This window comes from Apium graveolens, chromosome 3 (assembly GCF_009905375.1).
Source record: "Apium graveolens cultivar Ventura chromosome 3, ASM990537v1, whole genome shotgun sequence".
Classification (NCBI taxonomy): domain Eukaryota; kingdom Viridiplantae; phylum Streptophyta; class Magnoliopsida; order Apiales; family Apiaceae; genus Apium; species Apium graveolens.
In genome coordinates, this window is record NC_133649.1 from 274,447,766 (window position 1) to 274,519,854 (window position 72,089).

At 34.3% G+C, this 72,089-nt stretch overlaps 3 protein-coding genes and 1 long non-coding RNA gene across 4 annotated transcripts; 2 read left to right on the forward strand and 2 right to left on the reverse strand.

Moving 5' to 3' along the window:
* Positions 1–4,152: 4,152 nt before the first annotated feature.
* LOC141715030 (uncharacterized) lies at positions 4,153–4,806 on the reverse strand. The gene has a single exon (XM_074518518.1). It carries the CDS (start codon positions 4,804–4,806, stop codon positions 4,153–4,155), a length of 654 nt encoding a protein of 217 aa, XP_074374619.1.
* Positions 4,807–34,576: 29,770 nt separating this feature from the next.
* LOC141713350 (uncharacterized) lies at positions 34,577–35,176 on the forward strand. Its single transcript, XR_012571944.1, has 3 exons — positions 34,577–34,641; positions 34,738–34,853; positions 35,065–35,176. It is a non-coding gene; the product is annotated as an uncharacterized LOC141713350 (long non-coding RNA).
* Positions 35,177–39,015: 3,839 nt separating this feature from the next.
* LOC141715031 (uncharacterized) lies at positions 39,016–42,268 on the forward strand. Its single transcript, XM_074518519.1, has 4 exons — positions 39,016–39,192; positions 39,447–39,841; positions 41,930–42,046; positions 42,184–42,268. Exons 1-4 carry the CDS (start codon positions 39,016–39,018, stop codon positions 42,266–42,268), a joined length of 774 nt encoding a protein of 257 aa, XP_074374620.1.
* A 1,366-nt stretch (positions 42,269–43,634) lies between these two features.
* LOC141713351 (KH domain-containing protein At5g56140-like) lies at positions 43,635–49,163 on the reverse strand. Its single transcript, XM_074516719.1, has 7 exons — positions 48,959–49,163; positions 48,068–48,153; positions 46,389–46,534; positions 45,429–45,545; positions 45,228–45,344; positions 44,516–44,659; positions 43,635–44,314 (listed from the first exon to the last, which is right to left on the reverse strand). Exons 1-7 carry the CDS (start codon positions 49,057–49,059, stop codon positions 44,165–44,167), a joined length of 861 nt encoding a protein of 286 aa, XP_074372820.1. The 5' UTR covers positions 49,060–49,163; the 3' UTR covers positions 43,635–44,164.
* Between the last annotated feature and the right edge of the window lie 22,926 nt (positions 49,164–72,089).

The following is a 72,089-nucleotide window of genomic DNA, read 5'->3' on the forward strand; positions in this document are numbered from 1 at the left end:
GGGTGATGACCAGTGGGGAATTCGTCCATCTACAAGTAGAAAAGGTTACTTATTGGTATATTTGCCTGATCAGCAAGATATCAGGTTTATGCCAAAAAAATTTTTCCTTTCCAAAATTCATTGGATGTTTCAAACTCTGTTCATACTTTACATGACAGAGGTTTTCAGGAAATGTATGGGAGATATATATGAATATATATATATATATATATATCGGGACTTAATGAAGTATCTCGTAACTTCATTATTTATAAAGATACTCAAAGATTGAATCTATTCAAATCTTGTCTCGTAGTCTCATCTATGGGATGACCCTTTTGAAACTATTATAACTTGAACGGTGGTAGTTCAAGTAGTATTTGGAAAAGATATAAGTATATTGGAGTATCTTGTAACTTCATCTTTTAAACTTATATCTAGTAAATGATTATCTTATGCATGACAAAGATTTTCAGAAAAACGTTGAGACAAGGTTAGATATATGAGATCACCTTGCAACGATATTTTTATACAGTTATACATTGGAACTCTGTGTGTATTATGCATGGAAGAGGACTTCTAATATTTTGAAAAGTATATATGTATATATATACTGAATATTTTGCGACTTCATCGCATTAAGATATCAAACTTGGTTCATTTCTTTGGACCAAGATTTTCATGAGTACTATGAGAAGGCTCATATATTGTTAATCATTATACACATTATTTTGGTGGGACTTGCTGCTCACCCTTGCTTTCTTCTTTCATCACACAACATCAGATAGACAAGATGAACAGGACCAAGCTCCCAATTCGCAAGCGGATAGGAAACGTTCCGCAGCTTTTGGGAAGCGTTGAGGTCGCTGTAGCTGAGGTAGAAATTACCAATAGGCTAGGCTTTCAACTTTTGATGTACCAGATTATGTATATTTATGAATTATAATAATGGCAAAGAAATGTAAATTTATTCAGAAACCTTTTTAAGGTGTATTGACATATAATTGTGGAATAAAACGACTTGTGATTATTTTTGGATATTCATCTCTGAGACTATAACTTGTGGTGTGTGTGTTTATTGTGGGGTCACAGTTCAGAGTAGTTGATTGTGTATTAAGATTGGGTGTTATTAAGGGAAATGGAACTCGTGACAACCCGGATCCCCGACCCCGGATTTGGGGGTGTTACACATACTAAACAATATATATCTATACTATATTATATATTATAATAGATGAAACGTTAAAATTTTGGTAGTCGGTTGATCTGACACTTACTTAAATTACTTAACTACACTTCTTTTTTTGACAAATGCAAAAAAATTTCATTAAATTGAATATAATACAGCCGGGCAAAGAATTTAAAAATTCTTGAAGCTAAAAACGAAATTAAAAACATCTCAAGCGATCCAAATTGCACCAGCATCTCTGAAGATAGCAACATCGCAATTGACCATATCACGTAAAAACTATGGTTAGCCCAATGTTCAAAAACAATAATCGCATAAAATGAGATTGGAGAAGCGGCACCCCTCTACATGCCGGATACCAGCTATAGACATGCCGAAAATACCTCAGCTATCTACATGCCGGATACTAGCTATAGACATGCCGAAAGTGTAAACCCATAAAACATGAACAATCTTTGTTTGTGAAAGGTGAGCTCTTGCAATAATCATCACCGTCCCAGATCCGATACATGTTTTGCAGATCACCAAAAATATCAGCAACTTCGTCCTCAACAGATCCAATACCAGATTAACCCAAGCATGACTAAACAAAAACATAACACACACTCCAAAAGGAGAGACAAACACACACTCCAAAAGTAAAGACACTCAAATACCCAAACCCTAAGACAGGGGAGAGAGGAGGGAGGCGGCTCAACTTTTTTCTTAATTACACTTCTTAATTAATGTTATTATAAACTAATTAATAGGAAATCTACTTCTACTTCTTCTATTAATCGACATCTACTTCTTCTATTACTTAATTAACCATACTAATTATATAATATTAAACTAATTAATAGTGAAATTGACTTATATTTCTTCCATTAATTTAATTATTATATTAAAAAACCCGTGTGTCGTATGGTACATGGATATCAATACTATTATATTAAAGACAAAAATGAGAGTTTGGTTGGTAGTCGTTCTGGTCATCGTAATTATAGTAATATTTAAAACAATCTCATAAATAGATTAATATTTACAATAGAATTATTTAAATACAAATTAAATATAATATGTCTAATGGTAAAGATTTGAATAAAATAATATATAATATTCACCCGAGTCGGGCTAAACAAGATTATACTATTGATCCAGCCTTAAATAGAAATTAAAAATTAACTACATACTAACTGAATTTGCAGTCTAGGACTAAAACAAAATAATAATGACTAATAAAAATTTGAAAGAAAAATCGTTTGACCGATATAATATGGCTAAAATAAAATAATAAATGGGCTAAAACAATATCAAATTTTTTTAAAAAAAATCCGTTTAGTTGATATAATGTTATTGTGCTAAAAAAAATTATATATTATCCATTCGCTCTAAAACAAAATAATATTTACCCCGGACTAAAATAAAATTAAACAAAAAATAAAATATAACTAGCTGTATTTGGTTGATATAACGAGTCTGAAGCTAAAATTAAGATTTGCTAAAACAATATAATAAATACTACCGATCTGGCTAAATTTTTTTATTAAACCATGCCAAAACAAAAATGAAATTTTAAACGTAACGCATTGGTCGATATAATTTTATCACACTAAAATAAAATATATTATTTATTCAATTTAAAACAAAATAATATTCACCCTGAGCTAAAAGAAAATTAAAAATAAACTAAATATAATTATGTGCTTTATACAACGGGCCTGATATTAAAACAAATAATGTCTATTATTGATCTACGTTAAACTAAAATTAAATTTCAACAAAAGATGATTCTTACATTATTAATTGGTATTAAAATAAAATTAAAATCTACCTAATTCATTGATAGGATAACTGGATCCAACTTTAAAAGCCGAAATATTAACATTTTGATACTAGGTCTGTGGGTTCAATATTTGGTTTATATAATTACGTGTTTACTACAATTTTTTAACATATATACTATTTTAATAAGACAAAAATATATATAATTTCATAGTCAGTATAATTATGTCGGACTAAAATAAATCAAAATATGCTATTTATCTGGGCTAAAAATATACAATTAATTTATGTTAAATTAAAATTAAACTTAAAATGAGAAAATAATTAGACTAGTTAAAATAAAATAAAATATACTTTTGTACGAGTTAACATAATTTTTTTACCATTGATACATATTTTTTACCATAAATTCGGGTTTAAACAAATTAAATTAAAATAAATTTGAATATAATTAGTTGGATTTGTTTAGTATACCAAACTAAAGATGATTCGTATATTAGCTAAAATTTACCTTTAGATTAAAACAAAATTATCCTTAATAAAAAGACATATAAATATCAATAAAATTATATCTTTTAATCAGTGACCTTTTTTTAAACTAAAAAATTACTAACTTATACACGTGTATATTTAAAATTATTATCAAATTATATTATTAAAGATTCCAAATGAATAAATTTCAGAGTTTAAAACTTTCAATTAAGATTAAATTCTAAAAGTATATAATATTAAAAACAATCCGTGCATCGCACGGGTTTTAGGCTATATATATATTCAAATTTTAATCTTATAATTTTTTAATAAAATAATTCTACAAATCTTTAATATGTTATATTTTTTATGCAGAACTTTAATTCCTACGACTCTCACGAATTTTATAATTTCAACCAAAAAAATTTGCTATAAAATATTATTGGGCTTAGATTTTATAACGTCAAAGGTGGGAAAAGAAAAATAACAAGACACTTTGATAGTCCGATATGATTCACAATTTTACATGAGCATCGACTAGGTTAATGGTAAATATTTGTGCCTTTTGGTAAACTGAGTGTAATTGGGACGTCAATCTAAGGGGCGTTAGTTATTTATGACATAATTGTAGTAAATATGACACAAACAAACTGAAATGATGCGTGTGAAGAGCATGATAAAAAGACGCATGTTAAAAAGGCCGCATTTAGAACAGATTGAAGCCGGAAGCTGAACCGCATGTTAAAAGACTAATATAATCCTCGTGTATAGCATAGTGAAGTGCATGTTTTTTTTTGAAAAACTAGGAAATTCTCATTAACTTGGAAATTTGAAGGTAACATCTCCAACAACAATTCCGGAGGAGATATAAAATAATTGTAGCTATCTAGCAAATATGGGACTCTTGTCATCAAATGGGCAGCCTTGTTTGCTTGCTTTTCTACATGAAGAACAGACAGATCAGTTTGTTCCTTAAGTTTCTCCTTGCACTCGTCGATGATATGACCAACCTCTAACTGGTACGAATCCTCAGCATGAAGAGCATGCACCACCAGCTGAGAATCACTCTCAATAACAACATGATGTAAGTCAGTACTATTTATCCACTTAATTACTTCATATACCCTTGTAGCCTCAGCTTCCATGACTGAAAGTTCGCCTGCAATCTTCATATTCTTACCCATTATAAATTGCCCTCTGTCATGACGCACTATCAGGCCTAAGGCGAACATAGACTCACCACTGTGTAGTGATGCGTCCACATTTAATTTGTAAAACCCTGCCTCAGGAGGACGCCACACTACTTGTTCTTCCGTTATTGAACCAGGTTGTCCATGGCTAAGTTGAGTTTTGCACTGATTGGCTTCTTCCCATTCCTTCACAAGCTTGGTACTCAACTCCATAGTAACTGTAGGAGTTATAATCTTGCCCTCCCAAACTCTTTTATTTCTTGCAAACTATATGCCTGAAAAAACAATAGCCATTTTCTAAATTGTTTCAGCTTTCTCCCTACTAATCATATCCAACAACCAGCTCGAAGCCAACTCTATATCCTGCATATCAATATTCAACCTTGATTTGCTCTAACATTCCACAATAAATGGACATCACAAAATAAATGTCTTAAGTGCTCAATATCAACTCCACACATTGGACACATAATCGTGGTCTCCACACCTTTACTCCTTAATAGCTTTCTTACAGGAATGTTGTCCCAACAGAACCTCCAAAGAAACACTCTGATTTTATGAGGCAATTGCATGTTCCACAATTTATTCCAGCCTTGTGAATCAATCGTGTTATCCCTGCTAGAATTACATGTTTCCCAATACTTATATCATGACTTCACGGTATAAACACCTTTATGAAAACCAGTCCAAGCTAATCTATCTTGAACTTCAATCTGCGGAATTCTCGTTTGTAGAATCAACTTACTATCAGCAGTATGAAAATCATGTTCCACCTTATGCACATCCCAGACTCTGGTATTAGGATGGAAGTAAAACACACTTTTTCATCCCTGATAATATTCAGGTGACTATCCTCAACTCAAAAATCCAGCTTACCTTGTAACCACGGATCTTTGCAAATATTAATTTCTTTTCCATCCCCTAGAACCCATCTAAAACCACCTTTCAATGTCTCTTTAGCCTGTCAAATTCCAATCCAGATAAAGCTTGGATCCACCCCTCTATTTTCTTGCAAAATATCTTTGTCATGGAAATATCGCTCTTTAAAAATACTTGCTACAAGTATGTCTGGTTTGTGACTAAAATTCTAGATGTGCTTGCCTAGAAGGGCCAAATTAAATCCATGTAGGTCACGAACGCCTAATCCACCTTTGATTTTTGCTACTGCCAACCTATTCCAGGCCATCCATTTTATTCCTCTAATGTTGTTACCACTCGACCCCCACCAATACCCATTCATCAGTTTCTCAATTTCAGAGCACAAAGTTTTCAAAATCAAAAAGCATGACATGTTGTAGGAAGGTAGCGTTTGAGCCACATTCTTAACCATAACTAATTTTCCAGCTTTAGATAGCATCTGATGACTCCAGTCTTGAACTTTCCTCCACACTTTATATTTTACAAATCCAAACACTGATTTTTTTGATCGCTTAATTAATGAAGGGAGACCTAGGTAATTACTATCCCCGAGATTGTTTTGTACTCCCAGGATGTCTCTAATCTCCTGTTATTTGTCCCTTCTAACATTGGCACTAAAGAATATGCCTGATTTTTGATAGTTCACCATCTGCCCTGACTCATGACCATATGCAGTCAATAGCACTTTAATCACCCCTGCTTCTTCTCCGTTAGCTTTAAAGAATAAAAAACTGTCATCTGCAAATAGAAGATGGGTTACCTGGGGAGCATTCGAGCATATTTTACAACCACTAATAAGACCATCACTTGCATCTCTTTTAAGTGCTTGAGAAAGGCCATCAATACAAAACAAAAAGAGGTAAGGAGATAACGGATCTCCCTGCCTCAACCCTCAGCCTTGAAGTTTTTGGACCAATCATATTACCATTAAAAGCTATCGAATAACTCACTGTTGAGACGCAAAGCATTATTCATTTAATCCAAGTGTTGTTAAATCCCAAAAACCTGCATTCTACACTTTAAGTAATTCCAATCCACATGATCATATGCTTAAGAAATATCCAATTTCAGAGCCACTTCACCCTCCTTACCACTATTTTTCCTCTTCATAAAGTGTAGAATTTCAAAAGCAACAAGAACATTATCAGATATATTCCTTCCAGGTACAAACGCAGATTGGTTTTCAGTAATTACACCAGGAAGAATGACCTTGAGTCTGTTCACCAGAACCTTCGCTAAAATCTTATATATGACATTACAAAGAGCTATGGAACGGAGATCTGTCATATAATCTGCATTTTTTTTGTATAAGAACCAACATCGTGTCATTCATATTTGCTGGAAAGGAGCACTCTAACAACCATTCTTTATAACAATTAAACACTTCTTCCCCCAGTAAGTCCCACAAATGTTTAAAAAATGCTGGACTCAACCCATCAGGACCAGCACTTTTATCCGGATGCATTTGCTTCACAGCCGTAGTAAATTCCATGAAGTTAATCTCAGTTGTAAGCCTAACATTTTGTTCGTCAGTGATAACACGAGTTTCTTCATTGATAGACTATGTAATGTCATTATTATCTCCATCAAATACACTTCTGAAATAATCCATCACCACTCTACCCATTTCATCATATTAATCCACTACTTCATCATCCCTAGTAATGAGGTGAGTGATATGATTTAGTTCTTCTCTCCTTGACGTTGCAACATGAAAAAACTTTAAATCAGTGTCCCCCTCAGTCAACCAGAAAGCTTTAGCTCTTTGTTTCCAATACAATTCTTTGTGAAGTAGTAAGTCCTCCAGTTTCTTCTGCTCCTCAAAGTAACATTTTACTCCCTCATCATCACTTCTATCAACCAGACTACATAGAATAGCTTTATGTTTTTTAACTTTGTCTCGAAATTTATGGAAAAATGTTCTTCCCCATCTCGCCATGAAAGATGATATGGATAATAATTTCGGAAGCAAATGGAGTTTAGGAATCTCTTTCCAATACTTTGTCACCTCCTCCTTAAACCTTGGTTCATGCAACCATGTATTTTCAAACTTAAATCTGAATTGCTTCCTAGAGAACTCAGTATTAACAGGTTCTAGAAAAATAGGGTCATGATCAGATTTAATAGTATGTAAAATAGATAACTTACAAATGAGGAATTTCCTCCACCAACTAGCATCAGCAAAAAAGCCCTGTCAAGCTTTTCTCTAACCCAATTTGGTTTACCTTTGCTCTTTTCCCACGTGTAATCACCACCTTTCAAATCTATCTCCAAAAGCCCACAATCTTCAGTCGTAGATTTAAACCCTTCTATCAAGGACTGAGGATGCGGATGTGGTCCTTCTTTATCCGTGGCACACAACATGTCATTGAAATCTCCAAATATACACCAAGGAATGTTGTCATATTTCACCAGCCTTCTCAGAAAATTCCATGCATCATGTCTTCTATTTCTCTCTAGGAAACTATGGTTAACATGTTAATCTCCAAGATACATTCAACCCCTCCATAATATGCACATCAATATGATTAATCGAAGAATCAATCACTTTACACCCTACAGAACGTTTCCACATAATTGTCAAACCTCCTCATCTCCCTACTCTGTCTACCGCAAAGTAATCAAAGAAACCAATTTTTTTTGCTAACTCCTCAATATCCTTCTTTTCAACTAAAGTCTCCGATAAAAATACAAAATCAGGGTTTGAAGATTTTATTAAATCTCCGAAGATTCGAACTGCACGGAGGCTCCCCATACCTCTGCAGTTCCAGCTTAAGTAATTCATAATGGACGGGTAGCTTGTGCCGCAAGCGTAGCCACAAAATTTTGTTTGAAATTATATAATCAGCATTAGAAAATATAGTTTCCTTAATTTGCATCAATATATTTTTATGCTCTTCGCTTAGCAATTTATCATCTGTTTCCATTGGGGCTTTAGACAATTGCCCGGTACATTTTCTTTTTCTTTCCTCAACATTCAGCCCATCATCCTCCTCTTCATAAAGCCCATTTGTTATTTGAATAAATGACTGAGGCCCAATACCATCTAAAATCATGCCATGTATTATCCTAATCAACGTGTTTTTTGAACCCCCCTAGTACTCCTAGCATCACACCCCAGAACTCCTCATTTATCCTGATCTCCTGATTTTCCGCCCGAAAATGTAGGATAGTTATTCCCCCTACTCACTCTCTCCGCCCATCCAACGTCATCTTCCTCCCTCAGCCATTTACTACCACCCTGCCCAGCTCCTCGACGTGGTGGTGCACGTAACCATGAGCCCCATTCCTGGACACCACCTTAACTTCTTGAATCCAAAGACTTACGACGTAATCTCTCAGTATGCGTAACGAAGCCACACGTAAAATAAAAATCCCCTAGCCTCTCATATTTGCATGACACTACTCCGAACCATTCTTCCTTTTAATCTTCTTCTTTCTCTTAAGTGGTTTCTTAACGTCCAATCTTATTCTGACTCTCATATTCTCCCTCCATATGCTGCTATTATTTTTTGGGTCATATGAAATGAATTCTCTAAAGAAGTTACCAAATTGTTTCCCCAGAGCTTTAGACATAAAACTACTCAGAAGGTCATGAATTTGAATCCAAATATTTAGCCACCATAGAGGAACTTTCAGAGGGTCCTCTCCTATCGGTATCGATTCCACCAGAAGCATTGCATTATCAAAATTCCAAGGCCCGCCATTCAACACCCACATCTTGTCTTCTTTGTGATAGAATTGAAATAGATAGATTCCTGATTCTAATTCTTTAATGTTAATCCCCATCGTGGGCTTCCAAACATCTTCTATCTTTGTTTTCATGGCTCTGGTATTGATATTTTTTCAGTCAAAAATATTCCAACCAGACATAGATCATATTTGTTGACTTCTTCCTCCACATCCCCTTCAATGACTAAATCTTCATTTTCTTCATCCTCCACACTAAGGTCTTCTAGTTACTCGCTAATATTTTGATAACGTGCCATTGAAAAGAGCTCACACAAATCTGAAATACATATAAGGAGAGAAGAACAACCTCTCACATGAATGAAGAGAAAAATTTCTAATTTATCTATTATTTATCTTGATAGTGATATAGTGACATTCTTTTAATTTGCCTTAGTATCCGCAATAAATAGTGGGAATCCATAATATATTGTGACAATTTGGGTTGGTTGGGATAGCAGTGAAGTGCATGTTAAAAAACGTTTCTTAGAGTCCAATAATGTGGCATTATATAATTTTTTTTTAAAAAATATCATATTTCTTTAAAAAAATTAAGAAAAAAATAAAACGTAGGTTGAAAGTAAACGCAACACGATTCATTTTTGTGATTGATTTCTTTCTGTGAAATAACGCCAGACTTGCTGAACAAGACACTTGAAATATAGGGCACGTTTGGGGTTTCTTAAAAAACGTAACTTATGACTTAAAGTTGAAAAGTGTCGTATAAGTGATATGAGTATCATAACTTATAAGTTATTTAGGCATTTGGATAATTTTACCTATAAGTTGCTTATAAGTTGTCGAAGTGTTTGGTAAATCATAACTTATAAGTTATAATTATTTTAAAAAAATTCAAAATTTTAATATAACAATTAAATACATGAATAAAAAAATTCAAAACATAAATATTGAAATATAAATTACTAAAAATAGTATTTTATATGATAGTATATTATACAAAAATATTATAAAACTTATTATAATAATAGTTTGTATAATAGTATTTTGGGATAGTTAAAATATCGATAAGTAATTTGGCCATACTTATTGACTAAAATATACAAAAAACTAATAATATCTAAACATAACAATTTTAATACATTAATATAATAGGATAAAATTGAAAAATGTAATTAAATATGCATGCATAAGGATTTAGAAAGAGAGAAAAGTAGTGAACCGGATGACAAATGAAGATCAGAAAGTATGGGGTCTCAACTTTCATATTTCATCACATAAGTAGTAAAATATGATCATTTTTTATTTTACCCAAACAGTCAACACAACAATATAAGAGCATTTATACTCATTTAAGTTGGAAGTGGAGGTGCCCAAACAGGCACATAATCTCTCCGAATCTCATCTTCTTCCTTCTTCTGCAATTCAATCCGGGGGTAATTTTTTTTTAAAAAATGGCGGTACCGATAGAAGAAGACACAAACTTCGAGGACGATCAAATTGCTTCTATATCTACAATTGATATTATTAGAGCATTCACATCCCATTCCTCATCTATCCCTAATCCCCATAATTTAGGGAATATATGAAATTTAGCTTAAATATCATTCTACATCCGGTTCCCCATTTAGGGAAAAATTTAGGGACAAGTATTTGAGTCCTAATATTTGGGGACTTGTTTTTCATTCCCCATTTTAGAGTAAGTCCAACTGATAATTCCGGTGAGCGGGGCGGCTCCTTCCGACGTCGTGCATGAACCTTCTTTCCGTGGGTGAGGTGTAGCTGATGTGGGGCGTCTGCAAAACAACATCCAGATAGATAGGAAAGGAAGGTGGCTGGGTGTATATACTTGTGTGTAAGAGAATGTGTGTGTAAAATGTGCCTAACCCTTAAACCCTCTCACTTTGGGGTATTTATAGCCCAAAGGTAGGGTTTAGGGGTTGGTACATTTAGATCAGGGTCGTTTGTTGTTGGAGGCGGAGGACGCCTGACTTGGGCAGATTGTATACACGTGTCTAGGTAAGGACCACCTTTAGGACGCACCAAAGGTATGCTGGTACCGGGTTTGTTGTATAAGAAATGCATGTACTTTAACAAGACTAAGACATTTTGTCAACCCTAAGTAAGTTATATTGTTATCTTAATTTGTATTTTGTACTTATAACACTCGAAATCTGTAAAAATATCAAAGGAGCAGACTGGAGACTTTTTTTATAAACAGTGTCAAGCCTAAAAATTCTATCTGGAAGAAGATCATGAAGATCATGCCTTAAAAAAATTATAAAGAAGCTGGGAGTTGAATAAATCTGTTTTAGGAAATAGATTCTAAGTCAAGACCTCTACAAGTCATAGATTTAGTGTTATAGAAAAGTCATTCGAGAACTCAAAATGACTTATCGATAAGTCAGGAAAGGCACTAGAGAACTCACAGAGATATCGACAAGCCAAATTGAAGACATGGAGTTTGGAGATATCGACAAGTCATTTCTTCACTAGAGAACTCAGAGTTATCGACAAGTCAACATTCATTAGAGTACTCTGAGTTATCGATAAGTCAAATTCCACTAGAGAACTCAGAGATATCGATAAGTTAAAATTTACTAGAGAACTCTGAGATATTGACAAGTCAACTTTGACTAGAGAACTCTGAGATATCGACAAGTCAAGAAGCCACTAGAGAACTCAGAGTTATCGATAAGTCAAGTGAAGATATGAAGACTAGAGATCTCGACAAGTCAAATTCTCTTATAGAGAACTCAGAGACCTCTACAATTCAAATTTGCTATTGAGTATTAGAGATCTCGATAAGCCAATATACTTATCGAGATGTCAAGTTCTCTATAGACCAAATGGAGATCTCGAGGTAAAATCTCAAAGTACAAAATTACAGATCAGTTCAATATTCTAGATTAACAATCAACAAATAATCCAAACAGCTGGATTGACAAGTCTATAAAAAGCAGCTTGAAGGATGTGCAAGATCAATATTGAAGATTAACTGACAAAGAAAGATCAAGATAATTATATGATGCTAAAGATATGCTAAGCCAGAAATAGAAGATATACTTTTCTATAAATGGAAATGACAAGTGACAGTTTAGTAAAGTTAATGGCATGTCTTATTGTACACTGTGTAAACCAGCAGTTAACTGAGTTATAAAGTTAACATAGGTCCTTTAGTCAGTGTAACAATTAAGATAGAATCTTGTAACTCTCTCAAGAAGAAGCTAAGCTCTTTATCAATAAAGAGCCTAGAAATTTTGTAGCAGAATATTCTTAATTTTAATATAAAATTAAGTGAGTTTTGAAGATTTGTGTTCCTTATTTTCTGCAAGTTTAATTTTTGCATGAACATATTTTTCCTACAAGATTTAATTTACTTTGTTCAACCATAAAAGATTCAAGAAAAGCTCAAAACAGTAAAACACATTCACCCCCCCTGTGTGTTATTCATTTCCTAACAAGTGGTATCAGAGCAAAATCTGAAAGTAAACAGATTTAAGATCTTAGAAGAATAAATACACAGAAAATCAGTAGCATCAAAATTCCTATCTTTGACAAAGCTAACTACACTCTTTGGAAAAGGAAAATGTTGTTGTTTATCAGGATGGCCAATCCACTCTACATTCAGATCCTCAAGAATGGGCCCTTCACTCCTATGGCTAGAGTTGAGGAATCTACAGATGGAGACATGGTTATCCCAACTCATTATGCTCCAAAAGACCCTTCTGAGTATACTGAGCCTGAAAAAGAGAAAGTTTCCCTGGATAGTGGCTTGCAATTAATATTGATTGAGTCACTTGACAATGTGATGTACAACAACATTGTCAACTGTGACACTGCCAAGTAAATATGGAAAAAGATTGAGATACTCTGTGAGGGAACTGAGGAAGTTAGATCAAATCAGAGAAGGATACTGATTTCACAATATGAGGGTTTCATGACTAAGCCAAAGGAAAGTATTACTGAAGTGTTTGAAAGGTTTAACAAGCTGATAAATGACTTGCAACTTCATGATAAATATTATGAAGCTGAAGAAGTGAACTTAAAGTTCTTGCTTACTCTCCCTGATCATTTGGAACAGAAAATCTCCGCAATTAGGGAAGGGAGAGACTTGAGTAGGATAACACTGGAAGTTTTATATGAAATTCTTAAAACATATGAACTTGAAATGATTCAGAGAAAATCATTGAGATCTGGCCAAGGACATGTTGTAGATGGCTCAAATGCTTTAATTATTAATGAAAGTCAAACATCTACTGATGAGCCAAGATCTCAAACTCCAGTTGCCTCAACAAGTGAGCAAAGAACAAATGATTCACAGGAACAAGTCATTCTGGAATTGGAAGATGATGAGTTCTACACCCTTGATGAACTGGATGAGCTAGATCAGTCAATGGCTTATTTGGCTAGAAAATTCTCTAACATTAGAGTAAAGAAGCCAAGATTTTTCAAGGGTAAAGGACAGTCTTTTAACAAAGACAGCCGTTGGAAAGGAAAAGGGAAGTACACCTCTGATAGCAAGAATGGTTACAAAACTGGATCTGTTGACAGATCTAAGATAAGGTGCTACAATTGTGATGAATTGGGCTATTTTGCTACAGAATGCAGGAAACCCAAGAAAGCAAAGAAGGATAAAGCTTATCTTAAATTAGAAGCAAAGTATGAAGCTCTTCTAAAGAAATAGCAAAGCAAAGCTTATATTGCAGAGGGTAAAAGTTGGGATGACTCTGAAAATGATGAAGATGAAGAATTTGGAAATTATGCACTCATGGCCTTGGAGCAAGGAGAATCATCCTCATCTAAATAACAGGTATCAACTCTTACCACCATTGATTTAAATGTGAGTCAATATAAGGAAACTGTAGAGAAGATGAGCATGGAAATGTTTCACATTCACACTAGAATGGTTGCTGCTAATGAAGAAGTTAGCAGATTAACAAAGATAAATGAGAAGCTTGAAAGTGAGAAGCAAGAAACTGAATTATTGCTGGTGGAGCTTGAAGCTGTAAAGCAAGAGAATGCTTATCTCAAGAACAAGCTCAAGTGCGCAAATAAATTGAAGCAGTGCTAAGGGAGAAGCTTGAAAAGAATGAGGTGAAGTCGAAGTCTTTCAAGAATGCATCTGAGTTAATTGGACAGTATCATGAGAAAAACAAACCATGTGCAAATATTGCTATTGGTCTTGACTATGATGCCTTGAACAACAAGAAGAAAAGGACAAGTGACAAAGGAAAAACAACAGTTAATGAAAATGTTCCAGCTATACTGAAAAAGGTTACATCACCTATGTTCAAGGCATGTGAAGTCAGCTTCAGTGAAGAAGAATTGATTATCAAGCAAGAAATTGATGATGAGGATAAAAGGGAAGAAAACTGCAGAATCAACTCAGTCTTCCAATACTGAAGAAAAGCTCATGGACAAACAAAGTCCCAAGACACCTGTCAAAGAGACCAAAAATGAAGATGCAAGAAAGAAAAAAAATAGAAATGGAAAAATAGGATAAACAAAAGCAACAATTTTGCTTATGTTGCAGATGCTCCAAGAAAGAAATGTGAAAAATGTGGCTCTGTGAATCACCTAATTCACCTTTGTAAAAAGGCAGTTAGCAATCCAACTAAAGGAGCCTGCAAATATAATGAAGCAAATGCAAATGATTCTTACTCCTTCTGTGACAAGTTTGACTGCATTCCTTACAACTTAAAAGTGATGAAAAGTTATCACAAACTGAGAGTAGACCTCAAGGAAACAAGAATTGAATTTACAATAAAAAGGGAAAATGCTCAACAATCAATGAACTCTATTTTATCTGAAACTACTCATTCTACTTCTGCTAAATCAGTTAATAAGAATAAAGTACCCAACACTGCTTGGGTTGCTAAACACACTTAAAACTCATTGTGTGCATGGCAAAGTGAAGAAAGTCATCTGGATCATAGACAATGGATGTTCAAGGCATATGACATGTGATAAAGCCCAGCTATCACAGTTTGAGGAGAAAGTTGGCCCTTTGGTGAACTTTGGAGACAACAACAAAGGATTCACAATGGGATATGGCAAGATTATTTATGAAAATGTTATCATTGATGTTGTAGCACTGGTAGCTGGTCTTGAAGTGAATCTTCTCAGTGTTAGCCAATTTGTAGACAAAGGCTTTGAAGTTTTATTCAACAAAGAAGAATGCACTTTTATCAGCAAGAAAACTGGTGAAGTTGCTCTGAAAGGAGCAAGGAAAGGAAGCTTGTTTGTTGTAGACTTAGACTCAATAAATAAGGATGGAATTTGTTACTTCTACACTAAGGCATCAGAAGAACAAAGCAAGCTATGACATAAGAAGCTGCCTCACTTGAATTTCAACGCAATTAATACCTTGGTCAAAAAGGAGTTGGTAAAAAACATGCCTAAACTGGAGTTTTCTCAAGTTAAAGTTTGTGAAGCTTGTCAGAAAGGAATAGTGAAAAGATCAAGTCACAAGACAAAAACTGTGAATTCTATAAGTACTCCTTTGCAACTAATTTATATGGACTTGTTTGAGCCAGTAAATGTCTTATCAATTTCAAGGAACAAATATGCACTTGTGATGATGGATGATTTCTCAAGATACACTTGGGTAGAGTTCATGCACTCTAAAGATGAAACTCCACACATCATAATTGAGCACATCAGGAAGATAGAAAAACAGGCTGAAGATTACAACTGTGTAAAAAGATTGAGAAGTGATAATGGAATAAAATTCAGAAATGCTACATTGAGTGAATTCTGCAAAAGGAAAGGCATTGTTCAAGAATTCTCAGCTGCTAGAACACTTCAACAAAATGAAGTAGTTGAAAGGAAGAACAGAACATTAGTTGAAGCTGTTAGAACAATGTTGCAAGATGCAAAGTTGCCAACAAGTTTCTGGGAAGAGGCTGTTAACACTGCATATTACACTCTAAACAGATATCTCATTAACAAAGCACATGGAAAATCACCTTACTCAATCATATCTAAAAGAAAGCCTACTGTAAAGCATCTTCATGTGTTTATAAGCAAGTGTTATATTTTGAAAGACAACTCTGAATAAGTGGGAAAATTTGACTCAAAAGTCTTTGAAGCAATTTTTCTGGGATATTCATTGGAAAGAATAGTCTACAAAGTTTATGTGATTGACCAAAAGAAAATTATGGAAAGCACATATGTGACTTTTGATGATGACAAGTGTCCAGGCTTGGAATGACGTGATGATAATAAACTGAAGCCCTTGCATTTGAAAACCTTAACATTGATAGTGATTCTGATGGGGAAGATGAGGTTGATGTACAACAGATGTTAAATGAAGAGACTACTCAACAGGAAAATCATGGAAGTGGAAGCTCATCCCAAACACCTAAATTTGATAGCACAAACTCAGGGGGACAAAGAGAAGAAGGATCTAGCAGTCATACCAAAAATGAAGAAAATGATGAAGGCACAAGTCAACAAACTCATACAAGGAAGTGGGATAGAAGTCACACTAGAGAAGCAATTATTGGTGATCTTACTGCTGGTGTGAGGACTAGAAGTGCAACTACTAATGAGTGACTACATGCATGTTTTCTGTCTCAAGTAGAGCCTAAGAAAATTGATGAAGCTCTACTGGATCCTGATTGGATATCTGCCATGCAGGAAGAGCTGAATCAGTTTGAAAGAAACAAAGTTTGGAAATTAGTTCCTGCATCAAAGAATAGAAGCATTATTGGGAGAAAATGGCTGTTCAGGAACAAGATGGATGAAAATGGTATAGTCACCAGAAACAAAGTAAGGTTGGTTGCAAAAGGCTACTCACAAGAAGAAGAAATTGATTATGATGAAACTTTTGCTCCAGTTACAAGACTTGAAGCTAGAAGGATTTTTCTAGCATTTGCTTCACACTTAAATTTCAAAGTGTATCAAATGAATGTCAAAAGTGCCTTTCTGAATGGTGAGCTAGAAGAAGAAGTTTATGTGCAACAACCACCTGGCTTTGAAGATCCAGAATTTCCAAATTTTGTGTACAAATTACTCAAGGCTCTATATGGAGTAAAACAGGCACCTAGAGCTTGGTATGACACACTGTCAGAATTCCTACTGAAGCATGGTTTTACTAGAGGTACCATAGACAAGGCTCTCTTCTACAAGAAACATGGTGAGGATATGATCCTAGTTCAGATCTATGTGGATGATATCATCTTTGGTTCTACAAATGAGAAACTTTGCTAAAGATCCTCTAAGCTTATGCAAAGTGAATATGAAATGAGTATGATGGGAGAATTGAGTTACTTTCTTGGACTTCAAGTCAGTCAAAGAAGTGATGGTATCTTCATCAGCCAAACTAAGTATGTCAAGGATTTATTGAAAAAGTTTGGTATGGTTGATTGTTCACCTGCATCTACACCTATGTCTACTGCAACAAAATTGGATGAAGATAAAAAGGGCAAGAGTGTAGATATCTCAAGCTATAGAGGGATGATTGGATCATTGCTTTATTTAACTGCAAGTAGACCAGACATCATGTTTGTTACATGTCTGTATGCAAGATTTCAATCCAATCCAAAAGAATCACATTTGATGGCTGTAAAAAAGATTTTCAGATATTTGAAGGGAACTCCAAACTTGGGATTATGGTATCCTAAGGGAACTGGTTTTGAAGGTGTTGGTTACACAGATGCAGATTTTGCTGGATGCAAGGTTGACAGGAAGGGTACTAGTGGAAGCTGTCAATTTCTTGGACAAAGACTTGTATCCTGGTATATCAAGAAATAATAATATGTATCAACTTCTACAGCTGAGGCTGAATACATAGCTGGAGGAAGTTGTTGTGCTCAAGTGCTTTGGATTAGAAATCAACTAATGGATTATGGCCTAGTATTACACAAAATTCCTATTATGTGTGACAATACTAGTGCTATATCTATAGTAGCTAATCCAGTTAACCATTCTAGAACAAAGCACATTGATGTAAGGTACCATTTTATTAGACAATATGTTACAAATGGTACCATTGAGCTCATTTTTATTCCAACAGAAAAACAATTAGCTGATAGTTTTACTAAACCTTTGGATGAAGCAACTTTCACTAGACTTGTTTGTGAAATTGGAATGCTTAGTTCTTCATCCTAAGGCAAGAACTCAGCTAATGTTTTGCAACAGATTAATTTATAATAAATCAATCTTTATTTGATTTAAATTAGAAATTAACTGAAATATGAATTATAAATATTTCAGAAATCTCTGCATATTTATTCTTCAAAATTTAAAATTCAACTTGGAATTTTTCAAATTCTAAGTAAACTGCTTAGTTGTTAATTTACATCCTTAAATATGTAAAATTAGCACAAGGCAGAATTATATTGGTCAAAAGTATATAGAGAACTGAGTTTTCAATAAGTCTAACTGAATTATCGACAAGTCTTTTTAATATTTCTCGAGTGAGTTTTCGACAAATCAATTTACTGACTTCTCGAGTGACTTCTCGATAAGCTTAATTATGACTTATCGATAAGTCCTTGTAGAGTTCTCTAGCAGTGTTAATTCACAGAGCTCTCTACAAGTATAATTTTTGACTTATCAATAACTCAGAACTGAAATAATTTAATTTAGTAAATTATTTTGTTAAAATACTTTTGGAAAATTTATTCTAATTTTATCTTGAATTTATTCAAATAAAAGTTGGAATTAATTCAGTCCATTTTTGGACAAACTGGGTATTTATTTGACATCTCAATAAGTCAATTTTTAGTTCTCTATAAGAGTAATTTAAAATGACTTCTCGATATGTACTTCATTTCTTAAAATGACTTCTCGATAGACAAATGTCAAACATCTATTTTTGAGTTCTCGACAAGTCATTCACTTTTACTATAAATACCCAGACTTCTCAATACATATACATACTTACAATTTTCGAGATCTCAAATGACCTAGCCTTTCAAGCAAAAACCGATTTCGCTCTTGTTTCTTCTCCTTTCTCAAAAATTTCTTTTACCCACTAAAATTCATACTTATCTTAATGGCAGCAAACACCATTGTACCTTTCATCCCAAAGGAGACCAATTTCCTTGCATTTTTAGATACAAATCAAGCTCCTGAAGCTTTTAAAGGCTTTGTCAAGTTCTTTTCTGAAACTTACTTTGTTGGAGCTCTAATAGCTAACCCAGTTCTGTATCTGGATGTATTGGTTGACTTCTGGAACTCAGCTGTGATTAGGACAGTTATTCATGAAGATCAATCTTCAAGCTTGGTTGTCAACTGTCAAATCAAAGGACAACAAGTGGAAATAACTGAAGCTGACATGAACTTGGCCTTGAACATTCCAACTGATAAGGTGGTAGGGATCCCAACTCAGGAAGAGCTCTATGAATTCATGGACTTTATCAACTATTCTGAGAAGATCAACTTGGCAAGCTTGAATAAGAAGAACTTGAGAAGAGAGTGGTCATTCCTGTTTGACTATGTGATAAGAGTTTTTACTTGCAGGAAGTCAGGGTTTGATAACATCTCTATGTTGTCCAAAAACTGGTGTACTCCATGGCTCACAACAGACAGATCAATGTAGGTCACTACATATTGGAGGAGCTGAGCACCAGGCTGATCATGCCATTGGAGTCAAGAGGTAAAGAAATCTTCCTTCCTATATTTATCATGTCTGCTTTAAATCATAAAGTTAATGACATACATATGCTAGAAGGTGTAAATAGGTCACTAATTGACGATTGTAAACAAGTGTCCAAAATTCTATTTGGATCACTTATTACTAAAAATAAGGTACATGTGGGTCTTAGATTAATAACTTTCATGATTGAAAGATTTAGAACCCATCTTTATCCTATGCCAGACATGAGAACAAGTGATAGTCAACCCAGTACAACAATGGTTTCTGAGCCTGTGAAAGTAAAAACACAGGCACACCCACAGGAACCTACCCAAGTTGAGCATGTTCTTTCAAAACATATAGAAGCTAGAAAACCAGCCACCTCATCTAATCAAAAGGATGAGGTGAGTAAAAAGAAGAGAAATGGGATAACCCTAACTGTGGTAACTGAGAGTGGTGAGGAGATAACTGAAAAAGAGTCACCCCTGGTCAAAAGATCCAAAAGGAGTAAGCAAACTGAGTTGACCACTTTAGCCTCCTCTGTATCCTCCCAACAGGATGCAGTTGTAAAAGCAAAGAGTAGTGAGTCTGCACATCCTGCACAAGAAGCAATTCAAGTGTATGGTAGGAGAAATAAGTAAGGCACACACTGTGAGGACACATCTCTTGAAGCTTCCTCATTCATTCAGGGGGAGATTCCAACACTCACAACTTAACAACAAATTCTTATGACTAAAATTTCTTTTATTCCAATTCCACTTGAATCCACTTCTCAAGTGCAACAAAAATCAAGTGACTTAGCTCAAGAAGCTTTACTCACCACCCATACACTACATTTAGATGGTGAGAGGCTACATGCTGGGGTAGACCTTGATGACACCATCAAAAGTATGGGGGTTTCATCAGTTTTTACTGAAGACCCCGTGGATGTTTCTAATGCACCTTCATGTGAAAAACAGTCTTCAAAGACTGCAAGGTTTGAGGGTAGTACTCCTGAGGGGGGCTATCTAAATTCTCTCTAATTCAATTGGAGGTTCCTCATGTAGGGACAACTCCCCTCACAACCCTAGCAGAAATTGCCTTGGCAGTTGAAGCTAGGAGTATAATTGCCCATGATCCTGTCATAAGGGAAGCAAGTATAGCACATTCAAGTGCCAGTGTGTTGTAAGACACACAAGGGTTTGAGGTTGGTGTACATGACGGTAACCCAGACAAATCCCCTCCAATTCAATTGGAGGTTACCACTACAAGTGGAGGATAACACACTGTCAAAACCACAGAGCAATCTGTGAGTCAAACTGTGACTTCAGTCACAGGTGATTTTGAGCCATCAACCTCACAACCTCAACCACCTCACATTCTCACCAACTGGCTGCAAGAATCTGTCTCTCAACCCACATCTGTAGATGATCTCTTAGTGGAGCATATTTCTGGACTGGCAAACATCTCTCAACATCAACTCACTTCTGATATGAGCAATCAGGACTATCAGGCGATCATGCTCACCTACAATGAAGATATGGAGAAACAAAAGGAGAAGATTATAAATGATGAAGAACAGGATGGCAATGTGGATGCATGGCTATATCAAGACTTTGTGTTGGAGATGGATCAAGTCTTGGCCAAATTCAGGGAAGAGTATGTTACTATCCTTGGAAGCAATGCAAAGGCCTTGACTCCACAAGAAGTATATGATGTAGTCACAGAAGTGCACAAATCTCAACTCAAGGATTTTCACCTTTTTGGTAAAGCTCTTGAAGTCAAATTGACTAGTCATGAAGACAGGATCAGGAAGATGGTAAGGGAAAAGATGGATGAAATTATTCCCTCTCAAGCTGAGATCAAAAATCAATTCAAACACTTCTCAGACCAAATGTCCGGATATGATCTCAGTGGTGTAGATAAAAGTATGGCACAACTCAAGGACTACTTTGTTGCCTTGCACAATCAAGTTCAAAATCATATCACCAACTCTAATGACAGAAGGTTGAAGTTGGATCAGATGCACACTGCAAGATACACTCATTCTCCTTTGGTCATGGATGAAATTCGAAAATTTATGCAAGCTATATTTGGGTTATCTACTGTTGCCTCTACATCAAGCTCCCATCAACCTGCATCAACTTCAACAAATCTATAGATTCAATCTCTATAAGGTCAAGTCACAGCATTGGAAGACTCCAACTTTTCTCTCATTGCACAAGTCCAGGCCTTAACTTCTCTAGTCAAGAGTCAACAGACTGACATCCAGACCCTGGTGGACTCTCACATGCTTCTTCAAATGCAAAACTCAGTTGCCTTGGGTGCCATCATAGGAAAGCTCAGCATTGTACTGTCTGTCTTACCTGAACAAATTAGACCAGAAATTCTATCTCCTCTTCTCATGCATGTTTCCAAGACTAAGGGGTGAAAGGAATATGTCCTAAGTCCAATCAGGTATTAGGATTTAGGAATAACTCTTTATATAATCTGTTTTGATTTCATTGATATTAATAAAAGACTTGTTTTGTTTTTATTACGGGCTTTATCTATTTAAGTGTTTAAATAAGATATACCATAGTTTAGAGTAAAGCTTTTATGGATTATGATGAGATCATAATAGTGAGACCTAAAAAGATGATAACTCTAAACTTAAATAGTTCCTGATCATAGGATTACTATCTGGTAATTAATAATCCGCAAAGATCGGTACATACTATGCTTGCTTCATTATGAAGGATGTATGTTCTCATAGACATTTGTGTGGTGACACTATAGCTAGTATGTAGGTGCTTATTATAGAATAAGTTCACTGAACATGACTCGCCTAGCTGAACAACTGATGGAGTTCACTCACGTGTCAGCAGTTGTTCGCTTAGTGATAGTTGTACAAGTATCCTTAGACTTGAGGTCATCATAGTCATCTTGTGTACACTGAACTATGCTTTGGTTTAGTTCTTAGTCTCCAGGGACAATTATTAGGGCTCTTCTGGGTATAGGAATTTGTACATGAAGATAGTGTATGATCAATAAAGGATCTACCCCTTCCAGTGAAGGAAGCGAATGTTCAAGGCTGATCTACTTATGCTAGTTCAGGAATCTCTGGCCAGAGTAAATGAAATTAGAAAGGAGTTTCTAATTTGCATAGAACTACGCATAGTAAATAGTAAGCAAATGATTGAATTAGATAGGCTTGACACGAGATCCATGCCTTGTATTTAATCGGGACATTGTAGGGTAGAAGGAGTTTATTGTACGGTAACTATTCACTGACAGGTTCTTGGTATTCTAAGCAGTGAATTCATATTATCCGGATAGTCGCGATATGTTGAGAAGCATCACTCACGATGTAGAATAAATGTGATTAATTATTTAATCATATTTAATAAATTAGAGAATTTATATAAATAATAATAAAATAGTTTTATTATTATTTATTTCTACTACTGGCTTAATATTGAACCTACAAGGTCACACCATAAAAAGAGAATGATTTTATGGTGGAGGAATTAATTAATAATGGCTAATAATTATTTATTTGTGAAATAAATAATTAATTGGAAAATTTAATAATTGATTAAATGATATTTAATTGATTATAAATTAATTAAGAAAAGTTCTTAATATTATTAATTAAGGATTTAATATTTGGAAATTAAATCAAGAGAGAGAATTATTTCTAAAGTGTTTAGAAAAAGGATTAATAATTAAAAGGTGTTTTAATTATTAATGAGAATAATAAATGGGATAATAATAATAATATTTATGGGAAAATTTCAGCTGAAAATTTTGCCTATAAATACACTATTATAGACCCTATTTTATTCTAACCCCTGAAACCCAAGAGTTTTAGAAAACCAAATTCTCTCCACCTCCTCCTCCTCCTAAAAGTCGTTTTCTTGGTGGATACCGGTGGAGTGCTTCACACTTGAGGAGCAACTGCTAAGGATCTCTGATCGTTGTCTCCGAATTATTTTTAAAGGTTAGATTCGATCCCTCGAATTTTTATTCACGATTTATATGCTTTTATTTGGATTTTGTGTGTGTAAAAGTGTTTTTCCATGCCCCGCTGCGATTAAAATCCAACATTGGTATCAGAGCATAGGTTGTATGCATATAGATCTGTGGTAAAAATTTCAGAATTTTATGTGCTTGTATGAATTAATTATGATTTTTACAAGTTATATCATGGATTAATTTTGTCTGATGAAAAATCGTTTCTCATATAATTTTGAATGTTGATCTGGGTTCTACAAGTGTTGTAGATCGTCTGGGTATTTTTTCATAATTTTATGATGTATAGATTTTTTATTATTAATTTTTGAAGTTGTTTCAATTAAAATTTGTAATTAAATAATTATATATATATATATGTATTGTATGTATATATATCTGTACTGTATATATTTGTCTGCTGTTGTTACTATTGTTTGCACGGAAAGTAAAGGCAAACAAGACAGACATGTCAGGAGAAGTACAGGACAGGCACAACAACCGAGAAGAAAAAGACGGCTGCTGAGAAAATTAAAAAAAAAAAAATATATATATATATATATATGGGGGTGTAACGCATTCCGGGAATGCGTTACACACCTATGGCGCATTCACGGAATGCGTTACACCTTTTAAATGGCTTAAAAGGCTGTAACGCATCACCGGAATGCGTTACAGGGCTTGTAACGCATTCCTGTAATGCGTTACAGCCCGTCTGTTGATATTAAAATTGATTTTCTGGGAGTTTCGTAACTCCGTTTTAGGCGTGCAATATACCGTTGGATTCGTTTTTCCGAGACGGATCTAATGGAGTGATCAATTTTAGTTTATATAAAAGTTTTGAACTGTTTATATTTCCATAAAGTGTTTCAAAGCTGTTTTTGACTGTTTTAGTTGCTTTTAAATGCTTCATGTGATACATAGATATGTATAATGCTTAGACTAATGTACTAGATGATATAAAATGCCTACCTTGATGTTTATTCATGTTGATATATGTGATATATGCTTAGTTTATCATGCGATGATAGATTTAGGTGAACTTAAATGAACATAAGGCGTTTGTTAGACAACCTAGTATAGTGAAATTGTTTCATAACCTTAAGAATAATATTATGAATACAATCATGAGATTCTTGTGTTTGTGAAACACGTAATTGAATATGAATTTTCGATATGAGAGAAAGGATGATTCTGTCAACAACAGATTTCTATCTGTAAGAAAGGGTTATTAAGTGACGCATCTTGACAATGCTCCACCCGATCTGGGAATCATCTGATTATTGATTATTGATTTGAAATATTTAATTTAAAAGGAAGAATCTCTTTATAATATGATTATGATTGTATCGTAATATAATCCCTCTAAAATTAAATAATATCAAGTAGTAATTGGTCAATGATACAACGGGCTTGTGTCGGTCATAGCCTTCCAACATGATAGAAAGTAGTTCTTATTTTTGAATCATTGTCATTTCGTGCTACAGCCGAGGGCTTTGATTTCGAAATAAGAAATACTTGTCTATTACATAGAGATGTGTACATTGAATAAGAATCTAAAGGTCGTTACGTGCCACAGCCGTGGGCCTTTGGGGACTGATTCAATAGTACGGAATGTTGGGTTAGACTTGACTTAGAATATTGAGTTTGTCGTGCCACAGCCGTGACTCAATTATTCAAGAGGCTAAAGTTTGATTAGGGAATAACATGAGATGTAATTGACAAGAGTTGTCTGTCTATTGAACATTACATGGCGTTTCGTGCCACAGCCGGGGTTGTGTAATGGAATGTAGGATCCCTATTCCCACTAGCATTATGAATGCTTAATTTTTTCATGTAGGGGGTTGAATAAATTAGGAAAACTAGTGGGAGCCACTTATGAATAAAGACCCGATTCATATAGTGTTTTAAAATGAAATCGAATATTTGCTAAGTGTTGTTATGTGTTTATCATTTACAGATTTACAATATACATTATGTCTTCTGCACTATCACTCAGGAGCATACTAGATGCTCACAAATTGACTGGTCCTAATTATGCTGACTGGCTTCGAAACTTGAGAATTGTTCTCAGGATTGAGAAGCTGGAATACGTGATTGACTCACCTAAGCCTACTGAACCTGCTAGTAATGCACATAATGATGAATACGTTGTGTATCGTAAGTGGATAGATGATGCAAATGTTGCTCAATGCATCATGCTAGCTTCCATGAACATTGAGCTACAGAAGTAACATGAGTATATGGATGCTCACACTATCCTCATGCATCTACAAGAGTTGTATGATGTGGCAGGGAGGACAGCTCGATATGAGATATCGAAGGAGTTGTTCGGTTGTAGGATGTCTGAGGGATCATCTGTGAATGACCATGTACTTAAGATGATCAATTTGATTGAACGTCTTGGACAACTTGGTTTTGCCATGGATGGGGAGTTGAGCCAAGACTTGGTCTTGCAATCGCTTCCGAGTTCGTTCTCGCAGTTTGTTGTGAACTTTCACATGAATAAGTTGGATGTCAGCCTGCCTGAACTCCACAACATGTTGAAGACTGCGGAATCGAATTTTCCCCCTAAGAATAGTTCTGTTCTTCTAATTGGTGAAGGTTCCAATCCTAAGAAAAGAAAGAGGAACTCTTCCAAGAAGAAGAAAGTAGGTGAGAAAATGCCGGTTCCACCAAAAGCTGAAGACCCCAAGAGCAAAGTTGTTTGCTTTCACTGTAACAAGGTGGGGCACTGGAAGAGGAACTGCAAGGTTTACCTTGCAGAATTGAAGAAGAAGGGTAGTGAGACTACCGCTTCTGATTCAGGTATGTTCATGATAGAAGTGAATATGTCATTTCTACTTGGGTATTAGATACCGCCTGTGGTTCTCATATCTGCAATTTGTTGCAGGGACCAAGGAGAAGTAGGACTCTTGAGGAAGAGGAGGTGATTCTACTGATGGAAATGGAGCAAGAGTTGCTGCTGAAGATGTAGAATCATTTTATTTACATAGGCCTATGGGCAAGACTATTGTTTGAAATAATTGTTATTTTGTTCCCTCGATTGTGAGGAATATTATTCCCATGTTAGACTTGGCTGGATTTTCATTTATTATTGAGAATAATGAATGTTCTATTCTTGGAGATAATATTATTTATGGACGTGGTGCTTTAAATAATGGTCTGTATGTATGTGACATAATTTATTTCAGATTGAACAAACTAATAAAAGAAAAGGGATGATGAAAATCTCACTTTATAGTGGCATTGCAGTCTCCATTTAGTAGACATGGAGAGAGGGATGCAAATTTGCTAGGAATGGTACACACAGATGTATGTGGACCAATGTCTAAGCAAGCCATGGGTGGATTTTCATACTTCATTACTTTCATAGATGATAGATCTGGATTCGGATATGTGTTTGATGAAACACAAGTCTGAGGCCTTTGAAAAGTTCAAAGAATATAAGTATGAAGTGGAGAAACAACCAAACATAGTATTATAACTCTTCGATCAGATCGAGGTGGTAAATACTTTAATGGAGTGTTTCTAGATTATCTCAAAGTAAATGGTATAGTCTTCCAGTGGACTCCTCCAGATTGGTATCTGAAAGGAGAAATCGAACTTTGTTAGACATAGTTCGGTCCATGATGAGCTATACAAATCTTCCAGTATTCCTATGGGGTGATGCATTGGAAACCTCAGCATATTTACTGAATAAGGTGATTTCCAAAATCTGTTCCTCAAACTTCGTATGAGATATGGAAAGAAAGGAAACCGAGTCTTAAACACGTTAAGATTTGGGGATGTCCAGCTTATGTCAAGAAAGTTGACCCAGATAAGCTGGAATATCGATCCGGAAAATGTAGTTTTGTGGGATATCCTAAAGAGACTTAGGGTATTACTTTTGCACCGATCATCGGGTGTTTGTCTCCACACATGCTATCTTCTTGGAAAAGGAGTTTATCCTTGAAGGAAACAGTGGGAGAAAAAAATTGAACTTGATGAAGTTCAAGAAGCACAAACTACTACGGATCAAGTGGAAACACCTGTTCTGACTGAACAACCTTTTGTGGAACAGCCCATTCATAGGTCAGGGAGAGTGTCTCGCCAACCTGAGAGGTAATATGGCCTTGTCATTGAGAATGACAATGAGTTGTCGATCATTGTTGATGACGACCCTGTGACCTATAATGAGGCTATGAGTAGTGTTGACTCAGAGAAATGGCATGGTGCCATGAAATCCAGAATGGAATCTATGCATATGGTATACAAAAGATAGATTATAGCAGATGGCCAGGTGGAGACCTCTAAGGCCAGGCTTTTGGGAAAAGGATTCAAACAAAGGCAATGGATTGACTTTGATGAAACCTTTTACCTGTAGCCCTGTTAAAATCAGTTCGGATTTTGCTTGCGATTAATGTGGTTTAAAGCAAGCTTCTCAAAAGATGGAACATTCGTTTTGATGAGACAATCAAAGAGTTTGATTTTATCAAAAACGTAGATGAACCATGAGTCTACAAAAGGGTTAGTGGGAGCGCGGTAACATTTCTTATATTGTATTGAATTAGAGTTGACACACATAACAACATAGCAGACCCACTCACAAAGCTACTTTTTAAAAGTCACTTTGATCGTCATAAAGATGAGATGGGTATTAGTTACCAGAGTGATTGGCTTTAGTACAAGTGGGAGATTGAAAGGAATATGTCCTAAGTCCAATCAGGTATTAGGATTTAGGAATAACTCTTTATGTAATCTGTTTTGATTTCATTGATATTAATAAAAGACTTGTTTTGTTTTTATTACGGGCTTTATCTATTTAAGTGTTTAAATAAGATATACCATAGTTTAGAGTAAAGCTTTTATGGATTATGATGAGATCATAATAGTAAGACCTAAAAAGATGATAACTCTAAACTTAAATAGTTCCTGATCATAGGATTACTATCTGGTAATTAATAATCCGCAAAGATCGGTACATACTATGCTTGCTTCATTATGAAGGATGTCTGTTCTCATAGACATTTGTGTGGTGACACTATAGCTAGTATGTAGGTGCTTATTATAGAATAAGTTCACTGAACATGACTCGCCTAGCTGAACAACTGATGGAGTTCACTCACGTGTCAGCAGTTGTTCGCTTAGTGATAGTTGTACAAGTATCCTTAGACTTGAGGTCATCATAGTCATCTTGTGTACACTGAACTATGCTTTGGTTTAGTTCTTAGTCTCCAGGGACAATTATTAGGGCTCTTCTGGGTATAGGAATTTGTACACGAAGATAGTGTATGATCAATAAAGGATCTACCCCTTCCAGTGAAGGAAGCGAATGTTCAAGGCTGATCTACTTATGCTAGTTCAGGAATCTCTGGCCAGAGTAAATGAAATTAGAAAGGAGTTTCTAATTTGCATAGAACTACGCATAGTAAATGGTAAGCAAATGATTGAATTAGATAGGCTTGACACGAGATCCATGCCTTGTATTTAATCGGGACATTGTAGGGTAGAAGGAGTTTATTGTACGGTAACTATTCACTGACAGGTTCTTGGTATTCTAAGCAGTGAATTCATATTATCCGGATAGTCGCGATATGTTGAGAAGCATCACTCACGATGTAGAATAAATGTGATTAATTAATTAATCATATTTAATAAATTAGAGAATTGATATAAATAATGATAAAATAGTTTTATTATTATTTATTTCTACTACCGGCTTAATATTGAACCTACAGGGTCACACCATAAAAAGAGAATGATTTTATGGTGGAGGAATTAATTAATAATGGCTAATAATTATTTATTTGTGAAATAAATAATTAATTGGCAAATTTAATATTGATTAAATGAGATTTAATTGATTATAAATTAATTAAGAAAAGTTCTTAATATTATTAATTAAGGATTTAATTTTTGGAAATTAAATCAAGAGAGAGAATTATTTCTAAAGTGTTTAGAAAAAGGATTAATAATTAAAAGGTGTTTTAATTATTAATGAGAATAATAAATGGGATAATAATAATAATATTTATGGGAAAATTTCAGCTGAAAATTTTGCCTATAAATACACTATTATAGACCCTATTTTATTCTAACCCCTGAAACCCAAAAGTTTTAGAAAACCAAATTCTCTCCACCTCCTCCTCCTCCTAAAAGTCATTTTCTTGGTGGATACCGGTGGAGTGCTTCACACTTGAGGAGCAACTGCTAAGGATCTCTGATCGTTGTCTCCGAATTATTTTTAAAGGTTAGATTCGATCCCTCGAATTTTTATTCACGATTTATATGCTTTTATTTGGATTTTGTGTGTATAAAAGTGTTTTTCCACGCCCCGCTGCGATTAAAAATCCAACAAGGGGGAGATTGAGGCTAGGATTGCACAATCCAGGGATGCTCCACAATCTCAAAAGTCTGTTCATGAGGGACAAAGCTCGCATACTCAAGTTGATGTTGGCAAAGAAAGACTACTGAGAGCTGCAGAAGGACCTAATCATGATCAGGAATTCAATGATCTTCTAGCAGCACTAAGAGTGTCTCTCCAACAAAAGTACATGAGTTGTAAAAAAGCTTTAGGCAAGAATATAAATTTTGTAAGAGCAGTGGTAATGAAGATTGACAACTTTCTATATAAGAGAATTGTGATGAACATCAATGATGGTGGGGTAGAAAGATGTCTTTTGTTTACTTTGGAATACCTTCAGACATTGAGGGCATCTAAATTGGATGTTATGATTGAAAAAGTCCACCAAGTAATTCCTGAAGACACTCAACTTTTACATGAGCTTAAAAAGGCACAGGTAGCAGCTTTTTCAGAAGCCTGTCTATCTCCGAACAAGGGAATTGTTTATGTATGCCCATCCACCAAGCAAGTCAAGCATCTCTATATTCCTATACACTGTGTCAGATCAAATTTAAGGTTGCTCATGACTCTACAATCTGATTTAAAGATCAAGAAGAACAAGAAAGATGAAGATGTTGAGATGATAAAAATCTTGGAAAGATACCTGAGAGATTATGATAATATGTTGCCAGCTATTAAGTACAATCTGAGGAAAGATGAGGATGATGATGAGTAGAAAGATGACCAAAAACCTTCTGGCTCAAATCCAAGTCAATCCAAGGCAACTGGCAGCAAGGTCAAGAAGCAGGAGGACAAGAAGAATGATGAGAAGAAAAAGGGAAGTGAAAGGAGAACTAAAAAGGCTCATGATAGCTCAGAACCACATCAATCCCTAAAAATCCAAACACAATTAGCTCAAACCTCAGCTCAACCTTTAACATCAACTATCTCAAACATCAAACCACCTTCAATCTCAAAGCCAAAATTTCTGTACAAACAAACAACCAGCTTTTTCCTAAAAATCCCAATCACCACAAGCTAGCCAAATCTCAAGAAAATCACAACCTTACCCTTTACCAAGCCTCCACTTAAAGTCAATCTCAAATCTGTTGGAAGAAAGCCTAAGAAAGTCAAGCCTACAAAGAAAGGAGAATTCACTGAAAGGGCCGTCTAGAATTGCTTCAAGCAATATGACTTTCTACCTCAAAATTGGTGCATCGCAGATGAAGACCATTTTCAACAACTTGCTGAGGAAATAGTCAAAGTCTGGATTGTATCTCTTAGGGAAGTTAGAATTTTTTATGAAGATGGTTCCTTCACCTTTCTTGGCAGCAAATTAATGGACTCTCTTTCAACCACATAAATTAAGAGAATAATAAGCTTGCTAAAGGACAAGGATACTGCAACAAGGGTCGTCTAGAATTGCTTCAAGCAATATGACTTTCTACCTCAAAATTGGTGCATCACAGATGAAGACCATTTTCAACAACTTGCTGAGGAAATAGTCAAAGTCTGGATTGTATCTCTTAGGGAAGTTAGAATTTTTTATGAAGATGGTTCCTTCACCTTTCGTGGCAGCAAATTAATGGACTCTCTTTCAACCACATAAATTAAGAGAATAATAAGCTTTCTAAAGGACAAGGATACTGCAACAAGGGCATGGAGATCAGTTCTAGCTGAATGGTTGATTGAAAGGGAGGAAACAAAGAAAAGAGATGAGGCTGAAGCTGAAGAGAGAAGAAGGAAGTATGATGAAAAAATAGAGATGTATATAAAAAGATCAGAAGAGCTAAAGGCCAAAGGAATTAGCAGAATCTCTGAAGATGGGAAATTTCTAAACATTAAAGCTGGTGGATTCTCAAGGTTCAGAATAGATTTGCTAGACAATGGTTATCCTAAGGTAGCAATACAAAAACTTGTAGAAGTTCTAAGCGTAACACCTATCATAGAAGAACTTGAAATTCTAGATCACTTGAAGGATTTACTTAAAGAAGAAGCAGACACAAAAATTGTCTTTACCTGATACTTGTAACCATTGAATCTTGTAAATCTTATGTTGTACAAAAGTTGTTATTCTATCAAGCTTTGTGTATTAATTTTATTTTTCATCATTTTAAACTTGGGGTTAGTCTTGTTAATAGGCATGAATTTGTGTTAAGCAATCTTCTAACAAATTGGGAGAGATTGTTGTATAAGACATGCCTGTACTTTAACAAGACTAAGACATTTTATCAACCCTAAGTAAGTTGTATTGTTATCTTAATTTGCATTTTGTACTTGTAACACTCAAAGTCTGTAAAAATATCAAAGGAGCAGACTGGAGTCTTTTTCTATAAACAGTGTCAAGCCTAAGAATTATATCTGGAAGAAGATCATGAAGATCATGCCTCAAAAGAATTATAAAGAAGCTTGGAGTTGAATAAATCTGTTTTAGGAAAAATATTCTAAGTCAAGATCTCTACAAGTCACAGATTTAGTGTTACAGAGAAATCATTTGAGAACTTAAAATAACTTATCGAGAAGTCAGGAAAGGCACTAGAGAACTCACAGAGATATCGACAAGCCAAATTGAAGACATGGAGTTTGGAGATATCGACAAGTCATTTCTTCACTAGAGAACTAAGAGTTATCGATAAATCAACATTCATTAGAGAACTCTGAGTTATCGATAAGTCAAATTCCACTAGAGAACTCAGAGATATCGATAAGTCAAAATTTACTAGGGAACTCTGAGATATCGATAAGTCAAATTTGACTAGAGAACTCTGAGATATCGACAAGTCAAGAAGCCACTAGATAACTCAGAGTTATCGATAAGTCAAGTGAAGATATGAACACCAGAGATCTCTACAAGTCAAATTCTCTTATAGAGAACTCAGAGACCTCTACAAGTCAAATTTGCTATGCAGTATTAGAGATCTCTATAAGCCAATATACTTATCGAGATGTCAAGTTCTCTATAGACCAAATGGAGATCTCGAGGTAAAATCTCAAAGTACAAAATTGCAGATCAGTTCAATATTGAAGATTAACAATCAATAAACAATCCAAACAGCTGGATTGACAAGTTTACAAAAAGCAGCTTGAAGGATGTGCAAGATCAATGGTGAAGATTAACTGACAAAGGAAGATCAAGATAATCACAGGATGCTAAAGATATGCTAAGCCGAAAATAGAAGATATACTTTTTTATAAATGGAAATGACAAGTGACAGTTTAGTGAAGTTAATAGCATATCTCATTGTACACTGTGTAAATCAGCAGTTAACTGAGTTATAAAGTTAACACTGGTCCTTTAGTCAGTGTAACAATTAAGATATAATCTTGTAACTCTCTCAAAAAGAAGCTAAGCTCTTTATTAACAAAGAGCCTAGAAATTTTGTAGCAAAACATTCTTAATTTTAATATAAAATTAAGTGAGTTTTAAAGATTTGTGTTCTTTATTTTCTGCAAATTTAATTTTTGCATGAACACATTTTTTCTAGTAAGATTTAATTTACTTTGTTCAACCATAAAAAATTCAAGAAAAGCTCAAAAACAGTAAAACACATTCCCCCCATCTGTGTCATATTTATTTCCTAATAGAGTTGGGCTGGAAGATGATCTTGGTCATGGGTTGGCCCTGAATCTGGGTCTCTCCAGATTTGGTTAGGGGGTCTTGGTCCATCAACTGAGTCTGCCTCACCCTAGATCCGGGTTGGTCTCTAGCTGGTTTGTTTATACCCTATCACCCACAGCTCTCTTATATAAACTCTTAAGTTAAATTATAAGGTTTTTTGACAAAAAATGACACTCCAACAACTGAGCCTGCCTCACCCTAGATCTGGGTTGGGCTCTAGCTGGATTGCTTATACCCTATCACCAACAGCTCTCTTATATAAGCTCTTAAGTTCAATTATAAGGTTTTTTGACAAAAAAATGGCACTCCAACAGTTTCTTAGTGCTTTCTTAAATCAATAAGGCATAACCTTCATTCTTTATTTTTAAGGAACTTCTAGTATTCCCTTATAATATTTTTAGCAATAAAAAATTCATTTATCTATCTTCTTTTTTTTTTTTTTTGCTAAATCATTTATCTATCTTCTTTTTACTTTTCTCTCTCTCTTTCTTTCACTTTTTGTCCATATCTTTTCAAATTTATTAATATAATAATAATAAGGAAGAAGTATAGGGATCATTGTTGGAGTTAAAATACAAAATCATATCCTAAATTATTAAAAGCCAATATTTTATATTATTTATAAAGAAGCTACTAGTATACTGTTGGACTTGCTATTATATTTTATACAAGTTTAAGTTTAAATTTTGAGGGAGAAATAATAAAATAATATTTAGTGATTAAAGTTGTGAAAAGAGGTCGGAGAAAGAATTAATTAAAAAGAATATAGAGATAGGGATGAGAATTGAGATGTAGGAATTTTTTTAAGGTAAATAAAATATAAGAAAATTTCTAGGGACTTACTATTGATATTATGTTTTTGTGGATGTGAAGGGGTTGCCATTCTGAACTGCTCTTAGGGCCTCTGGTCTTGTCGATATTGATATTTATGCACTCAAGGTATCTTACATTATATATAATTTATTTATATATATATATATGATTTATTTGAATATATATGTATATGTATTTAGCATCGGTGTGTGATTGTTGTAGGATGAACTACAAAGGTCAAATCTCGAAGTCAATTCGATAAAGCAAAAATTATAGAGAATCGGGAGAAGATTAAGTTTAATAAGCAGCTTCCTTCCTTAGTCGGAAACATCGTTGAGGTTATTATTATGTTACAGTAGAACAATATATTTTTAACCTTAATAAATTTTATTATATTTTTGCTACAGATTAAGTTTAATAAGCAGCTTCCTTACTTAGTCAGAAACATTATTGAGGTTATTATTATGTTTCAGTAGAATCTCGATAAATCAACGTAATAGTAACAATATATTCTTAACCTTAATAAAATTTATTGTAATTTTGCTATAGATTTTAGAAATGAACCCCGAAGATGAAGCTGAAGAAGATGGTGCAAATATCGATCTTGACTCACAAAGGAAGGGTAAATGTGTTGTACTGAAAAGATCTACACGTACGCCAGGTAACCATAATGCTCTCATGTTTTTATAGTTTATAGTTGCTTTCGTCCCTACATCTTTGGTGATGGTTTTATTTTAGTAACAGCATTATTTTCGCTACCAGTCAGTTCATTGTGCCACGAGCATTTTGTAGCAATTACTAATAGTAAAGCTTGAGGTGTGTCTTAGCATAAGTTTTGTATTTTCGACGTAGATCAGACATAGCAATTGCTAATTTTCATTCCTATTCCACCTTCTGCTGCAATCAATTATGTAAACTACTTTTAGGTCTCTTAAAATACTGAAAATCTTCTTGAAACGATTATCATTTGAAAGCAATGATTATAATCTCATATCACAGAGCCTCCCTGTGTAGCAATCACATAACTAAGCTACTTTTCCTAGTCCCTGTTTTGTACTACTTTTTCTACTTTATTAAAATTGTAATAGAGCATCGCCTATATTGTTTCACATACACAGTTACTATGCTGGAGGACTTTGCTGTAAAAAAATTATATATTACCGATCTCCCTACAACTAACAAATATGGTTTCGTTTCATTTAAATGTAGAGAATTTTCCTTGGTGTGGTTGGTCTTGTTGATCCTGTCAGCTGAAGCCTGGGGATTTGGTTGGGGTGAATAAAGATAGTTACTTGATCCTTGATACCCTGTCGTCAGAGTATGACTCTCGTGTAAAGGCAATGGAGGTTGATGAAAAACCAACTGAATGAAGACTACAATGATATTGGAGGCTTAGAGAAACAGGCAAGTTAATAATGGTGTCTTTGTATTAGTTGATTATTTCTTTTTGTTATTTTTTAACCTTTTCTATTGGTGAAAGATCCAAGAATTAGTTGAAGCTATTGTGTTGCCAATGACACACAAGGAGCGGTTTCAGAAATTAGGAGTTCGTCACCTAAAGGTGTACTCTTATATGGTCCTCCCGGAACTGAAAAAACTTTAATGGCTCGTGCATGTGCAGCCCAAACAACTGCTATATTTTTAAAGCTGGCAGGCCCTCAACTTGTTCAGATATGTATTCATGGTTAGTTATCGTCAGGAAGGGAGTGAATAGTATAAACAGGGGGAGTGTGTTGTTAGTAATGTGCAAGTAAGGAGTAGACTATAAATACCTAGTCATTTGTAACATTTCAGTTTATGAATGAAAATATGGAAAAGGCATTTGCCACCATCTCCTTCTCTCTCTACTTTCTCTCTCTATAACTGAATTTCTCTCTCCCTAACCCTATCTTCTTTCTCAAGTCTCTCTACTATCTCTCTGATCTCCTTCTTCTCTGTCTAAACTCTACATTTCTACTCTCATTTCATATTATCTAACTTTTGTACTACTCTATTAATCAGAAAATACCAAAAATAGTAAGAAACTATGTCAGGAACTTACTAATTCTCGACAAGTTGGTATCATAGCTCATATTTTCGATCGATCATTGCTTCATCCTTGCTGTGTAGAAGAAAACGAGTTGAACGGTTGTTAATTCAGAGTAATAGCACTTGTGAGTAAGAAGGTATGCCTAATCTCAGTTCAGGTACCTTGTTCTTCACTGTTTCACCTAGATTTGTGAATTTTGGAGTTGCTAAAGTGATTGTGAAGTAAGGATTAGTTGTATATAACTCGTTTTCAACAGAATAAGCTGTTTTACTGTTTTTTATTAGAAAAACACAAACAAATTAGTTTAGGTTGGTTTCTGTAGTGAAATAGTAGTGGTTTATAGGTGGAAATTGTGACAAACAGTAGTGAGCACCAAGTGTTTGACAAATTGTCTGAGACAAGTTCATTGTGAGGAAAATGACTTACAATACCAGAAATGCTTCCAAGCAAGCTAAGAGCTCTCAACAAAGTCCTATGAAGATATTGCAACAAAACTTCCAAGGATTTATGGAAGGTTCAGATGAATAATTTGAGAGATTGCAGGAGCAGATTGGACTCTTACTGAGAGGAGTGAATGGATTGATGAGTTCTCAGAATGAAGAAGAGGAGGTGATAGAGGTTTGTGTTACTGAAGAAGATAATATTTCCAGTGGAGATCCACAACAAAGAGGAGTGTTTAGAGATCCAGCTCATGCTGAAAAAGTAAAGCAGAAACAATTAACTGTTGTACAGAAGAAGACCACTGAGGTTCCGAGAATGGCAGATACACAAAGCCTGAAGCACCTGAAGCTCACTTTTCCATCTCTGAAGGAGGGAGGTGATGCAATGGAATGGCTCAGAGACTGTGAAGAATACTTCTCTATCTTTGAAGTTACTGATCAGAGGAGGTCAACTATAGCAGCAATGCACATGAGTGGTACTCCTAGGTACTTATACAAATCTTTTATGGTAGGAAGAGATAAGGTTTCATGGCAGTAATTTTATCAGGCTTTCTTAGCAAGGTTTGGAGAATTGGATATTGGGTTATGGTTGATAAGTTTAAAAAGCTACAATAGACATCTACTGTAGAGATTTACTTTGATGGCTTTGATAAGAGCAGGGGTCAGTTACTTAGCAAAATACCTGGCTTGACTCCTGAGTATTTTCTTGAGAATTTTATTGGAGGATTACAAGCTGAAATCAGGAGTATGATCAGACTGCTTGAACCTAGAACTTTGGAGCAAGCTTTAAAGGTAGCAAGATCCTATGAGCAAAGTCAGACAAGTCAACCTAAGAAGGGAAATTCTTACAGGACTAGCTATAGTTATCAAGCTTCATATAAATATGTGGCAGAACCATCATCCAACAATAATAATAACAAATCAACTTTGATTGTGCCAGCCAAGGGTGCAGAGGTAGTGAATTCCAAGCCGAGACCTTTGACTTTCATCCAAAGAGAAGAGAGAAGATAAAAAGGACTTTGTTATTACTGTGATGAGAAGTTTGTGAGGGGGCATGAATGCAAGAAACCCCAAAATTTCTTAATGATTGCTGAAGAAAAGACAACTAATGACTATGAAGGGGCACCTATATTTGATGAAGACCCTAATGAAGAAGAGTATGATCTACAGGAAAAGAAACTGATTCTTGCAGCCTTGGGAGTTCATGAGGTACAAACAAAAGGGCCTTTATAGATTAAGGGAACTTACAAACATGAAATCTATAGCATTCTCATTGATGGAGGTAGTACCTTGAATATGATTTCTACTGATTTATGTAAAGATTTGGGGCTGCAAGTACAACAACAGAATCATGTAACTATAAGGTTGCCAAATACATCAATTATTATCAGCTCATATGTGTGTTCGGATGTTAAGATGAAGTGGAAGGATAGTGAACTTACATTCTGCTCAGGTGACTGATCTTGAACACTGGCATATAATTCTGGGAGTTAGCTGGTTGTCTCACCTTAGAGATATAAGATGTAACTTTGATCAGCAGAAAATGAGATTCAATTGGAAAGGTAAAGAAATATTGTTATCACCAGAGGCAAATATAGAGCTTATAAAAACTTGTTTCAATATTTCTGAAGTGGTACCTAGATGGATGGAATAGATAAAAGGGAGTTATGAAGGGGATGCTGAAATGCAAGAATTGATAGCTATACTGACAGTGGACAAAAGTGGACCCCAGAAATACTATCTAAGACAAGGTTTACTAATGTACAGGGGAAAATGGGTGATAGGGTGCATTGGAGAGCTGAGGAAACAAGTCTTCGAAAAGCTACACTGCCATAATATAGAGGGCATTCAGGACAAAGGGCCACACTTAAAAGAATTATGGAATACTTCTATTGGCCCACAATTAGGCAGTGTATTGGCAGGTGGATAAGAGAATGCTCTGTGTGTCAACAAGCTAAGGGACAGCATGTTAAGAGCCCAGGCTTATTGCAACCCCTGAAGATTTCTCAAGAACCATGGAGGGACATTGCCATGAATTTTATTACTGGGTTACCAAAATCTAAAGGCAAGGAGGTGATTTGGGTAGTGGTTGATAGATTCAGCAGGTATAGCCACTTTATAGCATTAACTCACCCCATAACTGCTAAAAGTTTGGCAATGGAGTTTTTTGACCAAATTTACAGGATTCATGGGTTACCAGAGACTATAGTAAGTGACAGAGATAGCCTGTTCTTTAGTGAATTTTGGCAAAATTCATCCAAGCTCTCTGAAACTAGGTTGAATCTGAGCTCAGCCTAGCATCCTCAGTCAGATGGAGCACTGAGAGGGTAAATCGGTGTGTGGAGAAGTATTTGAGGACTATGACCAGTGAGATTCCTAAAAACTGGTCCTCTTGGTTGGCTTCAGCAGAATGGTGGTATAATACCACATTCCACACTGTTGTTAGTACCACTTCTTATTAGGTGGTGTATGGGAGCAAACCAAGGCACTTGGCTTGGCAGGACAAGGGGGATTCCAACATTCATAGCTTGGAAACATTGTTAGCTGAAAGACAACTACAATGGGCAAGACTAAGAGAGCTGCTAGAGGTTGCACAGGCAAAGTTAAAATCATATGCTGATACTAGGAGGTCTGAAATGCAATTTCAGAAAGGTGACTGGGTATACCTCAAGTTACAGCCATATAAACAAGTTTATGTAGTTATCAGAAGAAACTTGAAGTTGGCTGCTAAATTTTATGGGCCATATGAAATTGTAGAGAAAGTGGGGTCTGTGGCTTACAAATTAGCTCTGCCCGTGACTTCAAGAATACATCCGGTTTTTCATGTTTCACAATTGAAGAAGGACTATTGGTCAAAGTAAGGTTCAACAACAGCTACCACATGTTAATGATCATGGTACATTTGATCTTACTCCCTTGAGGCAGCTGGACTGCAGGCATGTACTAAGAGATCACAAGGTGGTATATCAAAAGCTAGTCCAGTGGAGGGGTTGTAGTGTTGGTGAGGCCACACGGGAAGATGAAGAACTGCTGAAATGTAGCTTCCTTGAATTTTTGCCACCGTGAGGACATGGTGTGTTTCAAGGGGGGAGGAAATGTCAGGAAGGGACTGCATAGTATAAACTAGTGGGAGTGTGTTGTTAGTATTAGTAAAGGTAAATAGGTCTTTTCAAGTACTATTGCTAGTAAGGAGTAGATTATAAATACCTGACTATCAGCTGTAACATTTCAGTTTATGAATGAAAATATGGAAAAGATATTTGCCACCATCTCCTTCTTTCTCAACTTTTTCTCGCTATAACTGAATTTCTTTCTCCCTAATCTTATCTTCTTTCTCAAGTCTCTCTACTATCTCTCTGATCTCTCTTTGATCTCCTTCTCTGTCTAAACTCTACATTTTTGCTCTCATTTCAAATTATCTAGTTGTTGTACTACTCTATTAATCAAAAAACACCAAAAATAGTAAGAAACTGGGTCAGAAACGTACTAATTCCTGACAGTTATGTTGTTTTTCGATCATCTATTATACGAGATAATTATCGTACACTGTACAATGAAAATGCAAAATCAGTGTATATAAATAGGATAGAGGAGATTCACCACTCTTTTAGCCAAGCTTCGCTGTGATCACCTTAATAACTCCACTTCCTGTAAAATTTGTGATCTAACTATATTGGGATGTGAAAAAATTTGAATTGTTATTTTGTTGTTCAACTTTAATGGTACAGTCGTGCAGACTACAGATCATCAAATTTCTTGACTTTAATAATTACAACACATGAGAAAAGTTCGAAGTGTACCTTGATTCAGTTATGTACATTAGATCTTTTACAGGTTGATGATCGTTTAATTTACGGAAGTAAAGTGATTAAAGTAATTTATAACGAAGCTTGTCTGAGTTGCCGCACATCTTATTTCTGCACAAAATGTGCTCTTGTAATATTATATTACTAGCTTTATCATACTGAATCACTAATCTATTATTTTAGATGTAGATAAGTGCTTTCAAATCAGAATTTATGTTTGTTTGTGCATATTATATTATTAGTTCTGCAAAGATTCACTTGCTCAGCAAATTTGGAGTACATCAAAATTTGCTTCAAACAATAAGAGCTGCCACATCATTTAATTAATAGGTAATTACACTTTGCAACCCCACCTTTCATTTAAAATCAAAACAATATACTTAATTTGTAAAATACAGTTTGTAACTCTTAACTTTCAATATCAACTATAACATGTATCTATTGCGGTTATAAAATTGAAATTGAGATGTAATATTAATAAATAAAATTTTAAATTAATTAAATATTTATTTTAATGTATTTTTTACATGAAAAAAATTATAGCTATTTTCAATTAGTAATATTATAAATTAATCATAATACTAAATACTTAAAATATATTTATTAAGCAAAATATATGTTTATATATAATCATAAAGTTTCTAAATATATCTATATTTTAAAATTTTAAAAATTATACTGAGTAATAAAATAATTGACATTAATATTTTTTTAATTTGAAATTCTAAATTTTAGTTTAATTTAAAAAAAATATTATTTAAATATTTTGCTGAATTTCAATTTTACCATCCACAATATAAATATTTTTAACAAAATGATTAAAGAGATGCATATTATATTTATGTCTCAAAATTAAGAGTTGCAAAGTGTATTTTTGAAAATAAATATATAATTTTGTTATTCAACAAAAATATGGGTTGCAAAATGCAATTAACTCTTTAATTAAATACAAATACTTTAGAAATTTAGAATTTAAGCAACAGGTCTCTCTATAGCTTCAGATTTCAGCTAAGATAAATTGTTTGTAGTTAAACTAAGATCTTCGTAAAGTTATACATTAATACGCAACTATGCATGTCTCTCGTAATTGAAATGATCAGTGCAGTGGCTGGTTTTTTATTATATGCTTATGTATATAGATGTTTATTGGAGTCTGGAGATGGTGCAAAACTTGTTCGTGATGCATTTCAACTTGCTAAAGAAAAATCCCCTTGCATCATATTCATTGATGCTATTGGGACAAAACGGTTTGACAGGTATGGCACGTCTTACTTTTACAAAAAAGGTATCTACTTAATTCTGCTGTTTAAGTTATTCTTTGGTTACTGAGTTACTGTCATTTACTGGGATTTGTTGATAACTTGAAATGTATACTTTTGGTATTTAAATACAGTGAAGTTAATGGGGATAGAGAGGTGCAGCGCACAATGCTTGAACTGCTCAATCAGCTTGATGGTTTCGGTAGTGATGATATATAACACCCCAAGCCCACAATCGAATGTGTACTGGACTCAACAACCCATCACATCACAGGTTAGTCCGAAAAAGCTAGTAACTTGGTACGCATTAGTTGTTGACCTGTATCTATAAAGGACACAAATATTCTTATTCTCAGGAGTGTGCATGGTGCGGTTTGGTGCAGTTTTTAGTATTAACCGTAGTCAAACCAATATATGCGGTTCGGTTTGGTTAATTGATATTAACCGCCATCAAACCGCTTAAAACGGTTTTTAGGTTTTGATTAACAATTCATCGGTTTCGGTTTTTATTCGGTTCTTTTATAATTTTTTATTTGTACAAATTTTTGTTGGTAATGTGTTGGATAAAAAAATAACATCAAGTTAAATGATAATATTACATTAATCACCAAAGATTTGTCACTTTAAAATTCGTTAAATAAAATTGATATATTTCATAAAGTTATTTTTTTGAATGTATGATTCATATTATCTTAAATAATAGATACGAAATATGATAAAAATATATGTTCACAACAATGAAAAAAAAAGAGTATATATGAAAACATATAATAAAATTGATTATATACATATTAAAAAAAATTATGATTTAATAGTATTTACGTACGAATCTTAATTAATTTATGGTAATATATTATACAATTTATCATACTAATGTTAAGTAAATATATAATTAACAAAAAATTAGAACCGGGTTATGATAATATATACATGTATATATACATAATATTATATATATATATATATAATATAGCGGTGCGGTTAATTTCGGTTCGGTTTTGATTGAAAACCGGAACCGAAACCGCACCGCTAATTCGGTTTTTGTCGGTTCGATTTTCTTCGGATTTTTTAGCAGTTTGGTTTTTTTCGGTTTCGATTTTTTCTGCTCACCCTTACTTATTCTTATCAATATGGGATGTTACTTGATAGGATAAAGGTATCTCCTTGTGCTTCTCGTACTGATTGATTATCTTCCTCTTCAAATACAGAGATTGATTGATTATCTTCCTCTTCGTATACAATCATGACATTCTTTTGCTGCTATGTCATTCTTGGATCTTGTACTTATTTTATAGCAAAAGCTCTTTATTTCTTTGTTCCATGCTTCCATGTACTTTTACCCAAATGAGTGTTTATATTGTTTAAGATACGATTGATCCAACATCAACTTGAGCAGTTAACAGATGTGTAAAATATAGTTTACCTATAGACTAATCTGTATAGGTTTCTGATTTTATAAGTATTATGCAAGTGCATTGTTATATTTACAATTATTTGAAAGTTATACATTGTAGAAGAACTGGGACTCAGGTATTATGTGTTGCAAAATGAAAAACAGAAAAAGTACTAATAGAGGAGATTAGGAGGCACCGCCAAATTTCAGAACTTGACAAACTTTAACAATTCAAATGGTGCAGTACGGCAGCAGGTAATACAATACAAAACAGACTAGCAAAAAGAATATAATACAATACAATCCTGACCCAGATGACACGTGACAGGGTAGATTACTGTTCATCACACGTTTGTATAAATCAAATACCTTATGCTCACAAGCTCCCACCCTATCAAAACTCTCATCAAAAGTTTAGAATAAATCCAATAATACAAGGCAGTCTTAGAGAAACCATTACATAACCAAACTGCCTAAAGATATTCAAGCAATCTCTCAGACTCTGGTCCTTTAATATGTTTACTGTCACTAAACCTCCCCAAAATAGATGATAAACACACTTCATATCATATAGAAACAAGTGTTAGAACTGACACATGAAGGTACCAGTGCCCCGATGGCAGTTGGAGGGACTGGCCTATACAGCAACTCCTTAGCATGGAGACTGCTGATAATGGCAGAGACAACACAAGCTCCAAAAGCCCATTACTTAAGATTAGTCATCACACCCTGGTCTTTGCCCTCTTCATCCCTAGGCTGCTATTGAAGGGGGATACGGAACCAGACATTTGAGAACTTTCATCACGAAGTGTACCATTGATCAATGCAAGCTCCCGTAGCTGTTGTTTTTTATAGAAATCCTGAGATTCATCCTGCATTAACGAGTTTTATCATATTTAGAGATGGAAATATTTGTCTGTTTATGGACATCTGGCCTGATGTTCCAAGGTTGCTACTGTCAATTCACCCCAAAAGTAAAAGATAATGTTACTTGAAAATACGGACTGCTTACACATACAAAAGCAAATCAAGCTTACAAGAGACATCACATATTGTAGAGAATAATATATTACCACAGGCTTGAGCAAATCTTCAAGTATCTCACGTGCTTGCATAAGACGAGTATCAATTATCTCAACTGGTAATTCAGCCTCAACTAGTATGTGGAGAGGTTCATTAAGGTGCTCGTACCCAGGTTTCCCTCTCATTATCTCCTCCTGTAGGTAATTAATTACATTAAACCAGAATCATTGGAATAGAAAAAGCGAAACTGGTCTGGCAAAAATGCCTTCCAGTAAATCATAAAATCTCAATTCAGATTTTCAGACCCCTCTTCTATGTGTAGAAGTAAAAATTAGATTGTCTATTGAGAGAATACTTTACACAGTCAGATCGCATACTTCTTAAGGATTCAATCTATCGTTCGTAACCAAAAGTAGCATATGTTTTGCACAACATATTTTAATTTGCCCGAAGGCTTTTATATAGAAGGAAATTTCATGGAAAATCAATGCTTCGATATTACTATTTCGCTATTCTATAAAGACTTCAATGGTATCACAGTTATGGGAATGACCAATAATTTTACCTACGTGCATCTTAAACCTATTCCCAGAGCACATTGCTTGTAAATATTTGTGGCAAAGACAACATTCCCCATTATAAAGTTCAGAAGTTCAATTCCTCACTCCCCCTCACCCTTGTACATATATATTACTTTGCCAAAAAAAAGAAAACAATTATGTGTATCAATAGAAACTCTACTAGGATAACTAGATAACTCACCTTGACTGGATCCTTGATGCTGCCGCGTCCCCTGATCAAAACACGGCAGTCTGTATTTGCTTCCACACGCTTAAGAGAGTTCCCTCTCGGCCCAAGTAGTCGCCCAACAAAGTTGAACTAAAAAATGAAACGAAAACGAGAGTTTCATATTAAAAGCATCAATGAAATATTGACAGTAAAACAGAGCACAGAGATTCATACATTGGGATAGTGGTCCACGGGTATATCTACCCTGATCGTTCTTTTCACTATAAGACCAGATGAACTACTTTGAGAACCAAGCCAGCTCGGTGAAGGTGATGGCTGTAGACCAGATATCTGAAGAGAGAACAAGAAAGCTACTAACCCAAAAAAAGGTACAATATATTCTATATATGCCTCTCTGCACAAAATAATTAGATGAAAGAGAAACAACTAATCTCAGTGACCTGTGCAAGACAGATCACAGATCCAAAGAAAAAACATGAAACTATATTGGACTAGCTATATGTCATATGCTTAAAAGATCTTCAATTATATAACTGCAAGCAATTAGAACCACCAAATACTATTCTTGCAAATAGTGGAACCAAACAACACGATGTTGTATACAATAGCAAAATACTAACAAATAAGATCCTAGTTCCTTGTCTGGCCATAATTAAGAGTTCGATCAATCCAGAAACAACAGAAGAGGTTCATGACCTATTCTGAGGCATAACGTATCAACCAAATCTAACTATTCTAAGTGTCAGTATCACACAGGAGAACAATAGGCATCACTATTGTTTCAGGCAATTTGAATCCCACTTTTTTACAAGGCTACACTTACAAGTTACATATCTGCAACCCAAGCACACATTGCATAAAACCAGATACAGTAAGTGGATAATGCTCCAGACCAGAATTTATCACGTGACAACATAGTTTTACCCAAAATGTGAGAACTATCTAACCAGTTAAAATTTCATATCAGAATCATGGTTAAATCTATGTTACACTCTTGATGTTGTTAGCTTCACGGTCCAACTACCTGTTATAGCAGAACGATGTCCAATTTTGATTAGAATAACAAGTGAGCTAGTCAGCATTAGATGTAAAAAGAGTGTGTCAGAAATGATTCTTGAAACAGTACACAATTAGATTAAACAAAAAGGTTATGTTAATAGTTAGTATCCGTACTTCTGATGGGAATGGTGATGACCATCTGTTCACATTGGCTCCTCCACTAGAATACATTCCTCCTGAAGCCAGGGGGCTGGCATGTTCAATCCCACTTTGTTCTAAAACTGAAGCATTCCCCAACAGTGTGGTTACACGCAAAATTTCTGCTCCAAAATAGTCAATTTTCAAGAATAAGATGTACCAGTCAGCTTTTGTTAATAGATTAGTCGCCAGTCACCAAAAAATGGACAGACAAGGGGAAAATTAGCTGGGTCAGTTAAAATATTAAGCTGCCCCTATTTAACAAACTTGATCTTTCTATTAGAGCAAAGGAAACATAAATATGTAGTTAAAACGTCACATCACTGGAAGAAATGGCCTGAGAGCATCCTTCAAAAAGAAATTATTAGATTAAATATTTAAATTGTGCAACAGCATCCATCTAAACTCAAGCTGATTCACGACAGATAACTAAGTAGTATTTATACAAAAACTTATGTCAAATGTTAGATCACAACAATGATAGAAGGATCCTGGCTCAACTCTATATCCCCAAAAAACACTCAGTCGAGCAAAACTTCTGTCTGCTTAAAATCATGTTTCTAAAGTAGCTGAACTCTGAACAGCTAAAAAAGTACACTCTATATATAAGAAATCTCAGCAAGGCAGTTAGGTTAACTTGGTCAACTGACAACATTAAGCAAGTCTGCTTAGCTTGTCAGTTATCAAACTGAGTAGGGCTTCATTAAACCTGGAAGGGCACGTTAACTGTCGGTTCCTAGAGACATATGTTTATAGGGTGAAACATACCTCGGGTTTGATTTATGAAACGTGCTTCAACTCTTATTGTACAAAATATCAAAATCAATCACAATATATATATATAAGCTCAGAATTAACACTGTAAAAGTATGCAAGACTTGACAAATATATTCCTCAAATTCACAAATCAACAAAGAGGAGACATTAGGGTCATAAGAACACATCATACATACTTGCAGATACTAATACAGACCAAAAAACAATTTTTTGCCCAGATTTACACAAAATGACCAAAACATTAAATTGTTCACAACTTCATAAAATAAGTATCAACTGTTACAGCCACAGTTTAATAAATATTACCATTTCTAGTATAAAAAAATTACAGCCAACATAATTTTTCATTTTCAATGTATATACAAGTACAATCACAAGAATATGGAATACTGTAAAGATCAAGGCAAAACCTTTCCGAACACTGATTGGAGGTAAATAAAAACAAATACGGCCATGTATTTATGTAATACCAAAATAACAAGCATAACATGTGGGTCATATTTGAAGTTTAAAAGCCCTCTAAACAAATAAAGTCTGAGAGTACTAAATGTCACTTACATTGCCAGTGTAACATGTTCATGTGATAACCAGCATTATTAATTCCTCGACAAAATCGAATTCAGGGAAGAAAGAAACTTACTACACAAAATGATGAAACAGACACTGGAAACTATTCTACTTGGGGGGTATTTAATAGTTTAAAATTAAACATAACAAATCGTCTGTGTAGACAAAAGAAAGAAAAGGCACTTCCATTCCATAGGGTAAAAATGAATTACTAACTTTTGGATACTAAATCAAATTTTACTTAATTTTTATATTTCTAAACAGAACAAGATATGAGTGAAAAAGAATAGTATTAAGATTGCCAAACTCACCCTGGTTCAGGAGACGGTAGCAATTTGGTAGAACTGGCATGAATGGACTAAGTTTCTGCCGTTCATGAATCAGCTCGGAGAGATACCTGCCAGAATGCAAGTAACTGGATTACAATCTATTATGAAGATGCATATTGAAAAAAAGGATGTCCACAAGAATCATGATTGCGAGATAACGAGTGGAACATAACATTTGATGCCAGCTTAGTTTGCAACAATGATTCAGAACTTATAGAATAAACATGTACAGTTTTCTAAATATACAAAAAAAACTTCGCATAAACAAGTTTTCTGGATTTACTACAAATATGAAGCAGACTCATGACTCATGAGATAGAAAATATTAGTGTTGCTAAATTTCAGAAAATTCTTATCAATATTAATGCAATGTAATAATAACTTGATCTGCATTGAGATTGTTATAGTAAATTCTCATATAACAGCTAACACACACTTATTCACATAAAGTAATGCCACTCAAATTAGTTAACGAAGAACAAGAAAAATAATATTTTCAGTGACATAAATCAATCGATACAGTTAACTCAACTCAAGCCACCAGTAAACAATTTCAGTCGCGGCGACTCAGCTCGAAAACTGCAGTAGATTATAATCAAAATTTGCACACACATTTTCAAAAGTTAAATCTAAAAAATTACTTTTACAGCCTCTACACACAGTAAATTTTAAAAATTAAAAACTTATATCAACTTAATAAAACCAGTAGATCAACAAATACATAACACACACATATATCAACAACGACGGAGCAACAGATCCATACAAAACGAACTAATTCATTAAAAAAAGTGATCGATCAACTACAAACACATAATAGATACAAACACATGTATATATATGTTTGGAAGTGATGAAGATTAAAAAATTTACTTTTCCTGCTCGACGAGAGCAGAAGCGGCGGAGCGAAGAGCACCGATGTGCGGCGAGTGAGGAGCGGAAGGTGAGTACGCCATGTACCTGCCGGACGACATGTTTTCCGGCGATATCGTCGTTAGATCGCCGATAATTAACACCGTCGGTGGAGAGGGTAGATAAGTATTGATAGTTGATACTGTTGTGTGTGAGCAAAGGTGTGTGTACTTATGGGGACAGTCAAGAGTTTTTGTGGCGGTTGAATCTGTTTTTACCGCAAATTTTACTGCTAAATTTGTAAAATAATATACTATATGGAAAATGCCGATCGAATTGACCCGGAACTGTTTCCAAATATTTACGTGTAATATCTGTATACGTTACATGTAATATTTTTATTATTCGAGAAAATAATTAGGGATATTTAGGAGAAAAAATGTTAAAAATAATATTTTTTTGGTACATTCTGAAAGTGGATAGGTAAAAATACCGTTTGGTATACATATTTGTAATTTAGATATCATATTTTGTATTAGATACATATTTGTTAATAAGTATCCAATTTTCTTTTTTTTTAAAATACGTATGCGTATCTCAATGGTAATAGTTAAATTAGAAATGTGTATCTTTAATAATTTTCTTACATACCCAATTTTCAAATGCATATCACACTTACCCAAATATAAAATGCATAAACAAAACGGTTTCATATATATATTTTGAAAATGAATATTTTAAATAATTTCATCCCAAAAATGGGTAATTTTAACCATGACCCTACTTAGAATCGTTATATATTTATTTGAAATAATAAGAATTCCGTAAATTACTGAAGGGGAGGATGAAAAAGGAGGCAAACAGTGTGATTTCATTGTTGTATTGTGGTGGACAAGCTGGTCCAAACCTCATTATTAGGCCTCATCATTCAATATATTCACATGATATATTTTGCTTGCCCCCCTCCCTTTCCTCTGCAAATTTACAGCTTGCATAACGAGGATTTCGAAACAGCCAATATGAAAGTATTTGGGTGATTTACTTTAAGTTTGATTAGTTAGTCCTACTGTTTATGTTTGACCATGAGATTGATTGATTAAGTAAATAGAAAGTTGAAATCTGAATAATTGAAATTGTGAAGTGTAGCAATCAGATGGGAGTAGTATTCTCAAGGAGGTGTGTAAATCATGACCCCAACCAACTATGTGGACTGGAAATCTAGATTATGAGGTTTGTCAAATTTCATTTCTATTTCCCTTTTACGCCATTGACTTAATTGATATTATTTCTTAGTTTTTCTAGAAAAATAATAATGATATAGATTTGTTGATTTCTATATTTTGATGCATTCATATTTAGGACAATTTGTGCCCTTTATTATTCGATTTACTATTGTCAGTTTCCTTTTTAAAATGTAAATGAGCTATAGAAACAAGAGAATTAAACACAACACACTCACATAAATTGGTTTACTAAATTAGAAAAATTATTTTTTAAATTTTGATGACGGTTAATTTAGATTTGGCAAGAATTAATCGACCGGTGAAATTAGCATGCATTCAATTTCTCCCTCCGCCCAATCATTTCTTTACCATTTCATTTTTATGATATATCACTCAATTCTTTACATTTTAAAACTTACCAAAAATAATTAACATATCCCATCATTTTCCCATTTTTCCTCCCTTTTCGCACTGTTTTTACTTCCCTATCTTCCTTTAATACATTAAAAATTAATGGGGCACACCACTTCACTCACTTTTCTTTCTCTTTTTCACTACTTTATATATATTTTTTAACCTCCGTATCCAAACCAAACGTAAAGAATTAGCCGGGACTAGGGCTGTCAAACTGATAATTCGGATACGGATATAGGCCCTATATCCGTATCTGCATCCACAATCGTCGGATTCGAATACAAATAATATCTTTTTTATTTCGGATACAGATATTATCCGCTTTTTCTTGAATACGAATGCGGATATTTCGGACGGATATCGGATTTTTTAAATTTTTTTGATGGCCCTCGTATTAACGATGATCTTATAACATTTTTTATGATTAAACTCAAACGATATATTTATATATGTATAAATTATGTGTACAATCATGTAAAATTTGTATATATATACAATTTAATGCATATACACATACTATAAACTAATAGAATAAATTTTAAATTATATATAATTATATATTTATATAATTTAAATATTAATTATGTATTTGATTTCGGATTCGAATATCCCAGATTCGGATACAGATAATATCCATTTTATTTCGAATACTGATAATATCCGTTTTTTATCGAATACGAATGTAAATTTTTCGAACGGATATCAGATTTTTCGAATTTTTTTGACAGCCCTAGCCGGGACGGAGGGAGTATTAATTTAGAATGGTAGTAAATAATTAAGGGTAGTAGTATTTTCATAGTCAAAATTTAACTTTCAAAACAAAAAAAATATTGAAAAGATAAAAATGTCTCATTATTTTCTATTTACTTTTTATTATTGTGCTAACACGAGGGTAGTTTTGTCTTTTTAATAATTTTTACTCAGAAATTAAAAAAATTGCTCTTAAAATATAATTTTTCATAATCAAATTTAGTTATATGTCTCCGACTAATGACAAACGTATATCGATTATGCAAGTACAAACACCTTTTTAAGAAATAAAAAAAGGGAGGAAAATTAATTTGTACTCCCTCCGTCCCTCCCAAATGTTTACATTTGGGTGGGGCGCGGAGTTTAAGAAAAATGATAAAGTAGTGGAGAAAAGTTGAAAAAATGAGTAAAGTAGTGGGACCGATTAATATTATATGTATAAAGTGGTTATAGTGGAGGAAAATAGTGGATGTAGTTAATTTAAAAATTATAAAAACTTTACTATTTTTGGAAAGTTTTGAAATGTAAACAATTGGATGGGACATCCCAAAAAGGAAAGTGTAAACAAATGGGAGGGACAGAGGGAGTATTTGTCATGTTCGGCGCCTGATAGATGCAGAGTGATGACCATGATCTTGGTGGTGGTGGATGCTCTAGATCTAATAAAACTGTGCGCTTCTGCATCTCACACGTTTATCTTGTTTTCTTTTTCCAATTTTATAATTTAAATAATACTAAATCCTTTGATTTATCCGGTGAATCATTAATTTGCAGATATGTCAATTTTTTCTAATGGTTAGATTTGTTTATTTTATATTTGTTCCAACAAGTTTCGGAATTATAATGAATCGAATCTCTCGATGACAATAAATAAATTTTTATTAGTGAAAATAGTCATCGCGTTCTTGACACTTGGGACTAATATCACATTTAATTATAATGAAAGGGCTACAATGCAAAAAAGAAAGAGAAAAAGCATAGTTTATATATTACCCCCGAAAACGTAAATGACTAATTAAATATTGAATGATGAGGTACATAATCAGTGTTTGTGATGTTGGAAATAAGGACTATTACAGTAACATCGAGACAATTATATAATGTATTTAGCAAGTTAAGGTCAAGCTAACAGTTAACAAAAAAAATATGTAGGTAAACAACATGCAAATCAGAAACTGTAAGAACAAAGAAAAACAAGAAAGTATACCAGTAACCATAGCTTGTACGCAGAAAGAAAAGACAGAAAGCAGTGGTGTGCAACTATTACAATGCAACAAGAAAATAAAATGAAACCAACTGAGTTGTCATGCCTTACTTGAAGCCCTGACTTCTCTTGAAGAGATAGTTGTCCCCATGTGCTGCGTTTGGGATACTATGCAACAACTCCTCCGAGATAAAACAGCTCCGAGTTTTGAGTTGGTAGCACCTCGAAAACTCAACTTCGACTGAAACCTCACTTCGCTCGAAAAACCACTATCTGAATATGGGAATGCATAGAGTATAGAGAGGAGAATAAGAATGTAGGGTGTGGTGTAAAAAACTCAGCACCTTAGTCCTCTATTTATAGTAGAGTCTAAGTATAACTGACCACCCCTCTTAATATCAGAATTAAACTGTAAATTAATGGATAAATCAAAACTGATAATTTTGAATTTAAAATAAAATTGTAACAGCTTATTCATTAACCTCTCACATTATATCAGATTTAATTTTAATTTGAATATATTATCAGTTACAAAGTTATATAACAAATGTCCAGGTTTAATGAATCTGACAAAGCCCACTTACAAAGTGACTCAGCCAAATTCAGAATCCAAACCCAGCCCAACAGTAATAACTCAGTCCAAACTGTTAAATAAATTCTAATTAAAATATTAAATCACAAATAAATAAAATCATCGCCCAGGTCGCCTCGCGTACGCGAAACGCCGAGACATTCGCCCAAATCGCCCTTCGACCTGGTCCGGTGTGTGGCGGAGCGGCGGAGCGGCGGCGCGTGTGTGTGTGTGCGTGAAGCACACAAGAACACAATGCACAATCACACACTTTAGTAGTTATACACTACCCATGTGTGTGATATTATATAAAGCCAATACCCCCTTTATTTATTTTCAATGTGGGACAAAACACATTCTCATTTTTTCAAGCTCTTTCAAGCCACTAAGTTTAGCTCTAATTCTCTATGGATTTCATTAAGAAATTTTTTTAAAACCATACATGAAAGTTTAAGTTCACATATCATGGAACAACTTTCAATCATTAGATTTAAGGATTATCATCAAAATCGTCAAAAATATAATAAAACTATGATCTAAAATCCAATTTTTCTAACAATCCCCCACAAATCCATACATAAATGCGATCAGGTTTTTTATCATGACTTGTTTTTCAGAGTCGGTACCCTTCCGGATTTGAACCCTCCTAAGTCCTCTACTTCAATGGCTACCGAATTCATATGGAATGTTTCACCTTGAATCTTAATCCTTTTAGTATAACCATGTTCCATAGACGACGATAATTCAACGGCTATGGTGCCAATCTACGGATTTGAGACATTAATGGTCTTGTCTCGATAATGTTCGTCGAATGCTTCAAGGAATAACCATTTCCTCTAATTGCGACTACACAATTACATTCGCTTAGCTGGGAATCTCCAGAGATATACTGCCTCTATCTCGTCAAATTACTTGACCCCATTCAGAGTTTTAACACTCTTACTTTTCAAGCAGTGTCAGTACCTTCTAGGTTTACAGGGGATAGACTCAGATACAGTAGTATCATCTATGTAGCAAAGGTACTACTAATTCATCCTTACAGCTTGTTATTACCATATTGAATACACTTTGAGGGATCTCCACTCATGTGTATTGGGTTCCCACTGTTGATAAATTATGATGGGTTGACAGTCTCATCCCCAACCTTGACTTGAGGACAACTGCAGTGAAAGGCATATGTCATAGCCTACTCGTTTATTCGAGTATTTAACTCAACTCAAATAAGAATGTAATAAGTAAATAGTGGATTAATCATCAGAGAGATCTCACAAAGTAACATCTGTCAAAGAATAAAGAAACATTGTTCATCTGCAGACTTGAAGATTCACTGGAAGAAGTTCAAGAATTTGATCATGCCTCAGTGATATAAATCAAGATCGTGGATTTAATCAAGTGACAGAGATCTCGTCAAGGTATCATTTTTTACAAGGATTCAATCAGAATATCAAAGTCAAGACATGAAGAAACGTCACCAAAGTTAGTCACTCATGAACCAGACAGTACATCGAGTGTCAGCATTGAAGTGGCGGAATTGATTCATAAGTCTCAGTGACTTTCAGAAGATTGTCAGAAGAATGGATGCTGCTCAGGGTTAGTATTAATTCTCTATTAATTAATTAAGTCATATAATTTAATTAAGAAAATAAATTATATCTGCAAGGATTAATTTATTGATTAATTGAATTAAATTGATTAATTAATTTAGAATTAATATTAAGGATTTACAGAATTTTAATTGGTTAAAATCTGTTTTAATTCTAAAAAGACAACTAATTGTACTAGTATGACAATCGGTATGACAATTGATAGTCATACCGAAAGTCATGCTAATTCAGTTGACTGTCTTGATGGAATTATTATTTAGATTAAAATCACTTATTAATTCAATAAGACAATTTCATTTGTACTACTATGACAATCGGTATGACAATTGATTGTCATACCGAAAGTCTTGCTAGTTCATTTTAATTGTCTTGCTAGCTCTAAAGATTGTCACACCGAAAGTCTTATTGGACAAAGGATTGTCATACCAGTTCATTAATCTCGGCTGTGTTGATTAAAAGAAGCAGAAGCATCCAATTCAAAAGATACACAAAAAAAGCAATCAAACAGAACATACTCAAGAACAAAAAGAAAAAGGAGCAGAAAAATATTACATCTCTTCTGCAACTTCAAGATCAATTTCTAGATTGTAAAGTTAAATCCAATCAACTAGAAATACTTATCTTGTTCTTGTGTATCAATCTAGCGGATTAAAATCCCTAGAACTTAATCTCAAATCGCATTTAGCATTTGATCTTTTAATTATAAAAATAGAAAAAGTTCATGTCGAATTTATTCTAGATTTGTAATAATTGATTTGAGATTAATCCCTTGTAACCGATACCGTAGTTGTAACACCTTTCAAGTTTAATAAAAGTTTTATTTAACTTGAATTTTGTTTCACAATTTTATTCCGCATTTTATTCGATTAAACGGTATTGTTTGCATTCAACCCCCCCTTCTACAAACAATTGGGACCTAACAATTGGTATCAGAGCCTTCTGATTAACGTACAAATCTAGATCCTAGACTTTTGTGTTTCTTTCACTTCTTGAATTTTTTATTCACTCAAAAAAATTCATAATGACTACACAAAAAGTTGGAACCGTTAAAATTCCACTTTTCGATAAAGAAAATTATGTTATGTGGAAGAAGAAGATGCTACTGTTTTTACAGGTTGCTAATCCCAAATATTTGCAAGTGTTGAAGAAGGGTCCAAAAATTCCTATGGTCATGGAACCAGAGGTAATAGAAAATGATGTGGTGATCACCAAAGCGAGAACTTATGTGAAGGATCCTGAGGACTTCTCTCCTGCTGAAATAGAAGAAGCTTCCCTGGATGCTAGCCTTCAATTAATCTTAGTAGATTCCCTTAATCCCCTGATGAATAGACATGTGATGAATTGTAAAGATTCCAAACATATCTGGGAAACTATTGAGATTATTAATGAAGGCACAGAGGAAGTTAGGGAGAACAAACTAGAAATCCTAACCTCTGAGTATGAATACTTTAAATCCAATCTAGGAGAAGGAATCACTGAAGTGTTTGAGAGGTACAATGCATTGATCAACAACCTGAACATTAATGGTAAATACTATTCCATCAGGGAGGTCAACAAAAAGTTCCTTTTAACACTGCCAACTCATCTCGAACATAGAATCACTGCCATAAGAGAAGCAAGAGATCTGAGTGAGATTTCTTTGGAAAGGCTCTATGGTGTGTTAAAGACTTATGAGTTGGAGCAGATTCAGCAGAAGGAAGTTTACGGGAAAGGAAGAGTGGTCAGCACGTCTACTGCTCTAGTAGCTGATGAACAACAACAACAACCACAATATCAACAACAATCTCAACAGTCAGAAATAATGGTACAGTCTTCCAAGGTTGAAGATAATGTGATAGTAGCAGAATTTGATTCTCCTACTACAAATCAATCAGGAGATGATTATTATTCCTTGGAAGAACTGGAGCAATTGGAGGATGAGTCAATGGCCCTGATTGTCAAGAGATTCTCAAATGTCAGATTCAAAAGGAATCCCAAGTTCAAGTACAAGTCCAACTACAACAGATTCCAGAAAGGTGGATCTTCATCCTCTAACACCAGCAGTGGTGGGTATAAAACAGGGATGGTTGATCGAAGCACCATTCGATGCTTCAACTGTAATGAGTTGGGACACTTTGCCACAGAATGCAGGAAGCCAAAACAAGCTAGGAAGAACTCTTACGATTCTAATCAGAAGAGTAAATCTGAAAGGGCGTACCTGGTAAAGGGAAGAAGCTGGGATGATACTGACAGTGAAGATGAAGAAGTTGGGAATCTTGCTCTCATGGCTAGTAATGCAAGCACCTCATCGTCAAGAAAAGAGGTAAAATTTACTGATGCTGAATTAGTTTATCATCTAGGAGGTTCCTTAGATTGTGCTCGTCGTGATAATGAATTGTTAAATCAACAAATCAAAGACCTTGAGAAAGAGGTCAATGAATTAAGACTTGTGCACATTAATCAAGATAAACTAAAAGAACAAGTATCTTTTCTAGAGAATAGAGTTGACTGTTATAGACAACTCGAAACTATTCTCAAAGACAAGATCACCGGTCTTGAGGCTAAGGTTAAAGATTACTTTAATTCTTGTTCGAAGTCCAAAGAGTTTTACAATAAGCAGGCTGTTAATCAAACACATGGAATAGGTTATGATTACAATGCTGCTATTGGAAAATTAGGCATAAACTCCCCTCCTCATGTATGTGCTAAAGGCAGGGAAGTACCACATGTGCTTAAGGGTGTTGATGAACCCCTCTATAAAGAATCAATTGCTGAACCATTTGATGAGACCTCTTTTATTATTCAAGAAGAAATCCGTGCTGAAGATAATGTTAATGGGAAAGCTGTCTCCAAGTCAAGTGTGTCAAAAGTTCCAGTCAAGGTTGTGAAAGCAACTGAGACTAACTCAGACACACATGAGTTGGATAACACAAATGCCATGTCTACCATGCATAAGTTGCCTATTGTTAATCCTTCTCATAAAGCATGTGGTGTTCCTGATTGTATGTCTTGTGCTTTTAATCTGTTGTTTGCTTATTTTAATGGTAAGCATGTTTCTAATGATAAGACTACTCCTCGTCAGCATGTGAATAATAGAAAGCATGATAGGTCTAAGACTGCTAGTCCTCCTAAAGCTAGAAAGGAGATATTTGTGCCTAAGCCTAACCAGAAATTTGTCAAGGCTGTTCACAAGGTCAAATGTTCAGTCATTGAGAACGTTGAGAATATTGAAATTAAGAATGTTGTTTTGCCTGATAAAGGCCAATTTTACAAGTATGCCGGACCCAACCAAGCTTGGGTTCCGAAGAAGTTCTAATCCATTTGTATTGCAGGGCATTAAACAGGTACAACCGGTAGTGTGGATTCTTGACAGCGGATCGTCAAGACATATGACCGGAGATAGAGCCCTGCTATCAAATGTGGTTGAGAAAGCTGGCCCAGTGGTTATCTTTGGAGATAACAGCAAAGGTTTAACGGAGGGATATGGCTGTTTTCTAGCTGGAAATGTTATCATTGAAAATGTATATGTTGTGCAAGGACTTGAACACAATCTGCTTAGCATTAGTCAGTTCTGTGACAACGGCTACAATGTTTTATTCGACAAGCTGAAGTGTCAGATTCTGCACAAGAAAAGTGAAAAACCCTCCTTAATGGGAATCCGGAAAGGAAATCTGTTCGTAGCTGACATGAACTCTGGAAGCAATCTTGAAGTCAATTGTTTCTATGCAAAGGCATCGTCAGATGAGAGTTGGCTATAGCACAAGAGACTTTCCCATCTCAATTTCAAAACAATGAATTCTCTTGTCAAAAGAGAATTGGTAAGAGGTCTGCCTCAGCTGGAATTCTCTCCAGAAGGACTATGTGAGGCTTGCCAGAAAGGAAAGTCAAAGAAAGCAAGTCACAAAGGCACTGACACATCTTCCATAACTGGTGTTCTGTAATTATTGCACATGGATTTATTTGGTCCAGTTAATATCCTTTCTATGTCAAAGAAGTGTTACAGTCTTGTGATAGTTGATGACTATTCCAAGTATACGTGGGTTTTATTTCTTCACTCTAAGGATGAAACACCACAAGTTGTGATTGATCATATCAAGATGATTGAGTTAGATTCTAACGTCCCTGTTAGAGCAATAAGGTCAGATAATGGAACAGAATTCAAGAATGCACTTCTCAATGGATTCTGTACAGACAAAGGGATTACCAGACAATTTTCAGCTCCTAGAACCCCTCAGCAAAATGGAGTGGTAGAAAGGAAGAATCGTACATTGATTGAAGCTGCAAGAACGATGTTAAGTGAATCAGGTCTTCCAATGTACTTTTGGGCTGAAGCTGTCAATACTACATGTTATACTCAGAATCGAACTTTAATCAACAAAGACTTCATGAAAACTCCTTATGAGATTTTGAATGAACAGAAACCTTCTATCAAATACTTTCATGTATTTGGTGCCAGATGCTTCGTGCTCAAGGATGGAGATGATCGTCGTGGTAAGTTCGAGGCAAAGACATATGAGGGTATTTTTGTTGGATATGGAAGAAGATCATATAGAGTGTATATCATTGATCAACACAAAGTAACTGAAAGTGTCAATGTTACATTTGATGACACTAAACTCCCTAGTATCCAAACTGAAGATCCTTCTAAGAAACTGAAGTTTGATGATACCTCAGATTCAGAATCAGAACATGGTCAAGAACCTGAGGTTGTTGCTGGTGAAGAACCTGTTAATCCTGATGATACTCAAGATAATAGTGATGGAAACTTTGGCAACAATGGAGATACCACTGCTACTGACGGAGAATCTTCAAGTCAACATGGCAACAACTCAGGGGGAGATGCTGAAGGATCATCTAGTAGGACATAACATCACAATGAATTTCAAGGCGAATCATCAAGATCAAATCTTCCAAGACAGACTGTCTGGAATAAAGCTCACCCTTTTGAGTTGATTATTGGTGATCCAGATGTTGGAGTCAGAACTAGACGTGCTACTCAAAATGAGTGTCTGTTCTCAGGATTTCTTTCTGAGATGGAACCTAAGAAAATTGAAGAAGCACTGACTGATCCAGATTGGGTGATTGCTATGCAAGATGAACTCAATCAGTTTGAAAGTCAACAAGTCTGGAAACTGGTACCTAGGCCTGTACACAAGAAAGTTGTTGGTATTAGGTGGGTATTCAGGAATAAACTAGATGAAGATGGTGTGGTTACAAGAAACAAGGCAAGACTGGTAGCTAAAGGGTATTCTCAAGCTGAAGGCATTGATTATGATGAAACCTATGCTCCAGTGGCTAGACTTGAGGCCATCAGGATATTTCTGGCATTCGCAGCATTTTCAAACTTTAAAGTTTATCAAATGGATGTCAAGAGCGCCTTTCTGAATGGAAAGCTGGATGAAGAGGTATATGTAGAGCAACCTCCTGGTTTTGAAGATCCAGATCATTTGGATTTTGTCTTCTTTCTTTTCAAGGCTATCTATGGGCTAAAACAGTCTCCAAGAAAATGGTATGACACTCTCTCTGAATTTCTTATTGAAAATAGCTTTATTAGAGGTGTCATAGACAAAACTCTCTTTTCTAAAACACATAAGAAGGATACTATATTAGTCCAAGTCTATGTGGATGATATAATATTTGGGTCTACTAATGATAATCTCTGTAAGAGATTTGCTAAGTTAATGCACAGCAAGTTTGAAATGAGCATGATGGGAGAGCTGAAGTTCTTTCTTGGATTACAAGTAAATCAAAGGTTAGATGGAACATTTATTTTTCAATCCAAGTATCTCAAGGAACTCCTCAAAAAGTACAATCTAGAGGATTCTGCATCAGCAAGGACTCCATCAACTACAGCTGTCAAGCTTGGACCATGTGAAAACTCCATTAAGGTAGATGTCACAAGCTACAGAGGTATGATTGGCTCGTTACTCTATCTTACTGCAAGTAGACCAGATATTATGTATGCTACATGTTTATGTGCAAGGTTCCAAGCGGATCCTAGAGATATTCATCTCGTTGCTGTTAAACGAATCTTAAGATATCTTAAGGGAACACCAAATCTAGGTATTTGGTACCCTAAAGAATCTGGTTTTAACCTTGTCGGATATACAGATTCAGATTATGCAGGAAGTGTTGTTGATAGGAAAAGCACCTCAGGAAGTTGTCAATTCCTAGGAAGCAGGCTAGTCTCATGGTACAGCAAGAAACAGCAAACAGTTTCCAACTCAACGGCCGAGGCTGAATATATTACTGCTGGAAGCTGCTGTGCTCAGATCTTGTGGATTAGGAACCAACTACGAGACTATGGCTCTGTATTGAACAAGATTCCTATTTTATGTGACAACACAAGTGCAATAGCCATCACCAACAACCCTGTGCAGCACTCGAGGACAAAGCACATTGACATCAGGTATCATTTTATTAGAGAGCACGTCATGAATGGTACTGTTGAACTATTTTTTGTTCCAACAGAAGAACAAATAGCAGATATTTTCACTAAACCACTTGACGAATCCACATTTATCAGATTAGTTGGTAAATTGGGCATGTTGAATAGTTTTAGTGATTAATTTAGTTAATATCTGGGATCTGTTCTTGAATGAATTTACAAATGAATTTTTCATAAATGAAAAATTCATTTGCAAATTTATTTTATCATTTTATCATATTTCTTGCTTATTTCTATGTAATATATATTATCTTATCTATTTTTATTTTCCCTACTTGTTAATTTAAAATATCTCAGAATATTTTATTTCCTCTAAAATATTTTACTATGAATTTTATTTGCTAAAATTCAATAGAAATCTATTTTTGGAATAAAAATAATAAATTCTGATATATTGTTTTTGTTTCTGTAAATATTATAAGTCTGTATTTCAGTTTTGCTATTTTGTTATATAATTTCTGTACATATTTGAGTGTCTTTCTACTGAAATGACAATCGGCAAGACAATTGAAATTGTCTTGCTGAAAATCATTTCAGTACTTATATATATATATATACTTATTTTCATATTAATTCTGTGTGAAATCCTTTTATTTCCAGAATGACAATCGGCAAGACAATTGAAATTGTCTTGCTGAAAGTCATTTGCGAATATAATTGTCATTTCAGTGTTTTTCAGTATAGTTTTATACTGGCAAGACAATCGGTATGACTATTGATTGTCTTGCCAGTTATAAACATTATATATATATATTTTATTTTATACTGGTATGACAATCGGTATGACTATCAGATTGTCATACCAGTTATATATTATCACTTGTTTTATTCTTATTCTTTTCGGTTATTTTCTTTCTTTTGCCTGGTATGACAATCGGTATGAATATGTATATCCGTGTATGTCCGAATCTCATTAACAACGAATAATTATATAAAGACTTGTAATGTATATAAAGACTTGTAGTTTCAGCTCTGATCGGTACGAAAAACCCTACTCGTTCATCTTATCTTATTAATAAAATTCGAATCGAAAGAGCAAGTACTTAAATCTTCTCTTCGATCGGTCTTTTTTATCTATCTCACACAAAAAAAAATGGGGTTTTTGTTCAATCCATTATCTGCTTTAAATGGAATTAATAAAAATGGGCAATCCTGAGCCAAATCCTATTTTACAAAAACAAACAAAGGCCCAGAAGGTGAAAAAGGGATAGGTGCAGAGACTCAATGGAAGCTGTTCTAACAAATGGAATTGACTGTGTTGCATTGGTAGAGGAATCCTTCCATTGAAACTTCCGAAAGATGAAGGATATACTATACATACGTACTGAAATACTCTATCAATGATTAATGACGACCTTAATCTGTATTTTTATATGAAAAAAAGGTTATATAAAGGCGTTTGTTTGTTTTTCTTACCATCACAACAGTTTTTCTTTTCTTTCAAAAAATTCGAACAGTTTCCTCATTCTCTCTCTTCTCTCTCTTCGATCAAAAACATCTTCAAATCTGTTTTGATTCTCCTTTGCTCGAGTTTTTACTCAGCTTACTAATTCATCACTTTGTGGTATATACATACAAGTATATACATACAAAGGTGCTGTTGAATTTTTGTTAAATCTATATTTTATTTCGATTTGTGTTTGTTGATTTTGAGCTTTTTTATTTCTTATTTTAATTTCTGATTTGTGTCGTTTGGTCTTTCAAACTGTGTTTGTGAGTTAGGAATTTTAACGAGATACATTTCTGTCTAAATTTTTCGATTATAATTAATTTAATTCGAATTATTAAATAAATTTAATTAATTCGAATTTTCTTAATATTATTCTTAAAATTCTGAAAGCGTGTGTCTTATTATTATTTTAAATGGCTCTCAATTTCCAAATTGTCGCGCATAATCAGGTTGGTTATTTTAATCCGGAAAAATGTGATGTTGAAAAATTTAAGCCATGGATTAGATTTTTAAATGACCATTCGATTGTTAGCTCTGCTATTAAATCAAATGTGATTTTAAACGTCGATCTACTTAGACTGATTTGCACAACCTCTACTGTGGCCGATGATTCAAAATCTTTTTCATTCACCGTCGCAAACACACAGTATGTAGTTGATGAAACAGTCGTCAATCGAGCGTTAAATTTTCCAATAGACAATTTCTGTAATTTACCCTCTGAAAATGATATCACAAATTTTTTCAATGCTATTCACTATCAGGGGGTGATCAATTTAACCAAACTCTCTAAATCAAATTTGGTGTCTGAATGGGATATTTTCTTTGATACACTTTCCAAAGTGTTTGCCAACTGCACAAAATCCAATTTTCATAACATCACTTCCACTCTGCAGTATATTGGTCTTGCGGTTGTTTTCAATCAAAGGATCAATTTTGGCAAACTACTTTTTCCCATTCTCTTGAGACGTCTAACTTCTGCTTTACGTGATCATTCTACAAATCGTAGGTATCATGTTACTATGCTCGTTTTCTCATGCTTATAGCAGATCATCTTCTCTCACCTGAACACAAAGCCCTTTTTGCTAACTCTGCAGTAACCGAACCCCCTCCAGTTAGCAAAAAGATTTACACTCGCCAAGACACAACCTTCAAATTTATGCAAGTTCCAGTACTTGTATCTGCTTTCATGGCCACTTATATCCTTTACCTATTTTCAATCTTCCCGGCCATGAACAGCAACCTCAACCTCCAGTGGTTCAAGCCACCCAGGCTCTTCCATTACAGGTAGTAATTCCTCACTCTCACTCTCTTCCTACTTCTGTTGAAAGACCCCCAGTGTTGATAGGGCTGACCATGAAGTTGTAGAACCACAGCTTCAATCCCAGGTCCATAAAGCCAAACACAGAGTCACATTCTATCTCAACCTCTCCCCCACTGTCTAAAAGGTTACCCAGGAGATTACTAGGAAGTAGTACATTGTTAAATATGAGTGAACCCTCAGCTCTGCCATCCTCCTAAGAAAAGAAGAACATATTCTGAGGCATCTGAAAGCCCATCCTTGTCCTCCCAACAGGACATGGACGTTTGAAATGGCCAATGAACAGTTTCTAGAGGCATTCTCTCAACAGGATGCATCTATTGAAATTCGCCATAGGGCCATGGCATCTTGTACTGAGTCAAGCACAATTCCATTACTCACAATGGAACCATACACTTCCCCAGATCATACTCAGGACACACAGCGAGGAGTGCACGTAGAGTCGGTTACAGTGCCTGCCATAGTTACGGCAGAAGAGCAAGTCACATGCTTCAGAGGGAAAATCCGACTCTCCGCCATCTTTAATAGAGTCATTTTCTCCCCTCCCAGATCCAACACCTCTGGCTCCCTTATGGGATTCTCCACTCGCAGATTTATCTGGAGAAAGTGGAGGGCAACTCGGTCAATCTATCCCTGAAGCAATTCAGACATCTATTCCAAAAGATTTGATAGTATTGACTGAGGATCGGGACTCGCGAATTCCCATTGCACCACCACTGACCCTCTCTTGAAGAGGCTAGGGTGATTTTTAATGCAGGTACAGAAGAACAGCAACTGGAAGACTCCTCACGAGCAATTATATTGAGAGAAACACATGCACGTGAGATGATGTGAACCAAACACGAGTGAAATTCAGGTAAGAGCACACACAGACACTGATACTGTAAACCTGTTAGCTCAGATTGCTGCCCTAAAAGAAGAACTTGCTAAAAGCCAAGCTGAAGCTCAAGCATTCAAAGCACAAGTGGTTGAACGGTCTTCTCTTCCACCTCTGTCAACAATCAGCTTGCAATCATAAGGAATGACATCTCAGATCTAAAGACTACTGTAATACCAAAGCTCAATTCTATTCAGGACACTCCAACCTTATCAGCTTGATGACATATCCAACTTCTGCTCTCTACATACAAGCATGCACTTTCTTGAAGACCTTGGTGAGATGAATCATTCACATGAGACTTCCTCAAGATTTATACTAAAGAATAGAGACGGGCAGGGAACATCTCAATGAAGGGAATGGAAGCAACCTATATTACATGATCAAGAATTCTCATCTGCCCTAATGAAGTACAAAGACTTTATTTTGAAGGGACGTCTGGTGGAGGATCAGGCTCTGCAGATTGGAATGGAGGTGCCAAAGGAAGATCAAGAAGAGGATCCCTCAACTAAGGGGGAGAAGAAAGGGAAGGTAGTGCCAAAGGGAAAGAAAAAGATTACCCTCTGTGGAAGACAAAGGAAAGGCTGATGATGTCTACTCCAGGTGGAGAACAGGATGGACTTTTGATATTTTTGACATTCCCACTGAACCAGTTCAGGAAGATAAGATGGTTATTTGAAGCTGAAGAGGAAAGTGATTTTGAAGATTGGGAAGAGGAAAGATTAGTGGATCCTAGGTTTGAGAAAGAATTTCAGAAGGAGCAGTCAGAGATGAAAAGAAAAGAAGCTGAACTCAAGAAGGTCTCTCAGATCATTGACAGGAGGAAAGACATACAAAGAACAGAAACTCTTCAAAAGCAACGTCTTCATGACATTAAGGCTCAAGAAAGGAGAAGAGATGTCAGACTAAAGATTGGTGAAAAATGGGATGAAGCTAGGAGAGTACTTGATATGCCTCAGCTGAGCACTAACAATGATAGGCAGTTCTTACATCTTCTTGACAAGCTGGAAATCTCAAATCCTAACAATGACATGTACATGAATGCTATCAAGACTGAAGTCTCAAGGATCACAGCTGCTTTTGATAGATCCCTAAATGAGATGAGCATTTTTGTATATTGTCAAGTGAAGGATCATTCAAGGTGTCACTTCATCTATTTGAGAATCGTTCTTTGTCAGAGATTTGGGTTCTTTTAAACAAAGTCAAAACAAGCTCAGAATTGAATGAAGTTCTTCGAGAAAGTGTTGGGTCCCAATGTGTTTGTAGAAGGGGGGTTGAATACAAACAGTACCAAATAATCGAATAAAATGCGGAATAAAAAATGTGAAACAAAATTCAAGTTAAATAAAAATATTATTAAACTTGAAATGTGTTACAACAACTGTATCGATTACAAGGTATTAATCTCAAATCAATTATCACAAATCTAGAAAAATTCGACATGAACTTTTTTCTATTTTTGCAATAATTAGAATCAAATGCTAAACGCGATTTGAGATTAAGTTCTAGGGATTTTAATCCGCTAGATTGATACACAAGAACAAGATAAAGATTTCTAGTGGATTAGATTTAACATTACAATCTAGAAATTATGATCTTGAATAAAGCAGATGAAGAATAATATGTTTCAGAGGCGGCTGCACTTTTGTTCTTGTATTTTGATTGAGTTAAAAATGATATGCTGCTTCTCTGCTTCTATTTAATCAATCAGCTGAATCAATTGAATTGGAATGACAATCCTTTAAGCTTGCAAGACTTTCGGTAGGACAATTGAATGAACTAGCAAGACAATCTGAATGAACTAGCAAGACAATCAGAATGAACTAGCAAGACAATCATCCTCCTGATGTAACTTTCGGTGTGACAATTGAATCTGGCCTAGCATGACAATCGGTATGACAATCCTGATTGTCATGCTAGTTCATTTTCAATTGTCTTGCTGATTTAATGCTTGAATTTAATCCAATTAAACTTCTGAAAATTCCTAAAATTCCTAGAATTAAATCAGAATTAATTAATCAATTAATTCAATTAATAAATAAATTATTCTTCGCAGATATAATTTATTTTCTTAATTAAATTAGATGACTCAATTAATTAATAGAGAATTAATTCTAGTCTTGAGCAGCAACCATTCTTCTGTAAATCTTCTGAAAATCACTGAAAATTATGAATCAATTCCACCACTTCAACGTTGACACTCGATGTACTGTCTGGTTCATGAGTGACTAACTTCCGTGACGTTTCTTCATGTCTTGACTTTGACACTTTGATTTTCTTCAGATTAAATCCTTGTAATTTATTGATACCCTGACGAGATCTCTGTCACTTGATTAAATCCACGATCTTGATTTATATCACTGAGGCATGATCAACTTCTTGAACTTCTTCCAGTGAATTAACTCCTCAAGTCTGTAGATGAACATTGTCTCTGAATCCTTTGACAGATATTACTTTGCGAGATCTCTCTGACGGTAGATCCACTATTTACTTATTACATTCTTATTTGAGTTGAGTTGAATCCTCGAATATACAAATAGGTCTATGACATATGACTTACAGAAAGGCTTAAAGAGTTTGCCAGCAGGGCTAGTCCTCAAGTGGTCAACAATCCTCATCAGGTGAGATTCTTTAAGTCTGATTGTCTTCAAATCTGTCAGCTAGATGTACAATCTCTTAAAGACTACTCAGCTAAGCATCTGGTCTGGATGGAACATCATTTGAGAACTGCTGGATATTCATCCATGTTGAAGACTCAAGCTGCTGACTTGATTCAAGCTTATTGTGAAAAGAATGTTAAAAGGTACAATCAACTCAAGAATAAGCTGAAGTCAGTTGGAGTTCAACCAGTCACACCAGCAAGCTTCACTTCAGAAAAGGATCGTGTCTTTGACAAGGAATTGCTTCAAGATTTAGAAGAAGGTGAAGTCAGAAGAGAAGACAACTGAAGTCAATTAGCTCAAAACTCAATGTAATATGATTAGAGCTTTATGAATCAAGATAGTCTAATGTAGTTATATGTTCAGGCTAGAGGAACATCTATCTTGTATTCACTTGTAAATTTCATTTGGAATCTGGAAAATGTTAAATATAATCCAGAACTTTTCTGCTATTTACTTTACATTACTGTTTATATTTTTCTTATTTGTTAGTTGAGTTATCCTCTAGGTATTTGTTGTTATTGTCTAACAAGCAAATAGGGGGAGATTGAAAGGCATATGTCATAGCCTACTCGTTTATTCGAGTATTTAACTCAACTCAAATAAGAATGTAATAAGTAAATAGTGGATTAATCATCAGAGAGATCTCACAATGTAACATCTGTCAAAGAATAAAGAAACATTGTTCATCTGCAGACTTGAAGATTCACTGGAAGAAATTCAAGAATTTGATCATGCCTCAGTGATATAAATCAAGATCGTGGATTTGATCAAGTGACAGAGATCTCGTCAAGGTATCATTTATTACAAGGATTCAATCAGAATATCAAAGTCAAGACATGAAGAAACGTCACCAAAGTTAGTCACTCATGAACCAGACAGTACATCGAGTGTCAGCATTGAAGTGGCGGAATTGATTCATAAGTCTCAGTGACTTTCAGAAGATTGTCAGAAGAATGGATGCTGCTCAGGGTTAGTATTAATTCTCTATTAATTAATTAAGTCATATAATTTAATTAAGAAAATAAATTATATCTGCAAGGATTAATTTATTGATTAATTGAATTAAATTGATTAATTAATTTAGAATTAATATTAAGGATTTACAGAATTTTAATTGGTTAAAATCTGTTTTAATTCTAAAAAGACAACTAATTGTACTAGTATGACAATCGGTATGACAATTGATAGTCATACCGAAAGTCATGCTAATTCAGTTGACTGTCTTGATGGAATTATTATTTAGATTAAAATCACTTATTAATTCAGTAAGACAATTTCATTTGTACTACTATGACAATCGGTATGACAATTGATTGTCATACCGAAAGTCTTGCTAGAATTGTCTTGCTAGCTCTAAAGATTGTCACACCGAAAGTCTTATTGGACAAAGGATTGTCATACCAGTTCATTAATCTCGGCTGTGTTGATTAAAAGAAGCAGAAGCATCCAATTCATAAACACTCACAAAAAGCAATCAAACAGAACATACTCAAGAACAAAAAGAAAAAAGAGCAGAAAATATTACATCTCATCTGCAACTTCAAGATCAATTTCCAGATTGTAAAGTTAAATCCAATCAACTAGAAATACTTATCTTGTTCTTGTGTATCAATCTAGCGGATTAAAATCCCTAGAACTTAATCTCAAATCGCATTTAGCATTTGATCTTTTAATTACAAAAATAGAAAAAGTTCATATCGAATTTATTCTAGATTTGTAATAATTGATTTGAGATTAATCCCTTGTAACCGATACCGTAGTTGTAACACCTTTCAAGTTTAATAAAAGTTTTATTTAACTTGAATTTTGTTTCACAATTTTATTCCGCATTTTATTCGATTAAACGATATTGTTTGCATTCAACCCCCCCTTCTACAAACAAATTGGGACCTAACAGATCTTGAGAGTAATCTGACATGTATTAGCAAAAGACGAGTACGACCAGACCTACAATTTCATATTAATACATTTTCGCATGTACTTTAACATTGTAATTTTAAAATATTTATTTATTTTTAACATAGTGCATATACAAGTAAGTGTTATCATATAATAAAATAAATATTGATAATTTCTTAAAATTATTTGTTTAGTGTCGCCGTGAAGGACAACTTAGTGTCCTAGTTTGATTCCCATACAATTCATTTACGTGTAACATTATTCTTGACAAAAAATATCGAATTACTTAATATAGCATAAAAGATTACAAGTGTTATTTATAATAATAGTAGCGTGTTAGCTTAGTGAAAAATACATGCCTTAAATTTTAGTAAAACTTTTCATTTTATAAATTTGGTAATGGTGCATACGTAATTGTTCCTTAAAATCGAATAAAGTGACAACTATTAATCTTATTAAGTACGATAAAGTACGAGAGTATATGCAGTTTAAAACTGTATACCATGATTCCATTTTTTTGATTTAGTGGATTTTTCTTATTTATCAATAAAAAATTATGAATTTTATTAGAATAATTCAATTACGCATTAAACGAATTTATAACATTTAATAATTTATTTTGGCATGTGCACAATATTTTATATTCAGAATTCATATTATTCATATATTTCTGCTAGCTCGTAATTATCGAGGAGAGTTTGTAAAGATCGTCCTGTGATACTTGAAATGTAGTATAACCACAAAATTAGTAGAAACAATAATCAAACGTCTACTTTTAAGTTACAAGAACGTAATGTTGCGTTAATTTTTTTAATAATCAATGAACAAGGTATCTCACTTTTAGCGAGATATGATAGTTCTATAGTTGATCGTATTTGGAGACGGAGTGCCCGCCCAAAACTCTTTTATGCTTTATTGGATGATTTGAATATTTGATGAAATTTTCTTTCATAGCAAATAAAAAACTAAAGAGAAAACCCAAAAATTATTTGTATTTTATGTGTTGCTAAGATATAATAATTATGTAATAAAATTTAGAAAGATGCAAACTCACAAAAAATATGATCAAATTTTATAATATCTTGTGTCTTAGTTTAATATTGGACTGTTGAGAAATAAGGGGATATTCTTAACGACACAAATTTAGATCAAAATACTCAAAAGAGCACACAAAGTAAATATGAAAAAATATGTTATTATCTAACACATGTTATACTTTCGTTAAGAGTGATTTGTGAATATTAGGAGCCCAAAAAGATATGTCGCATGTGTTGAAGCAGCTTCACACATATAGCATATGCGTTCTTCTACATTCATGCATATTGTATATGTGTTCTTCCAGTTACTTGCATGAAATACAAGTATTAATCAAGTTTCACCCGATACTTCAATAAGTTAAATGATAAAAGATGTATTCCTGATTTTGATCACATATGTGGTGCTGACATCGCCCACGTGATTCACTACTTTTATCCTCATTTTGATTGCAGGGAATAACCATGAATATGGACTCTTGTCAAATAGCAATACAACGTTTTGTTTAATCTCATTATGCATGCTTGGAAAAAAACTAAAAAATGTTTTAACATGTGAATATATGAAAGCCTTGTGCCCCGTTTGACAAATCTTAAATTTGAAAATAAGATTTGATTTTAAATTTTGATAATAAGTATTTTGATTTAAAAGAAGGTTTACATATATATATTTTTAAACAAGTAAGTAACTTACTACGTGTAAGTACAACTCCTTTTGACGTCGGTTAGCACAGTACAACTTTGAAAGAAAGTATAAAATAAATTTTTTTATAGTTAACAAAAAACGAGATTATCAATCGTCGGGAGATGGGGTTAGGGATGTATATCGGGTCACTTCGGGGGTCCCCTCCCCCGATCTTCGAGTTCGATATCGATCCCCGAACCTTTTTATAAATTATTTTAAATTTTATTAATATTATCATGTATATTTTAATAATTTATTTATCATTAAATATAAATATGTTATTATTGACATATACAATCGGGGTCGGGGAAATCGGGGCGGGGAGACGCTAATCTCGACCCTGTCACGGTCCCAGAATTATTTTATAGAACTTTCCTCGTTCCCGACTCCTTCCCCGAAAAACTCCTGAATACCCGAGCCAAACAGGGCGGGGATCAGATTGGGGTAAGGCGATGTGAAATGAATGCCCATCTTTATAAGAACATCTCCAACAATGACCTCTTGTCAGCCATAAAAGCATACGTGACACTCAGATATAGATATTAGTTAAAAAAACACCACTCCAACCACATCACCTGTTAGCAAAAAATTTAGATATTTTCTATCTGGTCTTCTATATCTGTTGAGTCTGTAGTCGTTAACTAAATCATCCACGTCAGATTTAATCAATGTTTAAACTTAGATCTACACATTAATAATATATATATAATATTTAATACATAAATATTAAAATTATTATTTTAATTATAATATTTTTAATTTATATAATATTAAATGTGAAAAAAATTGTTCTCTTATTAACAAAATTTATTAATTAATTTTAATATATATAGTACAATATATCTTAGTGATTTTTTATTAGTTATTTTTTATATTATATGTTATTATATTTTCAGTTGTAATAATTATTAAATTGCAATTATATTTTTTCATGTATTAAACTAAGTATTAACTAAATTTATTTTATTATTTAAGGTGTCTATATATACATATAAATATGAAAAATAGGAATAAAATAATATTTTTGAATATA

What these genes read in the sequence shown, in the direction of transcription:
- LOC141715031 (XM_074518519.1), top strand. Translation starts at nt 39,016, where the DNA reads ATGAATTTTATTACTGGGTTACCAAAATCTAAAGGCAAGGAGGTGATT. An exon ending in AAGAAGGACTATTGGTCAAA is followed by an intron (nt 39,842 to 41,929) that starts GTAAGGTTCAAC and finishes TTATGTATATAG; the next exon opens with ATGTTTATTGGAGTCTGGAG. An exon ending in GGGACAAAACGGTTTGACAG is followed by an intron (nt 42,047 to 42,183) that starts GTATGGCACGTC and finishes ATTTAAATACAG; the next exon opens with TGAAGTTAATGGGGATAGAG.
- LOC141715030 (XM_074518518.1), bottom strand. Translation starts at nt 4,806, where the DNA reads ATGGAGTTGAGTACCAAGCTTGTGAAGGAATGGGAAGAAGCCAATCAG.
- LOC141713351 (XM_074516719.1), bottom strand. Translation starts at nt 49,059, where the DNA reads ATGTCGTCCGGCAGGTACATGGCGTACTCACCTTCCGCTCCTCACTCG. An exon ending in CATCACCATTCCCATCAGAA is followed by an intron (nt 45,546 to 46,388) that starts GTACGGATACTA and finishes TTCTCTCTTCAG; the next exon opens with ATATCTGGTCTACAGCCATC. An exon ending in AAGATTTGCTCAAGCCTGTG is followed by an intron (nt 44,315 to 44,515) that starts GTAATATATTAT and finishes TCGTTAATGCAG; the next exon opens with GATGAATCTCAGGATTTCTA.